This window comes from Phodopus roborovskii, unplaced genomic scaffold, assembly GCF_943737965.1.
Source record: "Phodopus roborovskii unplaced genomic scaffold, PHOROB, whole genome shotgun sequence".
NCBI classification, from domain to species: domain Eukaryota; kingdom Metazoa; phylum Chordata; class Mammalia; order Rodentia; family Cricetidae; genus Phodopus; species Phodopus roborovskii.
This window is the reverse complement of record NW_026125281.1, coordinates 5137795-5209479: the sequence shown is the minus strand read 5'-3', so window position 1 is coordinate 5209479 and position 71685 is coordinate 5137795. Positions and strand designations below refer to the sequence as shown.

Sequence of the window (71685 nt, the reverse complement as noted above, 5' to 3'; positions counted from 1 at the left end):
GAGTCTGAAAACCAACTTAAGGCTGTAGGTTATAATTGTAGTTCTGTCTCTTTCCTCCTCTCCTAAATGTTTTTAGAAATGGAGTCTCTCCACTATACAAACTTTCTACCTTGGTCCCTTGTGCAGGGATTGCAGCCGTGTATCACCATGCTCGACGTCTTGGTGTATTTTGTCTTAATCCTTTTTATTCTTTTTAAATACCACTACGGTTGGTTATTATTTTATTGTGTAGGTTTTATCTTGTTGGCCTTTTGGCTGAGCATAAAAGGAAATGGGTTTCATCCTGGTATTTTCACACAGGCTCATCGTTATGTTTTATTTTCATCCCCCCCTTTCGCACTGGCTTCTCCTACTCTGTAGCTGGTTCTCCTGGGCCCCCCAGATATTCTTACCTCCGCTTTCATATCATAACTATCCTTTTACCGTTTCTCTGCCCACCGTCAGCTTTAAAGAATTATCCATTTATTTAGTATTTGTATGCATATGAGTATGTGTCTGTGTGAGTTCATGTGTACTGTATGCATGCAGGAGTCTTTGGAAGGTGGAGTGGAGGGTAAAGGCAGCTGTCAGCCACCTTGTAGATCCTGAGAACCAAACCCTGGTCCTCTGCAAGAGGACCACCTCTGTTAATCCTTAAGTCCAATTTATTTGTGTTATCTTAAAAAAAAAAAAAACCAGGGCAATTTTTCATGGCTATTACATCAAAAGAAGACAGATCCAAGGTCCAATAAAATTTCAAAACACAAGGATGCCTTTGCTAAGCGTCTGGAATGCACGGCTTCATTGCTCAGAGCTCTGTTTCGTCTTCTCTTCGTGTTCATTTTGGGATAATTTTGTGGTTCTTGTTATAACAATGAGGTCATCATAAATTTGCAGTTCCAACTAGACACATGTTCCTCAATAGCTGCCTTGGGGGTGGGGGTGGGGGTGGGGAGGAGGAGTAACCAGACTAAAGAGAACTGGACAGGAGCTGGAGCTCCCACTCTGTAATGTGTTTGTTCTTGGAGGCGGGGGTGGGGGTCCAAAAATAAGCCTCTGTTCTAAAGAGAGGCCCCTGAGTTATCTGGAAACTTCCACAGTCCCAGTTGGGTGAAGACTGGGTTCTTTAGCCTTTGCATCCAGTCTTTCTTCGGTGCATCTGGTCACTGTCCTGACTTTTCTCTCTGCTACTTAGTTTCCTCCATGTTAAGCAGACCAGCAGGATGGTATGTGTGTAGGACAGGGAAGTCACAGAAGAGTTCATTCACACAGTTGCGGATGTGTAAGACTCAACTTTGCAGGGTTAAATCATTCAAAACAAAACAAAAACAAACACGTAAAACCCCAAACCGAAACAAGACAAAGAAACTCCAGTAACAACAAGAACAACAACAACAAAAAAAAAAAAATGCCTTCTGAGGTCAGAAGATTGTCTGGTGACCACAATTTTCTCCTTGCGTGGGGGAGGTCCATGTTTATCGCCTTAGTCCATCAACTGATTACAGGAGGGCCAGGAGAATTTGTCTGATTTCCATTTCATTGCTAATGCCATCCAAGAATCCTTTCATCCTCTCTAACACTCACATAGCAAAGGAAGGTGCCTGGCTACAGTGTGATTTACCGAGCAGCGATGCGCTGGAGAATGACTCTGAACCTTCTAGGAAACCTGCATGCTTAGGCCGTGCTTCCCAAGTTTGACTTCATAGCTTCGGTGGATGACCGTCCCCCGTGTTTTTGAAAAGCTCTTCGGGTGATTCTACCATGTGTGCTATCAGGGCTAGGGGTTGTGTTCACAGAGAAAGAGGAAAGGAAGTGTCGTTGCCTCTTGGTATAGTGACGTATCCCAGGTACCGAGTGAGTACTGATGTGCAGATGGCCCACAAATGTCTGAGCGTATCTAAGACTTCACTACTTTTCTCCTGCGTGAGGTCCATTTCCCTCACTAATCCCTCACAATAACCCTATCAATGGGGGGTTAGTTTTGAATGATATGTGAAATGGTGGGGGGGGGTGGAGAAAGAGTGATTTGCAAACAGTAGATGCTCATAAAATCAAAGCCCACCCTTTCCAAACTTTATTTTCTCAGTCTACTACAGATGCTAATAAGGGTGCCCGGGTGCACAAAACTCAAAGCATCTCTGGAACGTGTCCCGGGGGAATCTGTGGCTTGTGGGAAACCAGCCAGTGGATACAATGGTGAGTGAATGCAGTGGATAAAACTTGACTAAGGGTCTACTATCCTACTCTGCGGCACAGATAGAACAGAAAATGTTAATTGAGGGTTGTGTTGCAATCATTTTTTTTTTTGTTAAAATATTTCTGGCAGAACCTGCTGGATTAAACAAGACCAGTAGCCTCTCCTGTTAAAATGAACTCATAGTAATTAAGAAGCCGGAATGGGTCCTGGCGAACTAGCCTGTAAGAGCATGTTTGATTTTCACTTAATGTCCAGGGACATTAAGGTCAGTGTGTAAGGCAGGGGCTACATGGGAGGGGACAGAAAGATACACACAGGGAGTCCCTTCACTTAGCTGTGAGTGTGACGTTCTTGTTCGTCTATGACATATATGTTACTTTGGTAACACGCTTTGTCATGCTTGTGATGCTAAAGAAAACCTGATCTGCGCCTCCAGACTCTCGGCAAGTGAAAGGCTTCTTCCATTTCTAGATTATTGCTAATGTTCAGTTTTAGCTTCTTTCTGTCTTGTTAAGAAATATGGGGAACCCTGGGTGCAGTATTCAGAAAGACAATGGGAACCAGTGAAGCTTTTTGCAAAGAACGCTTCTACATCTGTTCCAGCAAGTCATAACTCCCGGAGGGAAAAAGCTGTACTCTGTGGTCTTGCTTCAAAAGAAGCCTGGGTGTTCTGTGACTCAAGGAGGGCATGTGGGGACAGGAGGCTGTCCGCACTGACAGAATTCACTCAACAGCTACGAAATGGGAACATAAATCACAAGGAACACGGTATTCGAGGCTCTGTGGTTTACGTTCTTCTCAGAGGTGTCTACATGAGTGAAAAAAAACCATGTCAGGAAATCTGGTGGTGTAGCTGTGTTACATGCTACGCCTCAAGCACTTGCCTTACTGTGGACATTGTCTAGACCTGCTCAAGTGAGCAGGGAACTATCTGGGAGGAGAGCTGGTATCTGGAGCATTTTGACCTTGCCTTTCAACATGCACTCTAAAAATATTATTTGAATTCACCGAGAAAGGAGTCTTTCTTTCTTAAATTTGACAGTGCTGAAGCACAGCATCCATTTCCCAACAGTTCTCTTTTGATTTGTGAACGTGTGGACGTTTGAGCTTTTCTGTGTGTGTGGTTTCTGGCGTCTGAGTTGGTTGGTGTCTCCCCACCAGCAGCCCAGCTGCAAACGAGCTCATGTTTCCGTAGGGAAAGCGGATCTGCCTGATGCCTGTCCTCCCTAGCCCAAGACATGGTAATCTTCTATTGCCCCCACAAAAGCTTAGGATCAGTACCTCAGGGGCGGGACCTCATGAGTCCCCCACCATCTCTGGAAATGATCAGCTCAGTGTTGTGCAAGTCTTCCTCAGGTCAGCGCAGGCTCTGTGGGTTCATGAGCGCAGCAGACATGACATGTTCAGAACACGGCGTTTCACACCCCATTCCTCCCCACCTTCCAGCTTTTACAGCCTTTCTTCCTTCTCTCCTGTGACGTTTTCCAGACACTGTATGTGGTGGAGGTGTTCTGTTTAGGGCCGAGCACCCAACTGTCATAGTTTCAGCACTCTGGCCAGTTATGAGTCTCTGCATTAACTCATGCCCACTGCAAAGCAAGCAGCTCGTCTGACCAAGGCGGAGAGCAGCAGTAGGCTATGGATATAAACAAATACTTAGAAGGCGTTCTGACAACACGCAAAACAACTGTAGAAGGTTTCCCCGCTAGAGCCCGTGACCTCCTGAGCCAGGGGCCTTTGACCAGGTTTACAGTACGAGGCATGGGTCCCCTGTGTAACGGGCCTCAAAGTCAATCGGTGTGCTTTGTTCTGTATTTTGCTCGGTCAGTATTATAGCAGAGCTCACTGCTGACTTTTCTCACTTGGAGGCCTACAGAGCACCTTCAGGTGCGATGAAAGATAGTCAGCGGGAAGCCTCCCGCTCTATGTTCTGTAATAAAAGTGTGTGATAGTTTTTAACAGCGTGGTCTTCATCTAGTTCTGGTGGGAAACCAAGCATGACCACAATAGCTTGTGTTGCTCGGCAGCCCAGGGGGCCTCCTGGACCAAGGACGGAGAAGGAAGCATCCTACACGGGAAACAGGGATTTTTGGCTTTATGACCTGTGGCTTCTTCTGCTCACACCATCCATCATAAACTAGTAGAGGGCGCAGCACCTCAGTTCAATCTCCGTTAAAAAAAGAACTTACAAAACACTGAGCTTACCCATGCCTTTGTTATATCGCCCCCATCCCCACCCAGAGCACCCTATCCCACCCAGACCCCTCATCGCCACTTACCCTCCCCACCCTCTGAGTCCCTCCCTCTATGTCCATGTCCCACGTGCTCTCTACTCCTCTCAGGGCTTCTTCGAGTTTCCGCTCTCATGGATGTGTTTAGCCTCCTAGTCTCTACAAGACACTCCAGATTAGACACACAAATGTAAAGGTTTCAAGCCAGGACCCGCCATGAGACAGAACATGCAAGGTTTGACTTTCTGTACCTTGGCTTACTTCACGTATTATACTTTTCAGTTTCATCCATTTTCCTGCACATTTCATAATTTCAATTTTTTTACAGCTAATGTCATTCCATTGTGTACATGCACCTCCATCTTCATTATCCCTTCATTAGTTGATGGGCAGCTAAACTGAGTTCACTCCCTCACTGCTGGGGATAAACCTGGATGCACAGATATCTTTGTAGTAGGGGATGGAGTACCCTGAAATTGTACAGCTGGGTGGGTCATATAGCAATTCTATTCTTAAGAAAAGCACTGGATTTATTTCTTGTTTGAGGCTTTCATCATATTCTTTCCCATCCCCCCAACAACTCCCAAATCTCCCTTACTTACTTTTCATTCAATGTCATGCTGTCTTAAAAAAAAAAAAAAAAAAAGCCATCAAAAACCACGGACTCTGATTTGTGTTAGGCCTGCCCTAGTGTGTAGTTGACATACTCGGTGTGAATTTATTGAAGACAACTGTTTTTCCCCCTCCCCCACCAGGGATCATTTGTGATTGATTTCCTGTCTAGGGGCTGTGAGTGAGCTAGCCAGTTTTTATGATGACCGCCAAGCTTGGTCACGTCTAAGAGTCTCCCTGCTGGTACTGGTTTTGAAGACACCAAGGGGTCATGGAGAGCAGCTGAGGGTTGGCACTGTGAAAGTCGGGCATAGCCTCAGTAGCAGCCAAAGGCCCAGGACTGAAGGGCTCATGCAGAAAGCTGAGGCTTGGCATCATAAAGAGAACTCCAGGAGAGGCTGTTGGTGCAAGCCTGGCAGCCCACTTGCAAGCAGGGCACTCTGGCATTTGGGGATGCGGGTGCCATGGGATGGCCACTAAGGACAGCAGCAGCTGTGGAGTGGAGACACCTGAGCTGAGAAGGTGAACTTGGTGTGTGGATGGCTATCTAAGCCCTTTTCAGGAGGCCGGAAGATCGTCAGTGAGTCTAAGAAACTGAACCCTGAGTTATTTACCCAGCTGGAGTTTGGCTCTGGCTAGTTCAGACTGTGCCTATACAGGTTCTTCCTCCTTGAAGCAAGAAAGCACTCATGGTTTATCTTTACTGGATCCCACAGTTGGGAGGCTTGGAACTTTTAAAGAGATTTTGGAGTTTTAGAATGCTTTGGTTTTAAAAGAGACTAGGTGTTTTAAAGAGACCAAAGTTTTAATGCACTTGAATTTACAAAGGCTGTGTATTGCGTGGGAAATAAGATTCTGGGGCACGATACAAGTTAGTTAATGTTTATTTGGGGAGAAATCACTTATGTCTGAAAGAGATGAGCGCCGCGGAGTCCTGCTCCAAGGATGCCCCCCCCCCCAGATGCTCTCTGCAACATGACCAGCAAGTTAAGAGAGAGCCTCTTACTGGGGTCTGGGGCCCCAGACCTAGATCCTACAGGTCAGGTCCACAACTGTGCCCACGCCCCAATGGGCGAGACCAGTGCAACAGGTGTGGGCAGGGTGGGCATCTCACTACAGCTGTGAGGCATTTTAAGTTTGTAATATATTTTATATTGCGATGTTGATGTTAATGTGAGATCTTGGGGAGTGAGCAAGAAAGGGAAGGTTGTGGGTTAAGAATGATGTGTTTGTGTGTCAAGTGGACAAGGAGTGAGCTGTTGTGGCCAGTTTTATGTCGACTTGACAGAAGCTAATGTCATCGAAGAAGAGGGAGGCTCAATTGAGAAAATGCCTCCATAAAACGGACTGTAGCCCCCGTAGGTAGGGCCACCCCTGGGCAGGCAGTCTTAAGTTCTATAAGAAAGCAGGCTGAACAAGCCAATAAGCAGCACCCGCCATGCTTCTGGCTTTTCTGCCTGAGTTCTTGCCTCCAGGTTCCTGCCCTGCTTTAGTTCCCATGTTGAAGTCCTTCAATGGTGAAAAGAGAGGTGGACGCCAAATAAACCCTTTCCTCCCCAAGTTGCCTTTGGCCATGGTGGTTCATCACAGCGATAGTGACCCTAACGGAATCCCTCGCCCTGGGATTTTGTTTGGCTGACTTTGTGCCTGCTGTCTTAGGTTCTGTGTGTTCTTATTTGCTTCCACTCTAATAGCCCTGGAAAGTGATATTTCCTTAGAGTCATTCCCCACTTGTGGCCCTTAAAATCTCTCCATCTCTTCTCTCTGCATAGATCCCTGAGCTTTGAGAGGAGGGATTTGTGTTGTTCAGCCCTGAATGGAATGGATATGCCTTTATCAATGTTTCTCGCGATCCGCACGTTGCCCAGTCGTGGGTGTCTGTGTACGTTGTTATCTACTGCTTTGTAAAGTAGCGAAACTACTAACTCACTGTCTCAAGTGAGAGACAGCGTCAGAGCATCCACAAACCCACGAATAAAGCTGGAGGCTTTTAGCGTGTGTAATACAGCCAGTCCTGTCCACCATCGCCCTTCTGGCAGCCAGGGTCAGCTTCTTACTCAGCCCCCAAGTTTGACAACTTTTTCTTTTTAATTATTTTTAAGATGTATTTATTTTACCTTGTATGTACGCATGTATGTCTGTAGCTCATGTGTGGCCAGGGCCATCTGTCCAGCCCTTCTTTGCCTTTTCCCTTCCCTTGTTTTCTCTCTCTTTTCCCTCTTCCCCCTCCTTTCTCCACTCCCTTCTCTTCTCCCTCCCTCTCTTCCTTGCTCCCTGCTTTCCTTCTTTCTTTCTTGGTTCTATGTAGCCAGGCTGGTATTAAACTCCTAACCCTCCTGCTTTAGCCTCTCCAGTACTAGGATTAAAGGCTTCTGCCACCACACACCCAACTTGGCGTTTTGTTGTTGGTGTTAGTTGTCTGGTGTTTTTGATTTGCTTTGTTATTTTATACTTTGAGTGGGTAACACTGCGAAAGTTGTTAATTTCCCCTATATGCTGTTCATAATATTGAGGGGGAAGGAAAATCCCTTCTTACTTCACCAGCAAGAAGGTTAGAGCTTTTCAAAGGAGAAAGTGAAAAGAAATAAGACGCATACTGGTTACAAATAGATACACTGGTGATACACAACTTGCTGGCTCAAATGTAGGGAGCCCACTGCCACCTGAACAGCTCAGCGTGCCAGAGAATTGCAGGCATCGGTGTTTAACAGGTCTTGGTTATCCTCTGTTGCTGTGATAGGCCACTATGATTGAGGCAACAGATTCAGAGAGGTAGCGTCCTTGACCATCATGGCAGCAGGCATGGGCAGAGCTCTGGAGCAGTAGCTAAATGTTTACACCTTGATGCACAAGCAAGAGGTAGAGAGAGCTAACTGAGAATGAACTTCTGAAACCTCAAAGCCTCTTCCAACCAGGCTACACTTCCTAACCCTTTCCAAAACGGCTCTACCAACTGTGGCCCGAGCGTTGAAATATGTGAATCAATGGGGGCCATCCGCTCTCTCTCTCCATCCATCGCGGGGGCCGCTTACAAAAGGGAAGTCTTGGCAGAGAGCAGTAGCAGGGCCGCAGAGTCAGGGATCTGAGGCAAGGAAAGAGTTTGGCCTTCTGTGTTGTTTTGGTTTTGCTTGGTGGTGTGGTTTAAACGGGAAACGTCTTCCAAAGGCTCGTGTGCGTTTGAACACTGGTAACACTGGTGGTGATGTTTGGGGGGTTGTCTAACCCTTGGGGGCGGAGCCTCACCTTAGGAAGTGAGCTATTGGGAGAAGACCTTGGGGTTTATCAGCTTGTCCCTGCTTCCTGTCTACTCTCTTGTTTCCTGGCTGCTGAGGCCACAGCTGACTCATGATCTTCCTCACTGTGATGGATTGTATCCGTCCTTCAGTTGTGAGCCGAATAAACCTTTCCTTCCTTCCTTAAATTTCTCTTTTTCACTTGCTTGATCACAGAAGGGGGAGCGTGGCATGTGGTGTTGGGGATTGACCCTAGCGCTTTGCTTAGCTAGGCAAGCACTCTTATCTTTTGTGACAGGGTCTGACAGTGTAACTTAGGAACGTCTTGGGCTTTGCCTTGTGGCTGCTGGGATTTCAGGTGTGAGCCTCCCATTTCCAGGGGTTTGGGGGGCGTGTCTTGTAAACACAAGATACAGTTTGAGCTCCATCAGAGGGGATGCTGGCAAGGATGACGGCCAAAGGGAGGTAGGTATAGAATTGTGTTGATCACAGCGAGTTTGCAAACTGAGAGGCAGACAGACGGTCAGTAACCAAGACGGATGCATGTTTCAGATGCGGACAGGCTGAGTTGTGCTAAATTCCAGGTTTACGGTAAAGAACAGACCTCTTAAAATCCATCCTACATGGCTCACATGGGCTGCACACTCTTAGTATGACTGAGCTAGCGCTGATAACCCGTGGTGCCCACAGCTCGTGAGTGACAGTAGAGTTGCTGGCCTATCACACTTTCATTTTGTTTTTAATTTTTGTTGCTTGGCTTTTCTAATTTTAAAATATTGAAAGTGATCTTAGATTTACAGAGAACTTGGAAATGCAATGTAGAGTTCCCAAACAACCTTCTGGTAGCTCCCCGTTGTGCCAACACCAAATTTTAGTGTTGCATTTGCCAGAACTAAGGAGTGGATACAGCACTTCCACAAGTAACCATAGGTTTTCAGATTTCTCTGTTTTGTTTCTCTTCCCCCCAGGCATATATACCCCTATCCTAGTTCTGTGTCTCAAAGCAAGACCGCATTGAGGAGGCAGTAAAACCAAGGAAACACATCCTCTAGCTTTTGCTCTTGTCATGTTTTATAGACCACGCGACTAAGCCGTCCACTAGCTTTGCCGATGTTCCTGCCATGTTAGTGGGTGCCTGTGTGTTTGCTTTTTGTGTTTTCGAGGAAGTTGCAGGGAGCTCCAGGAGGAGAAAGCCATTGATCCTTCACTTGAGCCTGTGCAAGTGTCTGTCTCACAGATGTCCTTTTGATGCAAGAGGCCCAAACTCTCCCTCCAAGGGGAATCTTAATGTTGCTGCCTTCCGAACATTTGTCTGAGGGACACACTTGCCTAATACTCCCTACCCCCAACCCTCTCAAGTCCCACATCACCTTGATTCTTTACCCCATCACGAACCTCAGCTTGAGGAGGTGGGTTCGAGACTTCGTCTCCCAACCACATCCTTGTTACCTTGTGAATGAGCTTCCTTCCTTCCTGTGGTTGGCAGAGCAATCGGGCTGGCATACAGGGCCTTTCCTCCATTCTGTGACTTTCTCAGGGTTTCTTTGGCACTTTGTAGAGGACCGTGTGGAAATTCCCTCTTTTTTGTCTTTCTAGGGCAGGTTGGTATGACATTCTGACTCAGTTTGGGCTCTGGGTATTCAGCAGGAAGACAACAGAGGCTAAGTGCTTCTCGTGGTACTCAGAGTAGCAGATCAATTCCTGCCATACGGGGTTACACAGCAAGGTAACATCTGCTCGGTTCCTGGTTACTAGTTTTCTCCCTCCTTACTGGTCTTTGTAAATGAGTCTAAGCACAGGGGATGGGGGGGGGCGGTCCTCAATTTTCGGCATGAGTCAGCATTATGCAAAGAACTAGTTAAAAAAAAAAGAAAAGCACCAGTTTGTAGGCTCCTTTCCCAGTATTTTTGACTGAGCAGGCCGCCCGAAAGGGAGGATGAAGAATTTGTTGTTTCAGGTGCTGCTGCTGTTGGACCTGAGGACCACTGCCCCAGCTTCTGTCCGACTGCTGTGATAAAACACCCCAACCAAAGCGACTGGAGGAAGAAAAGTTTCATTTAGCTCACAGTTCTAACTACAGTTAGTTCATCACGAGAGCCAGGCACACTGGCAGGGCCTGGAGGAAGTTGCTCACCTCACATCCGTAGTCGAGAAAGGGAGAGCTTCAGATGCCATGTGCTGGCGCACAGATTCTCTCTCTGGTCTAAACATCCCAAGATCCCCTGCCCAGGGAATGCCCTCCCCCACAATGAGGATGGAGCTCCTGGTACCAGTAAACACAATCAAGGTACCCTCCGCCGCATGGGCACACCCAGGATCACCTGTGAGAAACTCTAGCAATAGAATATATATTCCCAGGCCTGGCCCTAAATTCTGATAACAGGAGTTGGCATTTTCATTAACATAAACCACGCTGGGGAGCCCCTAGGGTCACTGCTATTGTCCAAACAGTCGGGTGAAGTATCGCTTAGTGTCAGCAGCCTGTAGATAGTGCTCAGGCAGCAGCAGGGTTCTAGCAGCTTCCGCCCCATGCAGCAAAGCATGGGAACACAGAAAGGCCTGAATCACAGGCCTCAGGCAACCTGGCTCAGACCGCTCATCCTTTATTGTTCCCACCAGGAAGCCTCCACTTCATCGAAATTTGCCTGAATCACGTGGTTTCTCAGAAATGCCGCAGCACTAGCGGCCAATCCCAGCCTCAGCGTGAGTGAGCTGAAGCCCTGTGGCAGAAGAAATCACAGCTCAGTAGAGTTCACCAGTACCCATGGGCTTACTTTCTTGTCTAAATCTTGATTCTTTCCATACACACCCAATGAAATCGTGGGACACAGATTTTTCTTTTAAAAAGCAAACAAACTGGTTGGGTGTGGAGGTAGAAGGAGGGATGAAGTCTAGAGGCGTAGTAATGATTATTTGTTGTTTTATGTTGCAGTGGTTAAACACCACGACCTAAGGAACTCGGGCAGGGAAGGGTTAACTTGTTTGCCCTTCACATCACAGTCAGAGACTCAAGCAGGAACCTAGATGTTGCAGGGGCTGAACCCAGGGGGTGGGGTGAGGGCTTGCTGCTCCTCAGCTTGTTTGCTTATAGGACCTAGGACCACCTGCCCAGAGATGGTGCCCTCAAGAGTGCCATGCACCCTTTCTGCTGTAACAATACTCACTAACAAAGGAAAGGCCCACACACTCGCCTACTGGCCAATCGGATGGGGGCAGCTCATCGCTGAGGCTCTTCCAGGGTGACTCTAGTTCATGTCATGCTATCAAAAACTAATCAGCATGATTTTCTTGTATGAATGTCAAAAAAAGCAACTTTAATGTGCAATTATGATATCTCTAACTATCTAATTACATTGCTGCTTTTATTTGTGAACGTTACTTCTATCTTCGGGAAAATCATGGCCACCATTATAACTCTCAACTGACCAAAAATAACCCAGCGCAAAAAAGATAGCCCCAAATAAGTCTAAATGGTGTTGAGTACAATGAGATAAGCTCCTTATTTTAACATCTCTCTTCCTCTGCCACATTGCTTTGTTTACTTCCTAGATAGTTAAAAAGTTATGCTCCCCACTCACATCCAGGATTAGCTCTCAAACACATGTTGATGAGCAAGATTTAGGATGGAAACCTAGCTCACTGGAAGAGCACTTACTTGACCGGCATGAGCAAGGCCTTGGGTTTGACCCCTATCACAAGTAAGCAAAAACATCCCAAGGACGCCAGAAACTGGAAGCTTTGCATTCCGGAGGTGGTGTTCTGAGCTATGGGAGGTTAGGCTCTCAGTTCTAATGTCTTTGTGGTCACAAGGATTAGGGTTGCCCCTGTGTCGTCGTAAATAGTTAGAACACCGGTTGAAATATTAGAAGCAGATGTTTTCAAAGATTAGGACATAGGAAATCCAAGACCAAGATGTTTGAGGAAAGGAAAATATTGGAAAGGGGCCTCCGCCACCGCAGACGCAGTGTTCTGCTTGGGCACAGCTTTGATGGCACAGTAGATTTGGTAATCAGAACAGAGTGACCTCACGGATGGGGTTTGAAGGCATCTGAAAGGTGTGGGTAGAGTTCTGGAGGGAGGGGAGGCTACGGGAAGTGGAGATCCACATGTTGGTGATACGGGTGCCCTGAGCTTGTACACCGTGAAGACTTCACCGAAGCCAGGGGAGGAATGGCCAAACAGCTGTGGAACGAGCCCTCAGCAGACCCCAGAGTGCAGGAGTGAGGCTCAGCAGAGCAGCCAGTCCTAGCACTCAGAGCTTAGAAATGGCCCAGAAGCGACTTGTCTCGGCAGTAAAGCTAAACTATTCCTAGAGTAAAATCTATACCAGCGTCAGATTAATTAAACCTAAGGCTTGGACAGAGTAACGAGAGTTGTAGAGGAGGAGTTAAATATGACCCAGAAACATCGTATGCTTTTATTGAAGTCTCAAAAAGTAAGAACATTATGTTAAAATAACTTTTAAAGGAACTAAGAAAGAAAAACCAAGGCTCCTCAAATGAAGACAACAGACACTCAATAAGACTACGTTTACATTGTCTATGCAGCACTCCAAAATTGCTATGCAAGGCAGGAAAACAGGGTCTGTAAATGGGAAAAACATCTTTGAAACAGATCCAGGAAATGACGGAGATAATGGAATGGGGAGCAGATATGGACTTCTAAGTTATAAATATGCTCAGACTCTGATGCACTGAATGACACCGAGCACAGTCGGATTGATGGAGGATGACAAAACAAGCTAGAACTAAAGTCAATAAAGCAGCAGAAACGAGCATTTGCTACGTCAGAAGGTTGGGAACAATCAGAACCATAAGAAGGAAATTAGGTGGTCTGAAGGCACAGCAACAGAATCTACCTGGCTGTTGTATAAATTGGAGACTGGAGGATGCTTTGGGAAAAAGAGAGCCCCTTATCCGGGTGTAAACACTGTCCTGGAAGGTGCAACCAGTGTCAGCTTGACATTATTCCTCTGTGTGTGTGTGTGTGTGTGTGTGTGTGTGTGTGTGTGTGTGTGTGGTCATCCTCAGAAGCCCACCCTTCAGGTAGGGAGACTGAGTCTCAGTCCTCAAGTCTGAATGGAGCGGTAAGAATAAAGCCGGACTTATGCAAATGTCTCCTGTGCAATGCATTAAGAAAGGAAAATGTGTGAGGGTCTGTTTTATCTGTCTGAGATACAGAAAGCTTTCTTTAATGTTTCTCTACATTTATAGGTATTTTAAGAGTCAGTCTTCGTATGTATGACCGTACGTTGTTTAAAAACAAAGCTGAACACTCTTCGATGATAAATTCCAGGACAAAGGGCACCGTTTCGCTTTGCTTGGGCTCACTGTGTTTCCAGAAGGCAGAACAGGGCTTTGCATACCTAGAATGACTGGGGCAGTGTTAGATATATCACAGTACTTGCCACAGTTTTCCTCAAGGTGGCGCTATGCACAGTAGCAAGGGTCGACTGTGTGGCCGATAGCAGCCTTGGCATCTGACCCGCTTATCAAAAAAAAAAAAAAAAAAAAAAAAAAAAAATCTGAGTTCATAGGATTGAACCCTGATTATTGGCTGTGATAGACACATTCTCCATCTCATTTCTCTTGGGTCAATATGCGGAACTGGAATGGCTGGGTATACTGTAAACACAAAGTTGACGTTAAAGAGCCGGGCACTCCCAACACAGCACTGTGTAAAATGTCATCTTTGTCACCTCCCTGCCTACAGATGGGATAGCTTTAACTTCGATCTCTTCTAATAGGTGCCTAGTCACCATTAATTTCTTAGTTCTGATATATTTTTAGTTTTTTTTTTTTTTTTGCAAATTTCCCCATAATTTATGAGGTCAACCTAGAAAGGTAAAAATATGTAAGTGAAGAAAAAAAATAGGTTTTCTATAGAGTGAAGGAGTAAAATCATAGTTGCTCATTTTCCAAAAGTTTATTTCCAATGTAAGATCCGTGTAATTTGCGTAAACTTTTTTTTTTTTCCTCTGAATCTTTCACCTCCCTGATACCTCCTACCGGGAATCCTCAGATGACTATACTCTCTTTGGCTCTTCAACAAGCTTTCTGTCTTTGAGAATTCTTTCAACACCAGGCATTGTTGAGAACAGGATAATCTCAGTCATTTTCGAACACTGGGTGAGCTCGGGCTCCACCGGTCTTGGGGGATGGAATTAGACAACTGTGGCATGATAGGGGTGGGGTGGGGTGGGGTGGGGTGGGGCGGGGTGGGGCGGGGCAGGGTGGGGCTCTTACTGCAGCTGGTACCCCTGGGAGGTACCAGCTCTGCCCTCTTGCAAAACTGTAGGGATTTCAGGTTACTCTTAGATTCAGACACTTGGCTGAACTCTTGGGAGCATGGAAGGGGACAGAACTGTGCAAGCTCTGAAGACACAACCCCAGCTGCAGGCCGTTGCATTTTCAAACCCTTATTCCACACAATTGTCCAATCCAAAAAGGAATTAACACAAACATAAAATAATTATGACAAAGGTAAGCCAGTTTTTGCCAGTTCTGTGAACACAGTGGTAATAACTTCTTCTTCTTCTTCTTCTTCTTCTTCTTCTTCTTCTTCTTCTTCTTCTTCTTCTTCTCCTTCTCCTTCTCCTTCTCCTTCTCCTTCTTCTTCTTGATAAATAGTATCAATTGATTCCTGAGACAATCCCCCTTCCCAGATTATAAATAATTCATTCTTCTGTTTCCATAGTTCTCAACCTTCTTAATGCTGTGACCCTTTACATCTCCTCTTGTTGTGGTGCTTACCATGCCTGGCCTGGAGGATCTGCGGATTGAACCCAGGATTTCATGCATGCTAGGCAAACACTCTCTGAGCCATAATCCCAAGACCAGTGCAATTGATTCTTTCAGAATGATCTTTGTTAATTAGGTCACAGTCTAGACCTTTCACAAAATGGAAATATAGCTTTTCTATTATTTAATTCATGTTTCCAATTCTGGGACCCCTGATAAAATTAAAATTACTGTAGTAGGACTGATTTAGGGCCTTATATTCATAAGTGGGTCTTATGAACCATGATTTTCAAAAGAACCTGTCAACTAGACAGATATAACAAAGCTAAGTGTTAAACATTTTACTGATTAGAGATGATGATCTTGGTATTATTTTAGCATAATTATAGTATTAGAAGAGCCTTTGGCTATTCCTTGTAATTCCTTTGAACAGTTTCCTAGTTTGCTACAGTATCAGCAGCAGAAGTAAGACTGAAAGCCTTTTCCATTTTAATTTAATTCCGGTTTAATAAATTCAGGGTTTAAAAACCAATTTATGACATTTTATGAAATTATAAGATATTTGAAATTTATTATTTTCTTTTGGGAATAGGAATAACATCGTTAAATAACAAGTAGGGATTGTTAAGATGGGGGATGAATAAAAATTCATATGCTTACATTCCTTTCTTAATAATCATTAGCAAGTGTAAGAATAATAGTCAATAACAAGCGTAAGAGAAAACATTGGCTACTGTAGTCATTGTCATCATCATCTTTATCGTTAACTCTTATTAAGTCACTCAGTTTATTAATTCATCTTCATCCATGATAGTTTCCATTGTGTTCCTCTAAGGCCTGAGAAAGCTCTTCAGTGCTGGTCAAATGTGTTGAGAACCTCTCAGAAGCTGGCGGTGCTGTAAACACAACTTTCCAAGGTCATAAATTAGTTAATAAACGGATCTGAGATGCTCCAGCACTTAGGTAGAAGAGCTACTTCTATAAGAGAAGGAGGGTTAAAGAGGAGATCTGCTCCAGCCCTCTGATTTGAACTGTACTACTGTCTATCCATGACAAAGAGGTTCCATTACCAGGGGAAAGTGACCGTTGCTCAGAGAGACATCTTGCTTCAACCAGTAATGGCCTCCATCTCACAGATGCAGGGCTAATGTCCCTACTGGCTACAGTAGGAGTGTAGATGGCTTGTGATGCTTTCTGAAACCTGTAAGAATCTTAATGTATTAAAATAAGGAAAAAAACTGAACTCCGTGAAGATTGTTTCCACTGTTCTCTTGCTCTGGGAAATTGTGAACGTTTGGGGCTCCAAAAGAAAAAAAAAAAAAAAAATCTATTAAATTGTGTCCATAATAGGAAAACTATTTTAAATGTTTAAAGTTATATCAAAAGCAGTTTTAAATATTGCTATTATTATGATTGAAGGAACCTAAGAAGGCAAAAATTGCTTACTCACCGGGACTGCAATGCTTTATTGACCCGGTAACTTCTAATACGTTTGGTGTTTGGTTCACCTATCGCTAGACCTTTGGTTCTGATGTTTTTAAGATATTATGCTCTAATGAACTCTGTAGAAGAACAATGCTGGCGGATGTAACCTTTGGATTGTTTTCTAGTTACTTGCTCAATCACGGCTAAGAGAGTATATCTCATGTCCCTTGCTTTCTTAGCTCCCTATCCCCTGTCTCCACCCTTCCTGCTTCCCTTTCCATAGAGCACATTCTGGAACACTAGAACAATGTCAAGTAGGTGGTCAAGAAGCCTGATTATGGGGTAAATGGCTTTTGTGGTTGTAAACTTCCTTAGTGTTCGCTCTTTCGGGCGAGCGTAGAGAGAGATGAAGTTAAGATAATGGAATGTGGCCAACGAAGATGGGGATCAGTCCTTGAGGGAAACACGGGGTCCCTTTCTGCGTGTTGTATTTGCTTCCTTCACGCAGCACGTGGGATTTCCAGAGGGCACCGGGATCCACTCTGCATGTCCTAGCATGCCCCAGATTCCTTGTCTCTGTGTGATTGCTCCTTAAGGAGGTGCACGCTCTTCTTCCTCTTCCAAACCTGACAGCCACACGTTTCAAAAGTACGGGTTCCAGATAAGAACACTTGGGATAGTTCAAGCAACCCAACCAGTTAAACTTTGTAAGTGAGAAGCTCCATTTAATGTTTAAAAGTGTGGGGACATAAATCAGACTTGGCATATACTAGATGCAAGGTCAGTCTGGAATAGGAAAAGTATGGTCCAATATAGCAAAAGTAGCACCAGGTACAACATGACTTTTAAGAACCTTCTGCTACCAAAGTAGTTAAGAACAGTGCCTGATTATCATAAGCTTATACCAGTGAAGTGTGTGTATGTGTGTGTGTGTGTGTGTGTGTGTGTGTGTGTGCCCTCTTCTGTGGTTATTGAGGGTCTGAAACATGCCAAGTACCCTACATTGGTTGATCACCTGGGTTGTCTCCACCTCCTTGGTGCTCAACACCTCCTTCCACGCCCAGGTGGGTGATGGGAAGCCAAACATACTGACGCTTATGCCCGTTAGCAAGTCATCTCAGCAGCATTATATTTCAACCCCAGTGTGACTTCCCTCATAAGCCACAGACCAGTACAAAGCCTGCCTTTAAAGTGTGTAGTTAAAACTCAGTAGTTTGAAAATAATTCAAACCATCCCTGAATTGAGAAGCGTAAACACAGGCAGTGGATTGATTGTTGACCGACCACATTTAGCTAATGATGACTAAAACCGTAGACTTTAAATCCACCAATAACTAAGCTTGAAGAACTTGTACAGCAGGATTTTCAGGGGGCTATCCCATGATGACTGACAATGATCATGGTTTATTTTCCTTTGTTGCATCTGATTATCTAGTTAAGACTTTTCATCCTCCTGCCTCAACTTCCCCAAAACTGGGATTATAGGACCACAATGGGATTTAAAAAAAAAAATTATTTTAAATGACAATTTACGGGATTGTTTTTTTTCCAGTCTCATCAACTAAAACAGTCCTTGATGTCAATATGAGTCATAATGTTGTGTTAGCATTTTTGGTCATCACAAGGCCGTTGCTGTCTCAAGCCATGTCACTGACAGAAGTTCTAATATGCCAAAACTTCAGAGGACAAAGGAGGGTCAGCTCCATAGAAAAGATGGCTATTACATTTCATTTTGGTGGAGGAGATTGTATAAATAGAAAGAAATAGGGGGTGAATCTTCAGAAAGCATTGAGAGGAAGATATGTAATTGACTGGTAGACTCTGGAACTGTTATTATCAGATAATAAACCAGATAATCAGATCCCACTTCAGGGCTCTAGGAAGCTACGGTCATTTTTGCAAATAAAATATCTCTAGGGAGATTATTTTGTTTATGTAGATAAAATAACTAAGACAAAAGTACCCAGAGAGGTTAAATTAGATGAGTAAGGTCTTAGTCAGGTGACTATTTTGCATTGTACATATGATCCATCCTTCCTTCCTCCCTCCCTCCCTCCCTCCCTCTCTCCCTCCCTCCCTCCCTCCCTCTCTCCCTCCCTCTCTCCCTCCCTTCCTTCCTCCCTCCCTCCCTCCCTCCCTCCCTCCCTCCCTCTCTCCCTCCCTTCTTTCCTCCCTCCCTCCCTCCCTCCCTGTCTCCCTCCCTCCCTCCCTCTCTCCCTCCCTTCCTTCCTCCCTTCCTCCCTCCCTTCCTCCCTTCCTTTCTTTGATTCACAGTCTCACTATGTAGCCTAGAGAGACTTGCAGACCTCCTGCTTCAGCCTCCCATGTGCTGGGACTGTAGGTATTCATCAGCACATGACTTTGCATAAGGATTTTATAATTTCTGTATGTGGATTTTTAAATGAATGCAGAAGATGGCAGAGGGTCCCTTAGAGCTAGAGTCACAGTTGATAATGACCTGGGTGGTGGGAACTGAAAAACGCTTGCACTCTTACTAGAAGGCATCTCTCTATGCCCTGAATAAGGACGTTTTTAAAACATGTAGGTTTTTACATTCACATTCTAGAAAGTCTAACTCAACAGCTGGGGACAAAGCATGGAGTTTCCATTTTTTTTTTTTTTAACTGGGTCTTCAGATAGTCTTCAAGTAGGGAAATCTCATTTGGAAGGCAGCGACTTGCAACAGGTCATCAGTGAGCAGACTCAACAACGTTCTTGTGTTAGGAAAGAAAATCTTGCCAAGTTTTCTTCAAGTCTGTGTAGATAGAGACATACTTGTTTTATCTCATCCTTGGTATTCTGATCCCTCCTTACCCACCTTTCTGGTTTCCAGGCCCTCTTTCTCAGCCAGGACATGGAGGTCTGCTATCCCTGGCATTTGCCAAGTTCACCCACCCATCTCAAGACCCATACACATGGGTCATGCATAGCAAACCTCAGGGAATACTTGGCAGTGCTTTGAAATCCTGGTTGAGTTCTGAGTTTTGGGATGGGGGATCCTAAGCTGCTTCAGTTCATCCAAAGTTAGATTCCGAGCAACAGTGGGGAAAGCTAATGAGAAAGTATAAAAATCTTACCAATAGTCCACATTTAAGGTGTGGTGAGTGAGCTGACTCTCCCAGGAGTTGCTTTTTGTTTGTTTGTTTTTTGGAGAAACGGTTTTCCACTGTATAGTCCAGGGTAACTTTGAACATATGGCAGTCTTCCTGCTTCAGTGTTGGAACTACATCTGTGTACCACCACTTCCGGCCAGCACACATAATCTTGACAAGAATAGACACTGGTACAGAAAATAGGGTAAGAAACAAGCCAAGGGCTCTGGACAGCTCCCTTCCTCCTTGCAAGCTCTCAAAGGTCTCCTCCTGGAAACCTGTGCACTTCTTCCACTAGGATGAATTTAAGCAAAACTGAGCTGTGACCGGCACTCCCTTGAAACACTTCCAGGAAGCAATTCTCTTTCATCGTCTCATTTGAAGGCAGCGACAATCCCCCTCTGTGTAAAGTGTGAAGTAGACATAGGCACAGCCACTGGGGTTCATTAACCCCACCCCAAAGAGACAGGCAGGGCCAGATGTGCTATTAGCGGTGACACCTAGTGCAATTATGTTCTGTTTTTGTAGAACTTCTATCCTTTTTTATTTTACTTTATAGTAAGTCCTATAAACTATGATCCTGTACTCATCATATTCTATAAGACTAGTGTCTACCACATGAGCTACAAGGCTTCATTAGATTCTAATACCATGGACAAAACCTAGAAGTCTGCTTTGTTGTTGGTTTTGTGTGTGTGTGTGTGTGTGTGTGTGTGTGTGTGTGTGTGTGTGTGTGTGTACTGGGGATCAAACCCAGAGCCTCACAGGTTCCAAGTCAGCGCTCTACCACTGAGCTACACCCCCAGCCTTTGGTCTTGTTTGAAATTCTGCAAATAAGGTTGATGTGGAGTCAGGCTTAGGAAAGACTACCCAAGATTGAAAGCTATCATCTGTTTAAGCTGCTTCCTTGGAAAAATTTCTTCTACCCTAGATCCTTTTCAGATTTAGTCAACTTCACACACCCTGGCAGATGAGCTGTAAGAAACAATGATCTCTGTTTTCCAAACTGGAAACACAGGCATTGCCTGGGCAAAGTGAGTTCCCTGGATTTCTAGGGCCAATGAGATGGGAGAGAAGGGCTCTGATGGGACTGATTAGATCAAAGGAAGTTCTTTGTCCCGTGTCAGGAGTTTTTCTGCATAATGTGTACCTTGTTAGACATCAAGATATTAAGTACTGTGGTCATCTTGACTGTTCTGTCTCGAGGCCATTACTTACTAGCAACAAGGTTTGAGAGCTATCATCTTTCATCTTAGCTTGTCTTCCAAGATCTTTCTGTGGCCAATTCCATAAAATTGCAGCACAGCTACCGCTTTGTAATTACACCAGGAAAGGTCAGAGGACTAATTATTCCATTTATTCAAGCATCAGAAGTATAATTCACCAGGAAGACAATCTTAGGCAATAGTTTCTAAATCTTACGAAGCATCCAGCCTCTGGGAATGGCCTTGCTGAGTCAGGCTTCTGCTCACCCCTGGGTCTTCACACCTGCAGATGGATGGAGCCTCCAAGAATATCTTTTAAAAGGTCTAAAGCAAGTTAAAGGATGAGTTCTGAATACGGACCGCTTAGTCGGTGGTCTCTTGTGGGGTTCTCAAAGTTTCCCATGGTGGTGGGGGAGGGAGGAAAAGCCCAGCCCCCATGGCAATCTCATCTCATTGCTGGCTTCACGCTCAAGAGGGGACACACAAGCATCTACAAAGTGCTTCTGGGATAGGTGGCCAGAAGACCACACCGCTGTTTGCAATAAAGAAGCAGAAGGTGAAGGGAACATGGCCCATTTGTGGGGCTCAGCGGTCACCTGTCTTGGCCAAGACAGCTGCAAAAGTTCTCTGATGTACCATCAGGCATCTAAGAAGCCGAGAGAGAGAGAGAGAGAGAGAGAGAGAGAGAGAGAGAGAGAGAGAGAGAGAGAGAGAGAGAGAGAGAGAGAGGAGACTGTTGGGACAAGGTTGGGCCTCTGCTATCTTCTAATCAAGCATCCCCCTGGCCTTTGTGCATCCCATGGACCGTTGGCTTCTCTGCACCTCTTTTAGTTCTAACTTTTGGGTTCAGCTTCAGCTTTTGTATTTTTGCTGGAATTACTTTTACAGGATGAATTTTTGCTTTCCCACTATTTGCTGTTTACAAGGACGTACTGTATGTTGCCCACTCCAAACCTCAATTCCCGTGCAAAGGCTGTAAAGATTCTTGCAACGTAGCCCGTGACCACTTCCAGCTTCCTACTCTAGGCTGACTCATAGATGATCGGAGGTGGCACGGAGAAACGCCTCTGCCTGAAGCACCCTCTCAACGACCTTTTGGTGCACTCTTCAACTCTCAACTTTACACCGGGGCCTGATTAATCGTTCGAAGGATTTTCTGCCTTCTTCAAGTAGCTGTATTAATCCCCCAAATCTTGGCTACACTTGTACAAGAATATTACTCTATAATGCCTTTATTTATTTAAAAATTTATTAAAGGGGTTTCTTCTATTTTTTTATTAATTAAAAATTGTTTGGAGTCAGATCCTAGGATAAAACCTGATAGATCCAGAGTACAGGGCGACGATCAGCGACCTCTGCTCTCCACCCGTCCCTGCGTAAAAGGCGGAGCATCTCCTTTGACCTGTGTCCTTATTCCTATTTTGTGCCCATCAACCTCCTCTCACTCAGCCAGAGAACTCTATGGTCCTCTCTGGCCAGTTTCATGGGGACCCTGCCCTCCGAACCAAAGCCTGACTCTGTTGGCGGTCTCGGAGCAACAGCACAAACAAATCTCCCATAACAGTTTACCAGCCACAATACAGGGGCTGTAGCAACCATCCTATGTCCACGACAAGGTGCTCTACGCGGCGGTGTAAGTGAATGAACTAACATAGTATGTGAATTAGCTCAGCTCCGATACTTATGGGAAACAGCTGTCCCGTGTGAGGCGAGGGAGGATCTCATCTGATAGTAGGTGCTTTACATGGGCACTTCCTAAACACTCGTTGGCTAAATGAACACATAGTAATAAACAATGAGCGAACTTTGAGAAAAGTAAGTGGTTTTGACTGTGGCCACTCATAGAGTCATTCCAGGGTCCCCAGGCAGTATTTTCAACTGGAGAGAGAGGGGGAAGGCGAGGGTTTTAAAGTGACTTCTCTTTTTTTCTTTCTTCTTCTTTTTTCTTTTGTTCCTTTGAGAATCGGTTCTCCCATTGCAAGCCTCAATAGGGAACACACCATACATTAAAATAATACACACATGTGAAAGACATATAGGGACATATACTAATCTTACAAGCTCAGAATAATCTATGGTTTTTCCAGAGATTTTCTGGATGTCGTTGTAGAGTTGCAGTAATTGAAGGACTATAACAAAGTGAAAAGCAGAATAATAAATTTGTTAACAATATACTTTATATCCCATAAAGGATTAATAATATTTTTGGGGGTTAAAATGACATGAAATAGGGTTTTTGTGTTATCCGTACAGTCTCATATGTCTTTCGATACATTATAAACTTCTATTTTTTAAACCGTAGTTCTGGACAGCTAGTCGAAATATTGTACATTTAAAAAAAATGTCTGCTCATTACATTTTTGATGTTTAAACACCAGCGCTGCACCCTGTTCTGTGATAAACTCATTTTTAAACAAAGAGAATCCATGCACTTTCACAGAAAACGTGAACACGGTAACTGAGGGGCGTCTTGCTGACTTGATTTAAAATAGTCCACGTTCTGTACTTAAGAGGAACTCAGAAGTATGTCAAAGGACACAGGAAAAAAAGTCATCTGTCACAGAGCGAAGACAATGTCCCTGGGAATGATTTGTGAGAAAGCAAGAATGCCATTTGCATAGCTTGGCCAGGCAAGTAGGGGAAAGAACAGAAGCCAGGACTCTGGCTTCTAGGTTCTAAGGAAATCAGCGATCAGAAGCCTGGAGGAGCCGCCTGGATGTCGGGAGACTGCTCTGGGCATCGCTGCCAATGCCTGGGCTCCCAGACTGTCTGATACTGCTTTGAAAGAACACTGATTCCTTCCCTTGACTCACCCAAGAGGGGAAAAGAAAACCATTTGATAAAAACGCTCACACACTGCAGCAAGGAAAAGGCCCTGCAGAGGATGTCCTCCCCTCCGGGGCCAGTGCTCTTCCTGCCCAGCATTTAGAAATGTTGCCTAGTAGGGTATGAGGTATAATGGAGCCATGCATGCCCCACCCCATCCATCAGTCCAAAGAGAGGGTATTCTAAAGAACATTCTAAAACAACACAAGTGTCAAAAAGAGTTAAGCATCGATGTATGTTTGAAAAAAAAAAACACAGGCTTCAATGTACAACGAGTTTGCAAACTGTTAACTTTTTAAACCAAAAGCATTACATGACGTTTTTACAGAAAAAGGGGATGGGATAAACAAAATCCCTAATCAATTCATAGCAAATGATGCCTAATATATATATCTATATTTGCTTTATTTAAATTTGAAACAAGCTTGTTTTACATATCAGTCCCAGCGCCAGCACCTTCCCATCCTCCCATTTCTCCCCACCAACCCCCATCCCATTCCTTTTCTGCTCCCAGGGAGGGTGAGGCCTTCCGTGGGGATCTTCAAAGTCTGTCACATCATTTGGAGCAGGGCCTAGGCCCTCCCCCATGTGTCTAGGCTGAGAGAGTATACCTCTATGTGGAATGGGCTCCCAAAGTCCATTTGTATACTAGGGATAAATACTGATCCACTACCAGAGGCCCCAGAGACTGCCCAGTCCTCCTAACTAACACCACATTCAGGGGGGCTGGGTCAGTCCTATGCTGGCTTCTGGGGGGTCCATGAGCTCCCCCTTGTTCAGGTCAGCTGTCTCTGTGGGTTTCTCCAGCCTGGTCTTGACCCCTGTGCTCATCACTCTTCCCTCTCTGCAACTGGATTCCAAGAATTCAGCTCAGTGTTTAGCTGTGAGTGTCTGCTTCTGCTTCCATCAGCAACTGGATGAAGGTTCTAGGATGGCATATGAGATAGTCATCAATCTCATTATCAGGGAAGGGCATTTAAAGTAGCATCTCCACTATTGCTCAGATTGTTAGTTGGGGGTCATCCTTGTAGATCTCTGGACATTTTACTAGTGTCAGATTTCTCTTTAAACCTATAACGGCTCCCTCTATTATGGTTTCTCGTTTCTTGCTCTCCTCTATTCTTCCCCTGATTCAATCTTCCTGCACCATCATGGCCACCTCTCTCTTCTTCCTCCTCCAAACTCCCCCCCCCCATATGCTCAGGAGATCTTGTTTCTTTCCCGTTCTTTGAGGAACCATGTATGTCTCTCTTAGGGTCCTTGTTTTCTACCATTTCTGGGAATGTGAATTGTAGGCTGGTGATCTTTTGCTCTATGTCTAAAAACCATTTGTGAGTGAGTACAAATGGTGTTTCTCTTTTTGTGACTGGGTTACCTCACTCAGGATGGTTCTTCTAGTTCCATCCATTTGCCTGCAAATTTCAAGATTTCATTATTTTTTTCCGCAGAGTAGTACTCCATTGTGTAAATGTTCCACATCTTCTTTATCTGTTCTTCAGTCAAGAGGCATCTAGGTTGCTCCCAGGTTCTGACTATTACAAATAATGCTGCTATGAACATAGTTGAACAGATGTCCTTGTTGTATGAATGTGAATCTTTTGGGTGTATGCCTAAGAGTGGAATTACTGGACCTTGAGGTAGACTGATTCCCATTTTTCTGAGGATCCACCATACTGATTTCCAAATTCTTAACATATACCAGACAATGGATGGTTGATTGTCTGAGAGGTAATGAAGAGGTAGACTGAGTTACCATAGATGACACTTCCTGGCCATTTCTGTTATCAATATGTAGCATTAGAGATTTACTACCTCTCATATAGAGTGTCTGGGACTGCCAGCCCTGTGTACACAGGGACTACAGCCCTGTGTACATAGAGAGTTCTCAGATAGCCTGATAGTAAGACTCTGTCTATACATAAATAAATAAATAAGTATAATGTTTGGGTTTTGAGCTTCTCTCCTCCTCCTCTTCCCTTTTATTCTTGGAATTTCCAGACAGGATTTCTCTGGTTGTTCTGGAACTCCCTTTGTAAAACAGGCTGGCCTTGAACTCACAGAGACTCGCCTGCCTCTGCCTCACAAGTGCTGGGATTAAATGTGTGTGCCACCACCACCAGGCTAATAATGAGCTTTTCTAAGTCTAAGCAAATGTTCTTCATTACTCGAGGCGGAATCTCCACTCTGGAGTCACGTTTGTATTCAGAAAGCTTTGGGTTTGTAGCATTCTGGATGTGAAAAGTTTGAGAATAGAGAAGCTCAACATAGGAAAGCAGTTTTTGTTTTTAACAGCGATCTCCAAACACACTTGATAGCGTTTGTGTTTCTTGATTGGTCTTTGAAGAATTTCTGATGCGTTTAGAGAGACAAACAGACTCTTCTTGATAGACTGCATTGCTTCATGCGCCACGGGCCACGGGGAGGAGGCTTCTTGGTGTGCACAGCATGGGAAGGGGACCCCACTGTGCTGCCTGTGTCACGGAAGTCGTAGTGATGAGGGACGCAGCACAATGTCCTGGATGCTAAATCAGATTTGGTGATCAGGTACTCTGTAGGTCTCTTCCCAAGTTAAAAGAAGAGCTACCCTGTTGAAAAGCATATTTAGCACACGGATGTGTTAAAGATTGACACTTCCCACCCACCATCTTCAGTCCTCACGGGGCACTCTGTAATTTAGGAGAATAAATATTTTTAAAGAATTTGAATGGCGAATCGTTTTATCTCAGAAGGGATGTCAAGCTCGTTTGCCATACTCATGACGAGGAAAATAATCTCCTGTGGGAAATAAGGGTGCAAATTCTCAACTATCCAGAGGTCACATAAAGAAAACCCATGCTTTAAGAAGTCATGATACACCTTGAGAGAGTAGTTGTGCCCCACACATAGTAACTGCAATGTGAAAAAAAAAAAAGAAAGGCAAAAAGGCACGTTCAAGGCACAACCCCTGTCTTTGTGATTAAAATGCGAACTTCTTCCCTGTACCTTCTGAAGAGAAGTTGCTTCCAATCCGCCAACCACACTTACTTTCTCATTTTCAGCATGCTAGGAGCACTAATGTTTTCCGGAAATGTTTCTTACTTCCGCATTTAACTGTTTGACCCTCCCAAACATCCATGATTTGGCTCAAGCATTCAGTCTGTCCTCGAGGGCATCGCGCTACTGACTTCTACAGGCTCCTTGAAGCTCTGGCTCTTGCTCTGGTAGTTGAGTTTGTGTTTTTAATGTGATACCGACTTCATGCCCACGATGATTATTTCAAATGATAAGTGTCATTGAAGTCAGGCCTCGTGTGAAGGTAGGCCCGCTGAAAGTATGTTATGCCACTTACTACTGGGAAGAGTTTGCAGAACATGGTAACTACAGTAACGAGTATTAATATTGCAGTGTATGCAGTCACAAATCTACCCATAATGTTCCCTATTCAGAAACTACCTCACAACCAGGCAAAGATATAAATGTCCAAGAATGTTTACTGTTGTTTTTTTCTTTTTCTTTTTTTCTTTCTTTTTCTTTCTTTCTTCCTTCTCTCCCCCCCCCCCCGCAATGAAAAGTGAAGATGCTGGTTACAATAAGCACATAAATAAATGGAATTATAAACAAATGAGACACATGGATGGATGACCATGGTACATTACTAAATAAAGTCAAGGTTAGGAAAATAGACTTGAACGCAACCTCTCATACTTCCGAAACTCTTCAGTAAAATGTGCCTTGTGTGTATTTGCACAAGTATAGGAAAGGACTGGCCCTATAGACCTGGGATTATTAAAACATCAGCCCAGAATGGAATAATTACCATTTCTTCCATTTCTACATAATTTCAATTTTGTATTCTTTTTTTTTTTCCATATTAAAATAAAGTCAGCCTAGCCTCAAACTCACAATCCTTCTGCCTCAGCCTCGAGAGTGCTGGGATTGCACACAGGCATATTGTAAGTTATACTCTCTGAGGGGAAAGGTATCCTGGCAGTCTGGAGCCAAGGAATACACGAACTCACAAACTCACACCGCACAGGAAGCCTCACACCAGAGACTCAGACTGATTGGGAGAGGCACGTGAGGGTGGGTACCTCTGCTGGAGAGAAGCAGCAAAGACCTGAGCAGGAGTCGGGCTTTGTATAGGGTTTCTTGGCAGGGGGTGGATGGCGGGGGGAGGGGAGGCGGGGGGGGGCAGGGGGCTTTCTAGGATAGACTGGGACTGGTTTTTGTGCCTGATTTTGGGGCAAGCTCCCGGGATTTGTTACATTTGAGCTCAGGGATTGGTGGGATTTTGTTTCCTGGTCTTGAACTTTTTTTTCCCTCTATTGGCCACCCACATCTCAAGGGGCTAGAAATCGCCATTACAGCCTGTTACAGCAGTCTGGAGGCAGGGCCTGGCCACTGGCACCTAGAAGGGCTTACTTACATATTGTCATAGCCAGAGACATCACTATGTTTGTTTGTTTGGTTGGTTGGTTGTTTGTTTGTTTTGTTTTTCCTGACAGGGTTTCTCCGTATTGCTTTGGAGGTTGTCCTGAAACTCGCTCTATAGACCAATTGCTCTATAGACCAGGCTGGCCTCGAGCTCACAGAGATCTGTCTGCCTCTGCCTCCCAAGTGCTGGGAGTAAAGGCATGCACCACCGATGCCCTGCTGACGTCACTATTATTTTTTAAGAGTTACAATATTCCCATTCAGAGCCTGGAGATGTAGCTCCATGGCAAAGTATTTGTTTAGCCTGTGCAGGGCCCTGGGTCTCATCCGGGCAGCTGATGTAACCTCATCAAGGTGTCAGAGTATCTCCATGTCTGTATGGTCTTTCCACCACCACCGCACGATGAGGCTATGTTCAGCATAGCATAGTATCCTTATTGAGGGGGAAAAAATTCCTTATTGCATTCCTGGAGATTGAACATGGTTAGGCAAGTGGACTAACACTGAACACCATCCCCAGCCCTGAAGGAATAAAATAACTCTCCTTCTGAGTCAAGCATATCAAGACAGGTCATCTTGTATTTCATGAATTTCTTTAAGTCGTGAAGAACGTCTTCTCCCTCTATAGCCACCGGTGCAGAGAACTGGGTCCTCTGAAAGCTCCAAGGCCAAAGAGTGTTTTTCTGAGCAAGGCTATTTTGGGTGGGGGAGAATGTCCAATTCTTTCCATTCCAGGCGTCCCAAGGGTGTGGTCTTCTTTGCTATCACCCATGCAAATGGCCATATCGACTGTCCAGGTTGCTAATTTTAAACGACAGCCACCAAATCCTGCTCTACAGATGCCGAGGCAGAGTGTAGCGGCAACCAGCGAGAAGGTGGAGTGTTGTAGAAACCTATCAGCCCGCTAAAGGCTGAAGCTGGTGAACTCTGGAAATAGAATTTCAACATGGCCAACACCAGGGCTCAAGGAGCTTTTCTAGCCTGTAACATGATTTATAAGACAACGACGAAAATGTGACAGGCATATCATCACCCTCTATAAATACAGATTCGAATGCAGTGGCAGTTCTAAAGCGATGGTATCTTTAGAGTGGAGAGCAAGAATCGTGTAGCTGGAAAATCACACAGAGCCATGGGGAAATCTTGGCAAGCCACACAACAAGCTGCAGGGATGTACGTTTCACCCAGTGAGGAGGGAAGTGAAAACCCAGACGGCAAATCGAGTTCCCAGATGCCTGACATCCATGCTTTCTCACTGGATCAGAGTTCACTGGCAGAAATGTCACAGTCCCAGCGCCCTCCCAAAAGCTCAATGCTCCCCCGCCTTGCAGTCCAGTCACGCCCGATGAACTAACTGTTCCTGCTCTGTCTTCTCAGCAAGACCAAGTCACAATGCAGCCCACTATGGCCTGTGCCACCTTCTGTGGCTTTCTTCCTGTGGGTCCCATGGTTTCCGCAACCTTGAGCACCCAAGTGTGTGGCCGCCCCTCTTTCCCCTTCATGCTTTTCTCTCTTCCCAAATCTCCTCCTTTTTTCCTCTCATTTCTTTATTCATCTACTGTGAGCTGTGCCCATTGTTTGGAGGGAGTTCCCTGGGTTTCCTTCTAGAGGTTCAGGTTGGAGTCAGAACCACCCACCCATAGACATAACAGGCAAAATAACTGAACTGAAACCTCATGATGTATAAGCCCAGACCTATGGTCCACCCCTGTAAAGTCGGTGATTAAAACAACACACTTTTTAACTAAGTTCCCAGCTTTCTGAAAGCAGAAGCTCGGGCTGAAGGAGATCGAGGGACTGAGCAGCTTATAATGATTTTTCTAGGCTTTCTCTAGACAGTTATATGTCACACGGTGTTGCCCAGAATTCTCCTCAAGGCAGGTTTTGTATGTCACCCCCACCCGTCGCTAGGCAAATTTTCTTAGCACTTTGTGATCCTTATGCTCTCCCTACCTGACTGTGAGCCCTGTTAGGCCTGGCCCCAGCTGTCAGGGTACCAGCAGAAGCAGGCGCACCTGGCACTTATCAGGGATTCAGTATCTTCTTTGTATTTAGCTCTATTTGTATAAATCGAAGACACAAACACAAAGAACAAGTGTGTGTGTGTGTTTGAGTGTGTGTGTGAGTATATGTGTGTATGTATGTGAGTGTGTGTGTATGTGAGTATGAGTGTGTGAGTGTATGTGAATGTGTGTGAGTGAGTGTGTGTGTGTGTCTGTATGAGTGTGTGAGTGTGAGTATGTGTGTGAGTGTATGAGCGTGAGTGTGAGTGAGTGTGAGTGAGTGTGTGGGTGTGAGAGAGTGTGTGAGTGTGTATGTGTGCATGAGTGTGTGTGGGTGTGTGAGAGTGTGTGAGTGTGTATGTGTGCGTGAGTGTGTGTGTGAGTGTGTGTGAGTGTGTGAGTGGGTGGGTGTGAGAGAGTTGTGTTGAGTGTGTGAGTGTGTGTGTGTGTGTGAGTGTGTGAGTGGGTGGGTGTGAGAGAGTTGTGTTGAGTGTGTTGAGTGTGTGAGTGTGTGAGTGTGTGTGTGAGTGGGTGGGTGTGAGAGAGTTGTGTTGAGTGTGTTGAGTGTGTGAGTGTGTGTGAGTGTGTGTGAGTGTGTGAGTGGGTGGGTATGAGAGAGTTGTGTTGAGTGTGTGAGTGTGTGAGTTTGTGTGTCTGCCCTCATGGATATTTATTTTCTTTGTCACTTCTGATGGTGCCGCTGGCTTGTTGATGAGTGAGTTCGTCTCTGCATTTTTCACCTTTGCCTGCAGTTAGTTCCTAACGGGTTTTGCTTTACGAAACGAAGTCCAAGTAGGTTACAGTTTATACTCGGGGAGCACGCTGCCGCTGCCACTCCAACGCCATGGGCCCTGCTTGCATGCCCTCAACTGTGCGTCGAGTTCCTTTTATGAACAAGAAGGCAAATGAAGAAGTTACCCAAGAGCCTCGAAGGCGCTCCCAGTCTGTCGTTAATCACCACCCTTTACCCGAGGCAGAGCCTATGGCTTACTCACTCTTCAAAACTGCGACCCTCTTGGGGTCGAAGAGTCAATACTCAGTAGTGACTGAAAGCGTACATGTAGAGAAGGACACGCTGGTCTGGCTGCAGGGGACACAGAAAGGTCCCAACGGGAAGTGATCTCAATTAAAGGCTCATCTTAACATTGCTAACAAACACCCAGACACAGGTAGTAATAGCGTATTAGCTGAGGAACTTTTGCCTCCTCTAAAACGGGAGCCTGGCATGAATCCTCACCTTGGTTGGTATGTACAAACTGTGGAAAGGCCTTCCTATCACTGCAGCTTTGTTATGACTCTATTATCCAGAGAGGGTCTGTTTCCTCGTTAATTAAAAATTGTCAGACGTAATAGTCTCATTTCCTCCAAAAGAAATAAACAAAGGTAAAGGTCACAGAGAACCAAATACAAGGCAAACAGCCTTGACCAGAGAGGGTATCTGCCAATCAGCCCTGAGTTTCTGAGGACGTATTCCCAATGCAGTGCCAGGCCGTTCCCATTGCAGACCCCTTCCACACGGCTCTGAGGAAATACCCAGCCTGCTTTGTCTTTTTGCTTTTCATTGTTTGTTTGTACAACCCTGGCTCTATTTTAACTTTTAGTGTTGAGAAAGGCACATTGTTAAAATAACTACGATGTCCTCGAACTCATTCTGTGGCTCAGGGAGGCCTTGAACATAAGTGATTCTCCTGACTCAGCATCCTGAGTTGTGGGGACTATGGGGGTGTATCACCCAGCTGATGCGTGCAATTTAATCCTGTGTTTGATATTTGTAAATGATAGGTGCTTCTGTGGGAATTCTTCTCACGACCAATGCCAAACTGTCTCCCATGGACCTTGTTTGAGGGTTTAGAGTCCCAAGGAAAGTTCTCAGTTTCTCCCATTGTATTATTGATGTCTTGTTGATATTTTCCCTGCTCCAAACTTCATCAGTTTTAACTCTTGCCTTGTGTATAACTTTATAAGAGATGATCACGACCTGCACCAGCCACTCTTCCAAGGCTACTGCACTCATGTTTCTGAAATGCAAAGAGATTGTTTATGGCTTCTTGCCTTAAAAAACACACATACACACACACACTCACACATACACACACACACAAACACTCACACACACTCTCTCACACACACTCAATCATACACACACACTCACACACACACACACATATACACACACAAACACTCACACACACTCTCTCACACACACTCACACACACTCATCACACACACTCACACACACACACTCACACACGCTTGATCATGTGGCATAAGCCCATATCTCCCTCATTTTGTGAATTAGCTCATTGATTAATAGTCAATAAGTGAGCAAGCTGCTAGAAACATCAAGGTATTGATGGGGCAGTATCAGGGACCAGAAGCCCGGAAGGATGGGGGCACCCTATCTCCTACAAACTACGCCGATAAAAGAAGCTAAAGGTATAAATATTCCAGGAAAGTACCAAGTGCCCTTTGTTTTACAAATGCTCATTTCAAGGCAGCTATTAAAAGAGAACATTTAGGCTTTACATTTTCCTTTGGCGGTGAGCTACATAGGGACTTGGATTATTGGAAGCAGACAGAAGTTATTTAAAATATGTGTACATATCTGGGTATATGAATGTACACTGTGTCCATGCAGGAGGTCAGGCAGGTTAGGAGACAGCACCAGAACTGGTTATAGACAGTTGTGAACTGCCATGTGGGTCCTGGGAACTGAGCCAGGGTCTTTCACAAGAGCACTGAGTGCTCTTAACCACGGAGCTATCTCTCTAGTCCATGTACTCATGTTTTATTCCTTATTCCCACATAACATGCTTTGCCTTGGACATATCAAACAAACAAACAAAAAAGTTATTTTGAAAATTATTTGCTAGTGTGAACTTTCCACAATAAAACCATGTTTGGAAGTGTGAGCAAACATCTACCTGTTTTAAAGAAAACGTGACTACTGCAACTTTGATTAAATTTAGGCACGCACCATTAATGTTTAAGGAGGCATTGTTCAAACAACATTGTACACTATTTTCTTTCCAGATGAGGTTTTACTCCACAGCTCTGAATGGCCTTAAACTTACAATCCACAAGTTTCAGCTTCCCAGGTGCAGGGATTACAGGTATGTTCCAACATGCCCATCTTAACACTGAACATTTTTAAAATTAATTTTTATTTAAATTAAAAGCAATTTCATTTTACATACCAATCCCAATTCCCTATCCCTCCTGTCCTCCTATTTCCCCCCACCATTTCCCCATTCCCCCCCCATCCACTCCTCAGGGAGGGTGAGGCCTCCTATAGGAGGTCATCAAAGTCTGTCACATCATTTGGAGGAGGACCTAGGCCCTCCCCCTGTATGTAGGTTGAGAAAGCATTTCTGCACAGGGGATGGGCTTTCAAAGCCTATTCATACACTAGGGATAAATACTGGTTCCATTGTCAGTGGCCCCCCCTAGACTGCCCAAGTGCCCCAACTGACACCCACATTCAGGAAGCCTAGTTCAGTCTTATGTAGGTTGCCTAGCTGTCAGTCTGGAGTCTGTGAGCTCACACTTGCGCAGGCCCACTGTTTCTGTGGGTTTCTCCAGCAAAGTCTTGACTCCTTTGCTCATCACTTTTCCATCTCTACAACTGGATTCCAGGAGTTCAGCTCAGTGCTTAGCTGTGGGTGTCTGCTTCTGCTTCCATCAGCTACTGGATGAAGGCTCTAGGATGGCATATAAGGTAGTCATCATCTCATTATAGGGGCAGGGCATTTAAGGTAGCCTCTCCACTATTGCTTAGATTGTTAGTTGGGGTCATCCTTGTGGATTCCTGGATATTTCCCCAGGTCCAGACTTCTTATTAAGCCTATAACAGCTCCCTCTATTAAAATATCTCTTTCCTTGCCCTCCTTCTCTGGAGTTCTACTCAGGGGTAAAAAACAATGACATCTTGAAATTTGCAGGCAAATGGATGGAACTAGAAGAAACCATCCTGAGTGAGGTAGCCCAATCACAAAAAGATAAACACAGTATGTACTCACTCATAAGTGGAGTTTAGCCATAGAGCCAAGGATCACCAGCCTACAATCCACAACCCCAGAGAAGCTAGGAAACAAGGAGGACCCTAAGAGAGACGTACATAGACACCCCCACCCCCAGAAGAGGAAAGGGACAAGATCTCATGATTAAATTGGGAGTGTGGGGGAAGAAGGGGAGGCAGGAGAGAGAGGAGGAAGAAGGGAATGGGGGGGGTAGGAGAAGATGAGGGGTCAGGAAGGCAGAGTTGGGGGTAGGACACTGAACTGTTGAATTCCCAATGGTCAGCATAGTGCCCAAGCACCCTTGATAAATGGCTGGACGAGGTGGCACTGTGCTATACTCTTATACTTCCCTTCCCAAGAGAAACAGAACATTCACCACCTGTGCAATTACAATTTTCTAGCAGTCACAATGGAAAAACGGAAAAAGCCAGGTTAAGTGTCGTTCAGCACACCTCAGCTACGGTTATTCCAACATCTAATCGACCAATGGAAGAAATTTTCATTATGCATTACACTTTTCTGTTAACTCCAAGTACTGTACACTAACAGGCATCTTGATTCAGACCCTAAATTTCTATTTTGAAATACTAATCATCATTTAAAGTCCGTGAAACTTATTGTTATGAAAATTAGGTCGGTGCATTCAAGTTGTTCCAAGCATACTTAAAATTTTTCCAGTCACCAGATTGCTTTTCTTTTAATTGAAATTAAGTACAATTAAAGTTGGGTTTTACTGTCATATTATCTACCTGGCACAAGCAGAAGAGCTTTATATAAATATGGACACGTGTATGGTTAGACATGTCTAAACCATAGTGTTAGTTATAATGCACATGCATTAAAAACAATGGGATAATCATTTGGGAACACGTTAAAGTAAGGAGCCAACATGTATTTCCAAATGAAACAATTTAGAACCATTTCCAAAATCATGCCTGTATTAAGATTACTTATTTTACTCGAGTTTCAATGCAGAAGATCTTATTCAGTGAGAAACAGGTGAATTTGTGATGGGCACCTAAATGTCCATGTAATAGTCTGTAGTGGATGAATGTTGTTACCATGGCATTAGCAGATGCAATGGGAAGTTGGCACTATAAGGTAACTTTATCAAAGTTTTATCATAGCTTATTTTCCTACAGAAAATCCCGTGTGTCAGTATCCTCTTTTCCCTGGACATTTTCCGGACACTGGCATGGGCTTGGGAGTCTATCTGACACTCAGCAGGTACTTCTTAGTGAGGCACAGTGTAACAATCCATCTCTGTCCCAAAGCCTGAAATGTGGGTATGCTCACAGGCATTGTGGTACAAATGTTCTTCCTTCATTCGGGTATGAGGCAGGGAGATTGAAAACCAAGATTATTTTATAAAGTTGTCTCAGGTTGGTCACCGTATCAAAGAGGAAAACAGGTTTGCTAACTTGTGACCACGGTACATCTGATCATTTATGTGAAGCCATACTCTTTCGATCGGTATGAATTTAAAACTTAGGTTATATTTCAGAAACGGGGTGAAGAACATATTTTGGATTGGTGCCCATCTTTAAGAGGTCTATAAAAATCAATACAATATAGTTATTTAGGAAGTGGGAAGAATGAGGCTTAATTTTTTAATTTAATTAAATCTGTGGTCTAGATTCCTGAGCAATGACACGAATGAACTTTTAATACATATTAAATATTTGGAATTACAAATCTAGGCCACTTTGACCAGGATGTGGTGGACACATTTTTAATCCCAGCACTCTAGAAGCAGAGACAGGTGGCTCTCTATGAGTTCAAGAACAGCTTGGGCAGTGACTTTCAGAACTATCAGGGCTGTGTAGAAAGACAGTGTCAAATAAATAAATAAATAAATAAACAAACAAACAAACAAACAAACAAATAAATAAATAAATAAAATAGGTCACTTTCAAGTGTCATTGTTTATTTTGTTATAATTCCTGAAACAGCACAGGCTTAACGAAAGAGCCATTAGGACTAAGGGTCTCTAAGGTAGGCTTTATGCCCTTAAACACAGAAGAACTAGGTAGGCACATTATTGCCTTATTAGTAAAATAAAATCTCAACACAGGACGGTCAAAGTGTGTCTCAAGGTAATTGTCTCCTCCACAATGAGGTAAATACATATGGAATAATAGGGGGAAGGAACGTTTAAAATACTCTGTTCATGGATAAAAATAAGCTGAACTCTAAGCCCAGTGACCATTGCCAGGCAGAAGCAAAGTTGAGAGATTTCTATTAAAAACATGACTCAGAGGAAAACCTACAGGGGCCAGCAAAGAAGGAAATGGTCCGGGGCCAAGCCCCATTGGTGCCTCCTACAGTCACATGGCTGGGGCATCTTTAAAAGGGAGTTATCTGGACTCAGAGGATCATAGCACCTTCCCCCTCCTGCAGCCCTTTCTCACCTGGAACAGAAATCTCAGAAGGCTCTGCAACATGTGTGACGCCTTTGTGGGAACCTGGAAACTGGTCTCCAGCGAGAACTTCGATGACTACATGAAGGAAGTGGGTGAGTGCTTGGGGGGGGGGGAGGATAGGGGAGAGAGAGAGACAGACAGACAGACGGAGAGACAGACAGACAGAAAGACACAGAGAGACAGACAGACAGACACAGAGAGACAGAGACAGACAGAGAGACACAGACAGACAGAGACAGAGAGACACACAGAGACAGACACAGAGAGACAGACAGACAGAGAGACAGAGACAGACAGACAGAGAAACAGACAGACAGACAGACGGAGAGACAGACAGAAAGACACAGAGAGACAGAGACAGAGAGACACACAGAGACAGACACAGAGAGACAGACAGACAGAGAGACAGAGACAGACAGACAGAGAAACAGACAGACAGACGGAGAGACAGACAGAAAGACACAGAGAGACAGAGACAGAGAGACACACAGAGACAGACACAGAGAGACAGACAGACAGAGAGACAGAGACAGACAGACAGAGAAACAAACAGACAGACAGACGGAGAGACAGACAGAAAGACACAGAGAGACAGACACAGAGAGACAGAGACAGACAGACGGAGAGACAGAGACAGAGAGACACAAACAGAGACAGAGAGACACACAGAGACAGACAGAGAGAGACAGACAGAGACAGACAGACAGAGAGAGACAGAGAGAGAAAGAGAGAGAGAGACAGAGAGAGAAAGAAAGAGAGAGAGAGAGAGAGGCTGTTTCTGCATGGAGGCTGTGGAAGCCACAAGAAAGAGCCTGTTCTAGAAGCCTCCCGAATGAAACGTTCAACCTAGTGCTCTTGCAGGTGAGCCAGCGGGGGAAGGAGTCTTAAATGAAAACCTGTTAGGATCCGTAGCACGACAAGGCGTTGCCTTCATTGCCACGCTTGTGTTTCTGTGCTTCTACATGAAAAATTTTACAATAACTTGGAAAGAAAAATATACTTTTTTTATAGCACAGAGTAAGTTTTACTTAAAACTGAAGCCATGACATTGCCCATCTTCGAAAAAAAAAAAAATCATGTTGGAAAATACATTTTAGCGAATTTTGCTTCCTGTCTCATCATCGCAGTAGACAAATGCTTGACTTCAGGAATTACTTTTCTTCAGGGGGTTAAGCAAGCATTCCTTGGTTGGGGATGTTAGGGGATGTCATACATTCGATGAGTAATTCAAAAGGAAAGCTGGCGTGTGAAACACATACAGAACGTGCCTTCCTGGCAGACAGCGAGGTTCAACATGATTGAGGTTCTGTCAGCTGCTGTGTGAGGGATCACCACACGACAATGGCAGCAATTCAGTGGCCTTCAACCAGCGATGCACTTTCTCACCGAGCTTCTGCATCGAATCCCTTCTCTCCCTGACCACCATAAGTCAGATCCTGTATTACACAGTAGCTTCATTGGGATGGAATCCCCTACATTTTCAAAAGCTCAACCTTTCCCTCAGCTACAGTGGGAACTTTGGGTTATCTGTCAATATTGTCCTCCTGTTTGTAGATAAGAAGGATATCAGGACTTACAGCATGACTGACCTCTTAGCGTATCGGCCAGGTACAGTTTAGTATGCTGATTCCTACGTGCTGACCCAGCAACACCAGGGTTTGCACCACTTTTAGCTAACTGACCTTTTGAAACAAACATGAATATTTGTAATATTCATACCTAAGTTACAATAACACTTTAAATTGTGAAAGGCTCCTAGTTAAAGGCAATAAGGTATTTCCTGAATGGAATTGGAAGCTGTAACTGAGGCGTAGTGGGCAGGAATTGCCTCCTGCAGTCAAATAAAATCAGAAAGGAGCAACAAGCAAAGCTTAGTTTCCCCAGGCTCAGTCCCTCTGGGATCGTCTTGCATGCCTTCCTCCATGCTGACTGGCTATACTGAAGGTTGTGTTATGTGGCAGAGTGAGGGTTCAAGGCAGAAATACCATTTCCTCACCGGGCTACTTTTCAGAACGAAGTTGCAGGCTCTGCATTACTTATCTTTGCTGTGTTTCTCCAGTCAGCCTCAATTCTAACCTGTGGTCAAAGGCAGAGAGAGCAAGTGGTTACTTCTCATCCAAGGCTGCAAGCGGCTCACCCTCTACGGGAAAGCATTCCCCTCACTGAAACCAACGAGACCGCACAACTTGAGTTACACAGCGTTAGTTTCTTAACAGTGGAATTCTGATGTCTTGAGTTCAAAAGATATTTACTGAGCCACCCTTTAGTTTTCCTTACACATTATTGGGAAAGACACTGCCGTTCTAAAATGGCATGGCATGTAGGAAGAATTTTTCCTTTTAGAGAAATTAATCAGAGATCTTTATTTCACGAGGGAGTAATATGGGAAGGAAGCCTAGAAAATTACACTTGGCAATAAATGCTATGATATGTGGTTTCTGTACGCTCAAAAATAGACAAACCTTTAACCCACTGACTCTACATCAGGCCTGGTCTCTGACTTTAGTTTTTTTTTTTTTTTTTTTTTTTTAATGCAACTTTCAATATTTAAGAAAGAATGAAATGGTCAAATGGCCTCAATCAGAAACCAGAAATAGAGATAGTATAGATACACATATATTATCGCCATATAATTACATGTATATTGTAGATATGCAGACATATATCTAAAACATATACATATCAAGGTATGAAGATTTAATCTCTTTATAGATTATGTTGAAATCAATGAATCTTCTGAAGCAGAGAAGGGAACAAGCTAAGAGTGAATCTGGATGGATTGCTCCTGAGTATTTCCTCGGAAATTAGAGCCAACGTGCTTAGCTGCTTAGCTTGTTCCAAAGGAGCCTCAAGTTAATCTGGCACCTTTTTCTTCATGGACACGAAAATGTAAGCTTGCCATGTTTTCCCTTCCTAACTTCAGGGGTAGGCTTTGCCACCAGGAAAGTGGCCGGCATGGCCAAGCCCAACATGATCATTAGTGTGAACGGAGACGTGATCACCATCCGATCAGAGAGCACGTTCAAGAACACTGAGATCTCCTTCAAACTGGACCAGGAATTTGAGGAAATCACCGCAGATGACAGGAAAGTGAAGGTGAGGGACACGGGTGCCGGGTGAGGGCCTGGCTTCTACCGCCACAGCCTACAGGAGTGAGTTCAAGACAGCAGAAGGGAAAGCCTTGCAGTGTAGTCTGAAGGCCTCTGAGCTCCAGATCTCAGCTGTTGCCATCCGAGTGCAGAGGATGCCTTACTAAGCTGTCCTGATAGTAAAAGTGATTCGCATATCTTGTGTGTCGCACAATAGTGTGTACTGAAGTAAACTAGAGTAATACAAGTTTAGGGGAACTTTATGTTTTTGGTTGTGAGCCTAGCCTTCAACGGCTGAACCATCATCCCTCCGGCCCCAGAGGAATTTTTCAAAAGAACAAAAATCCCCATAATGCCACCACCTCAGCACAGGTTTGTCATGTAGTTTCTTTCACAATACGTCTTTATTTTTTTTTTTTTTCAAATTATAATGTTATGTTCTACGTGTTCTGTTCCTATTCGGAGCATACGAGTAGACATACATGTGTATGGGTTCTACATTACTGTTTTCAAGACGTCGTCTTTCTCACGTTACACTGTATTCTCGTCACATAGAGTAAGGACCTCGGAATAGTTCTTTGAACCAAGGTTCCATATTTTCAATCTTTTTTTTTTTTTTTTTTTTTTTTTTTTGCCTTCCTGTGCAAATTGCAATCTCTTTTCACTGTGCCCACAGAGTATCATAACCCTAGACGGCGGGGCTCTGGTACAGGTGCAGAAATGGGATGGGAAATCTACCACCATAAAGAGAAAGCGAGAGGGTGACAAGCTGGTGGTGGTGAGTATACACACCCACACGCTTCCTCGTGGCTCTGCCCTCCGGGCCTCCGGACCACTGCTCTCCTTTAGCAAGCTCGCCTGCCTGTGCAGAACAAAAAGCTCATTCGCATGTTTGTTTACTTGGAGCTGAGGGTGGAATCTGGCTTCTCACACTTGCCTAACGTGCTCTGCCCCTCTGAGCTACTCCGTTACACTCTCACGCAGTCATACCCCACCCAGGCATGCCGTCCCCTCTCAGGGGCTGCCTGGTGCAACACCCTCACCAGAGTGTGTTCTATTCTTCTGCCGATGGCACCCACTTACCATGGAGATTCTCCAGCTCCCTGAGAGCAAGACCAGCATCTTCTGGGTCTTTGCATTACCCTAACCAATTACACTCAGGGATGGACGTGCAATGCAAACACAGAAATGTAGAGCATGTGTTTTTGTTGTTGTTGTTGAATATCATTGGCTCTCCAACACTGAGAGACACGAAAATTAAATGCATGCTGTTGTCTCGGTGATTGACCTTGAAAATGTTGTGCCTGTGTCTAGGAATGTGTCATGAAAGGCGTCACTTCAACCAGAACTTATGAAAGGGCGTGAGCCATGGGAAGTAACCCCGGACTGAAATTTGCATCGAACTCTACAATGCTCGGTTGGATGTATTGTTCTTAAAAAGATACGATTTCCCACTAATTAGCAAACAACTAATTTTTCCTGAAGCTGGATGTTACTGAATATGGTTGTGTTGGTTAAATAAAACCTTTTTAGATTTAGAAAGTGGTGTGATGATTTTTTTTTATTGTGTGCCCGATTTTCTATACATAATTGAGTGAAGAGAATAGAAAAGCTGCATTGTAATTTTGGCTCTGATAGAAGTAATAAAATCTTTTACAATATTGCCCCATACAGAAGTTAGTGTCCATGAACTTCCCTAGATAAGAGACAGTATATGGGAACTAAGACTGCATATTAAGCCTTTCTTTAACATACCTAAAACTAGAAACTATATATCCAAGACCCAGGGTAAATTTAAACACAGGAAAATTATTCATGTCCATGTGACTCAAGCGTACACATTCCTGGAGTATTGTGACTCAAGCAGGACACACAATGCTGTAGAAAAGAACTCTGGTCTCCAATGGTGTGTGTGTGTGTGTGTGTGTGTGTGTGTGTGTGTGTGTGTGTGTGTGTGTGTAGGAGAGGAGAGAGAGGGATTCTTACTAAGTAGTCCAGGCTGGTCTTGAACTGTGATTCTTCTGCCTCAGTCTCTTATGTTGATGGGGTTATAGGCATATACCACCATGCTCAGTTAGTCTGAAAATTTCAGTCTAAAACAGGTGATCTAGTCAGTCTTTCATTACTATAATTCAGAGGCTGTTTGCTTAAAAAAAAAAAAGAAATAATTTGTGGGGCGGTGATGGTGCACACCTTTAATTCCAGCACTCCAGAGGCAGAGGCAGGAGGATCTCTAAGTTAGAGGCCAGCCTGGTCTACAGAGTGAGTTCCAGGACAGCCAGGGCTACTAGCAAAACAAAACAAAACAAAGTTGCCTTAGTTATCGGTTTTGGAGGCTGAAAGGTCAAGGTGGTGCAGCCCTAGAGAGTTGGCACTGACCTCATGGAGATAGACGGTTATCCCCCCTCCACACACGCTCACCCACACTGACCTATCACAACCTTTCAGCAAGTCCCATCCCTTAATGTTCCCAGCACCCCAACATACTGTGCTGAGTGTCTAGCATAGCAACACACTGCATTGGAAGCTGTGCAGAAGCCATGCCAGGCATCCCATAATGTTCATGCCAGGCAAGTACGACATTCTGGTTCATGAATAAATATGCAATAATGTGCAGTTGCTTCCAAACACTTATGCTTATTATCAGTAGCCTCTACTGATATCTAAACACCATATCTAAAACACTTGTGTGAGAGAGAACACAGGCATAAAAGCATTGAGGTTTGAAATGTGTGTGTACATACATACAGTAAGAGTGGAACTTAAAACTAGAGTACAGACAAATATAGAACAGGTTTAAGATGTTCATGCACGTGCACACACACACACACACACACACACACACACACACACACACACACACACACCTCACTGTCGTAGGCCCCGTCTTCTTGGACTGAAGAAATTCAGGGTACTAAAAGAGCCCATTCCTTTAAATCCAGGACATGTACTTGGCCAGCTTCCTCTCTATTCCATCTTCCTCTTCTCCCCTTTGGAGAAACAGTCCCTACGACTAAGACGTTCAGATGCAATCTTAAGGAAGGATGGAGCTAGGGAGACACAGTGAAGGGCTAAGAAAAGCTGAAGTTTGGGTGAGACATGAAGCAACTGTTGGTTTCACTCTTCAGGTTGGTCTTTAGTTGCTAACCGTAGGCAGATTTCCCATCCCAGGACCACTTTCTCATGACCACAGAGTCTTACGTTAATTGTAAATGCTTGTTCAATAGCTCAGGCTTATTACTAACCATCTCTTACATTTTACGCTCTGCCGTGGGGCACATTCCTCTCCTGGGGACTCCTCTGACTCCGCCCTTCTTCACCCATCCTTCTCCGTTTGGCTTTCCTGCCTTTGTCCTGCTTAGCTTCTAGCCAGTCAGTTTGTTTATTAGACTAGTTCTAGTGACATATGCTCACAGTGTGCAGAAAGATTGTTCCATAGCATATAACAATAACTGGATGCTTCTAGACACTACTCCAGGGGATCTAGAGCTGGACATTATGATGACAGCTGAATATCACTGCAAATCTTGACAGACACACACTAAAATGTTAACACGTCTACCCGTTGAGTTGAATAAGAATCTAACCCAAAGCTAAGGAGGTAAGTAAACAATAAGGCAGAGATGCCAAATTTCAGGTGCCATCAGTCACTCATTGGGCCATCTGTTACACACAAGTGGAGAGACAGTACTTTTCAGCATAAGAATTTTCTAAGATTTTGCTGCAATCTGATTACCATAGTTAGCACAATACTAGAGTTTAATATGCAGCTTCCAGCATCAACCACAATAAAAATCCCAGGGCTTGCAAAGAAATGGAAAAAGTCTGTCCAAAGGCTGAAGATGATTTCTTTTTAGCTATAAGCCACTGCAAAATCACTTTTAGTCTTAGTAGCAATTTTAGATTTTTGAATTCTGAACCACGTGTTGAAGTTTTAGAATCTATTGAAGTTGGATTAAATGCATTTTGCAGTATGAAATGGCCACGAGCCTTTGGAAAACAGGGACAAGGGTTCTGGTTTGGTTCTTAAATGTCTTCGATGGGCTCGAGTTTTGAATGCTTGTTTTGCAGCAATTTGAGAGGCTGTGCAATTTCAGAAAGTGCATCTTGGCTGGCAGAAGTAGGCAACTAGGGATGGTTCTGCGAACCGTTAACATCAATGTCCAAGGTCTCCTTATCCATTATTTGCTTCTTGGTCTACTGAGGTGATGAGCCACTGCCTCATACGCTTACAGTGTCTTTTACAGCAGGTGCTGTCTTAGGAATATAGAAATGCGTATGATGTATTGTCTGTTTTTTATTCACGTTTACCGTAGCTTGCAGATGTCTGAGAGAAATGCAATGCTATAAGCTGATTCTCTAATACACCTCGCTCTAAGGTCTAAACGTATGCTATGATAGTACCGAATAGCTCTGAACCAGATTGTCAAATCCTAGAGCTGGGTCTGTGAAGGTGGGTAGATGTGTGCAGGAGATCAGCTGCCCACGATACAAGTAATTGGCTGGATCCATATTAACCATTTAATGAAGTTATTTACAAACATGTGTCAATAGTAAAAGGCTTAACCATCAAGTAACAAATCTCAGACACGTGGCTGCTCATTGACAGTGACGCTATGACCTCGTGTAACAGAGACTGACCATTCTGGCTCCATCTTTGAGTTTGTATCATGATGGACACAGCAGTGGAATGTCACAGAAGAAACCACATTGTGCAGAGGAAGCCGCAACGCAGTCTCTGCCTCTGAGTCCCTCCCAGGAGTAGGGGATTCTACAGCAGCTGGAAATTTGACTCTTCCCTTTTGTTAAGTGGGCCAACTGAGTTCTAAAAGGGACCACAGTGTTCACTTCTGAATCCATACCCCAATAACAAGGACGAGGCAGTTGCCCACTGCACCGCTCACCTCCCTGGCCAGCATACACAGATGTAATGTGTGTTCTCTGCCGTCCAAGTGCAGGGAGATCATCTGGAAGCAGCAAAGCAGGCTTTGGCAGCTCACTCTATCTGAACAGTCTCCCTTCGAGGAACTTTATGGTCAGGGGGATCTTTCCTGACCCTCTCTGCTGCTGTGGCTGCCTCCGTCTGCTCTCCCCAGATACCCCACTAAGTTCTCAGTTCATAAAAGTGTAACATCCCCCAGTTCTTCACAGCTTTTCTTCAAGAGCAATTCTGTCTCCCACGTAAGATATCGTTATTCTCTTGTGCTCAAACAGCAATATCTTACTTGCTTTGTATCTAAAGGGATGGCTTTATATACAGAGATGAATAGACATTTCTCCGTACAAGGACTATATTTGACATAGAGCAGATAAAAATGCCAATACTCATTTTCTGGTCTCTGACCATCTAAATTCCCAGTTCTCTAACACAGCCAGAGTTCAGAGCAGCGGCATCAATCCATTCAATAAAATGCTTCTTAGAAAACTTGGGGTCTCTGACCTACTTCACTTGCTTGGGGTGTAGAACATGAATCAAGAAGGAATTGCATAGAGATTTAGAGATTTAATTTACTGGTGTCCTTTTGGTTTTTTTGTTTGTTTGTTTGTTTTTTCACTGTTTAGAATGTAGATGTCAAACATAATATCCCCCCTCCCCTGCCGCACAATTTACTTGCATCATCTTAAATGGCACTTTTAAATATAAAAAATGAGTTTGCAAACCAGCCATGATGAAGCATGTCTGTACTCCTAGCCTTTGGGAGGCTGAGGCAGGAGGATTGCTAAGTTGAGGTCAGCCTGGTCTACATAGGGAGATCCCGTCTCAGAAAGAGAGAGACGAAGACATTGACAGGCAGGCAGAGAGAGGGGGGAGGGAGGCAGAAGAGGGAGGGGAGATAGGAGCGGGGAGAGAGAGAGTTAGTTTATGAAACCTGAGTTTTCTAGGCACTGATGCCACCATGTCCTTCAATTTTAAGACTTAAATCACAAAGCTCTACTCAGTAATAATTGTCACCTTCTTTCTGGTCCTCACATGTCCTTGATTGACAACAATGATATTGTTAATAATACCCTAGACCTCACTCTAAGCAACTGGAGGCAGTTTTAAGTTACATTAACAGTATCAATGCATCAACCCTGCAAGCAAGGGAAGGGACGATGCTCTCCTAATGAAGGAGCGGTTGGGGCACCATGACTTGCACAAACATAAAACAGCTGAGGCAGACCTATGGAGGATGTCCTTGTTTGGGGTGGGAAAACATGAGTCAGTGTGTTCGTCAGACACTTGTCGGGTCTTCCCTGAGGGTAAGTCAGAGTTTAGCGTTCAAAGCCTGGTCTCCATTGACAGTTGTCTGCATCCGGCAAGTTAAGATTAATTGGGTGACTTTTGAGTGTAAACCCCTTTGCTAGAAGATAAAAGAGGTTCGCTGCATTGAGTTTTGCAGGTTGTGTTTCTTCTGTCTTTTAACGTGGGGGTAAACACAGTGAGTCAAATGCTGGTGCCCGGAATCTCAGACTCCAGGCAGCCCATTGGTCACTGGAGGGTTACCACGTGATGAAGATGTCTTTCAAATAAGCTGCTGGAGGCCAGGGTTGCCCTCACTTCCCTGGCTTCTGGTTGTGAGTGCCTCATCTTCCCAGAAATCTTTCCACCATGATCGAACCCTTCTTAGGAGCCTGGAAACTGGTCTCCAGTGAAAACTTCGAGGATTATATGAAGGAACTGGGTGAGAGACACCATTACGGGACTCGGGAATTTGTGGCAAGAGATTTTGGTGTTGGGGCTGGCTTTGTTCCTCACAGTGACATTTTTTCTGTGATTTTCTTCCTTTGTGTCTCTATGTTATACCCATATGAGGCAACATTTATAATTCCATTTATTATTGACATTTATTTTTTACATCAAATATTAACTGGCATTTTAAAATTCTAACTAGGCTTGCAACTCTCTCGGTTTATAGTCCAAGTGTTCCAGCCCAGGCCCCCCTCCCCTGGTTTGAAATATCATGCAGATCTCCCGATAGAATTTTCTCTTTAGCTGACATTTCATTGAGAAGCTTTGGTTCAACTCCAAATTGCTGTAGAATGAGTGGGTAGATTGATGTCTGGGTTTACTTTAGTTATAAACTTAGAAGCACTGTAGCAACTGATAGCATTCAGAGCCTGTTTTTCTGGAGTGCTCACACATGGGTGAGTGCTAGTCAGTGCATGATTTTGAAGGTTTTGTTTTTGAGATGACAAATAGAATGTTTTTTCTTTCCTGATTGGCTATCTTGTTGACCGTCTCTCGGAAATATGGGTCCTGCCTGACTTTTGTCTCTACTTCAAGCTCCGTAGTCAAGCATCAGTAATAATGAATTGTGTCTGTCACAGCTACACCTTTCTATGAATTCTTGAAGAACATTTTTCACGATTGATAGCCACCTGTTTTATAAATAAGCCATATGCAAAGCAGAAGATTTCTTCACTTTTTACATTTTGCCTAGAATGGCCAGTGGATACTTGCCATTATTACTTACACATTTACTCTTTCTAAGCACTGAAACAAAAATGCTTTATCCCTCAATAAGTTAACATGCTTATAAATATAATACTTGTTCCTCTCCCATAGACAGTATTAACTTCTCGGAAGTAATAAGAATATTTCCCTATTTGTTTATGGATTTATAGACACATTTCTTTTGAATAAAAATTTAAAGGCATATAAGAAACTTGGAAATGGATATGGCAGTGGTTACTTACAATCCTAGTTATCACAAGCTGATGGCAGGAAGACAGAGAGTTCAAGGCCAGCCTGGCTACACAGAAGACCTATGGAAAAAATATGTTATATATGTAATATTATATGTAATATAGTATGGGTTACAGATAATATCATATACCATCTACCTATATTTGTCTATCCATATTTCTGTACCTATATATGCCTCTATTTATACATAAATATAGATATAAAATAGAGAGCTATGGAAAAGGAATAGCTGGGAACTTGGGTTTATAGCCAGAACAGCACTTGTGTTGACTCGGAGCCAGGTTAAGTCTGGAACACGGAGGAGCAGCAACTGAGGCCTTAGTGTTCCTCTCATCTACTCTTCCATACAAGTGTGAGGACTTGTACATTTTACTAAGGGGACAGCAGACAGGGAGAAAAGCTGTGAAGGATGGAGGTGGGAGCCCAGGATTTGAACATCTCACTCTTTCTCACAATCCACACATCTCTTTTCCCACACCCATCAATGGTCTGAATGGGCAGTAGACTCCAATATGTATTCACAGGCAGGAGTCAGTTTCTGTCTCCCTCCTGTAAAAGCCACATTGGACCGTTTAATGTCCCCAGTCTGAGCAGCAGGGCCAGGCTTTGAGCCAACCGTTTCCTGCACTGTCTTTGCAAGTTTCCACGTGGTTAATTAAATGCAAGCATTCGATCCCCTAAAAGCCATCCTGCAGGCACGCATTTCCCACCAAGCACAGAAGTTTGAGCTTTACAAGATGTCAGAATTACTTCCAGCACCTTGTAAGGACTTGACGTAATCTAGAGAGTACTGAGGACATCAAATGGGAGACTGTGGCTGGGAATGGTGACAGACACCCGCGAGTCCCGTCAGAGGTGCATACAGGAGGATCCTGAGCTGAAGGCCAGCCTGGGTTCCACAGTGAGACTCTGCCTCAAAAGAAGAAAGGTCAAGATTTAGTCAAGATTTCAGTGGGAGAGGATGGTAGTCCACACATCTTCCTGGATATGTGGATGAGGTATGGATCTTTCTTTGTCTCTCAGGAGTGGATTTCGCAGTACGGGATGTGGCAGGTTCAGTAAAGCCAAGTGTTAACATTAGTCTCAGTGGGGAGAAGGTGAACATCCAGACCGAAAGTTCTTTCAGAAACACAGTGATCTCCTTCAAGCTAGGGGAAGAATTTGAGGAGACCACTGCAGACAACCGGCAAGTGAAGGTAAGCTGGAGTTAAATCTCGCTACATCCAACCATTGTGGAACACTGGTGGTTGGGTAGGGTTCATTCAACAGAGTTTGACTTCTTACTAGGACTGGCTGGGCTTGTTTAAATCTGTGCATAGAAGAAGTCAATCCTTTGCTAATTATTCAGACAGCCTAATGGAATAAAAGGTTCACGTTCATCCTTTGGTGCTGCGGTTTGAGACAAGGTCTTGCTATATAGCCTAGGCCGGCCTACAACTTAGGCTTCTCCTGCTTTTGGCCCTTGAATGCTGGGGTTACAGATGTGACCCATCTTGTCTGGCAATCTGCACTCACTCCTCCACTTCTCCTGACTTGTTTGTTATTCTATGAAAGGTCATATAGAATAGAAATAGTTATTAAGGTCAAAAGGTCAAATAGTTTATGGATTCTCATCTGCGAGAACATGAACTTAGTTGTCTTCTTGGGGCTTCTAAATTGACAGCATTACGTCATAACAGGAATAAGGCAAGCATTATGAAGAACAGACTTTCAGACCTGAAGTTCAATGTAGACATCTAGTGCTGCAATAGATAGAAAGCGGTGAGTGACTCCTTCTAATCACTTTCTCTGCATTTATAGAGCACCGTAACATTAGAAGGCGGGTCAATGATCCAGGTCCAAAAATGGCTCGGCAAAGAGACAACAATCAAAAGAAAAATTGTTGAGGGAAAAATGGTAGTGGTGAGTGTTCCCTAGGTTTATATTTTAACATGCTGTTTTGGGTGTATATCACCAAGTTTACTCAAGTGCCTTTGTAGCCTGAATTGAGGGCTTGGTCTACGGAAAGAGGGAAGGATGGGCTTGACCTGTCAACAATCCCCGCTTCTAACACATCTCTCTACTTTTAGGAGTGCATCATGAACAATATTGTCAGCACTAGGATCTACGAAAAGGCATGAAGGAAGAAGGGTAGATGCCAGCGAGAATGTGGCCACTGCAGAAAGCTTGCTGCAGTGATTTAAAACATTTTCAGCATAGATTTTGCTCAATAAAAGCACTAATTGAAATGCAGCTTTCCAGCTGTTTGATAATGAAGGTTATGGATGTTGCGAGTTTCTTTTCTGTTGCTGGGTAGAACACTCTGACAGAAAGCCACTTAGAGCAGGAAGGGTTGACATTAGCTCACAGTTCAAGAGGGGTTACTGTCCTTTCCTCAGGAGGAAAGGCATGGTATTGGAAGTGTGAAGCCAGCAGGGTAGTCAAGAAGCAGAGAAATCATGGTTCACCCCTACGTAGGGAGGGCGGGGCCAGGGCAGGAAATGGAGCTAGACTATAAACCTCCAAACCTGCCTGTAGTGTTGTACTTCCGCCAGAAAGGCTCCCTCCCACAGCCTCCATAACTTTCCCAGATTGTATCCCTATCTGGAAACCAAGTGTTCAGACACGTGCCTCTATGGGAGATGTTTCAGACTCAAACCACTACAGGAATAATCTGCAGAATGAATAAGACAGCAAGACGTTCCTGTTAACGTGGCAAGATCTAAAATCACCCAGGAGAGAAATCTCGGGGTTCTTGGTGAGGGGATTTCTAGATTAGTTAAGCTGAGGTGGGAAGACCCACCCTAAGTGTGGAGACCCCGTTCTATGGCCGGGGTCCTGGACTGTACAAAAGGGAGCAAGCAAGCTGAGCCCCTGTCTCCATGACTTCCCACCATAACAAACTGTAAGCAGGAATGAAAACAAGAAAGCAAGAAAAGAAAAGGGAAAAGCACTTGCTTCTCTTGTCAACAGCTCAGGTTCAGTTCCCAGCAGCACACCAAGTGGCTCACAAATGACTCTGATGACGTGCAAGGAGAGGTCCTTTGTCCTGGCTGGTGGCCCGGCACACACAGACACTATATTAGTTATGAAACTGTTGGGTGATGACTACGGCTCTTATTGGCTAGCTCTGTCTTAATTATTAACTCATAACTACTAATCTATGTATTTCTACATGGCCTTATTTTACCAGAGAATGCCCCAGGCACGTCCTACCCTCCCGGGCTCCACATCATGACTCTTTTTGCCCACCTTTCCTAGAATTCTCCTCATCTCTTAGCTCTGCCTATACTTCCTGCCCTGCAAATCAGCCAATCAGTGTTTTATTCATTAACCAATAAGAGACATATATGCACAGAAGGACATTCCCCAGCAATGACACTGTTTTGGCCTCTACAGACAAGTACACACATGTGATATACATAAATATACTAAATACACATAGGTATGCATATGTGTGCATAATTAGTAAATAAATCTTTGTCTCCTTGCACAGGGTACAGAAAAAAATAACAATTTTCACTCTAGTGAGTGATATAAAAGTTATTATTTAGTTACTTGCCAAGAGAATTTGAAATAGGAATGAGACCAAACTTTATATAACCTCCAGAAGAAAATGTTTTATTTTGAAATTTCTTTTTTACCCAGAATAACAGTAGTAAACCATTACATGTGAGGGGGCTGGCTGAATAAAAAAAAGCTTCTCTGACCCGATCTCAAGTATTTATCCTTGAAGGTCGTGTGCAAGTTACACCTTAGCAGCCTCGAGAGCACCTCAGTTTCTGAAAACAAAATTCTAAGATGTGATTAAGGAAGTAAAGGAGCACATGTCTGGGTGGTGAAATAACAATGCACACGGACACGGACATGGACACACTTTCCAGTATGTTTCGCGAGGGAATTGCTTTAAAGAGATTCCTTTCTTCTATCAGCACCGTGGAAGGGCTACATCCTAAAAAATGTCTTCTTCAGCACTTCGAATTGATACCAGAAAGGTCAACCTTCTTGAATGTATTTGGAAAATGTTCACACCACTTTCTCTCCAAGAGCTAAGACAAAGGAGGCAGGCACAGCTGGGGAGTTCAGCAGATGCTGGAATGTAGAATGCAGAATGTAGAATATAGAATGTAGAATGATGTATAATGTAGAATGATGTAAAATGTAGAATGTAGAATGATGTAGAATGTAGAATGATGTAGGATGTAGAATGTAGAATAATGTAGAATATAGAATGATGTAGAATGTAGAATGATGTAAAATGTAGAATGTAGAATGATGTAGAATGTAGAATGTTGTAGAATGTAGAATGTAGAATAATGTAGAATGTAGAAGCCCTCTCTTCCATCCATCCCCAGAGAGCACCTTCAGTTCTCAGCTCTGCTGTTAGAAATAGTGAGGTGAAATCTTACACTTGCCTTTGGAGAAGACCCAGAGCTCATTACTTCTGGAAAAGAACAAAGCTAATTGTGTTATTTGGAGGGTCCATAGCTCCTTCTTCCCTGTTTTTATTACCATCCCACTAAGGAAAAGTTACGCATACCCAAAACTGTCCTCTGAGCTCAACAAATGCTCCCTAGCCCACACACCCTCTCATCCCCACACAGGAACACACACACATGCACGCACATCCTCAAAGATTTAAAAAATGAAACGTTACCAAGCACCTTCCAGTGTGGCCACAGACATCTGTCTTTACAGCGGCATTCCCGTGGCCCTCATCTGCTAACTGCCTTGCACAGTAGTTGCCTTTCACGTGTCCCCGAATGTTTAATAGCTGTCTTCTTAATGACAGTGTAAACTCACAAGAGCAGGAGACAGTGACATATCACACCTCCAACAAGGCTTTGCATTTAGCAGCAGTCCCTTAAATATAAATGCAATATCATGGTTGTGAGACATGACATCCAGTGAAAAATCACGAATACTTCTTTCTGTTTATTTGTTACACAATGTTTATTCTATTTCTTTCCCAAAGTGAGTGGCGGTGATGCAGCTAGAAAACAATAGGTAAGAGATATTTCCATGGCATGTTTTATGGGTATGCCTTTCTCATCCATTTTCCTTGGGTCTTTTGGTGTAGTTTTCAGTGTATGATTCAAAAAACCTTAATGTATATGAGCAATTAACATGGTTAATCAATTGACGAGAGGAAAAGAATTAAGTCAATGGCAACAGCATAGCATTATCTATGCCAGTAAAATTAATTTAAGTTGGAATATATACATCCAGGTACATGTGTGTTCTGGTGTCTGTTCTTCACCCTCTCTGCAGAGCATTTCTTAATGAGTCTCCTGATGCCTTAAGCTTTCTCTTGTTGATTTGATCTGTAACTTTGGCCCATACATTGGCTTCAGAATCTCATCATGACCCAAGCTCGTCTGGTCAGCTTGGACAGTTAGAAACAATTGATGATTTGCCTTAACGAGATTATTGTCTCAGAATAAAATTGCATCACTGTTTTAAGCATTCTACCATGGCAGAACGTAACGACTTACCGTGAATCTTGAAGTCCCTCACTATTCTTAAGCTTAACTCGAAGCACTGAAATCCACAGATCTCTGTGGAATACAGGGCTTACTTCTGGAAAGGTGGTGTGCAGAAAAACTACACATCGACTATGGTACTTCTTAATAGAATAATGACAACAAAAGCTTGTGGCGTTATGAGTGATACCACCATCTTCACAAAGTTTTGGGAAGATAAAAACAGCATATTCACTATAGGATTGCCCCTTACCGTTGTTTAAGACAGAGTCTCACTGTGTACCCTAATGGCTTTGAATTTGAGGTCTTCCTGCCTTGGCTTTATACAACGCCCATTTTAACCCCTGATTGTTTCTATCCCAATTCAACAAACGTCCTCCACTTTGGGTTTGGGAGTGGGTTGGCTAAGGAGCTATACTGTCCACTGTTGGATCCCATATCTGACGCTGGCAGTGGAAGATGAGATCTGGTTCACCATTCATGGTATCTCATGTCTCGGTCAGCTTGATGCCAAACCACATGACTGCGATCGAGATGGTCCAGCTGTAGTACTGGGGACCACAGCCTTTGAAGCGAAGGTCTCTGTTCACTGGAAGTGCAATGGCTGTGGGGTAGTTAGTTCCATAGCTGTGAGCACTGCTGACCTGTGAGCTGAAAATGTAAGATCTGGTGATAATAGTTGCTACTCAGCCAGAATTAATGCGAGTATAGAAAACCTGGTAAGAAGGCATGGCAGCCATCCAGTCATTTCTGGGAGCAAGACTTATGTATGAACTAGACTGACCTTTGCTTCCCCTGATCAGAGAGTGGGATTCTGATATGTGACCTGGTTCACTCGATTGTCACTTCTGATGTTGAGAAGAGAGTACCACTAAAAAGTCATGGTGATATTAGGATCTCCGAGTGTCAGTCAGGGTCTGTGTGTGTGTGTGTGTTTGTGTGTGTGTGTGCACATGTGCACACGCGCACGTGCGCGCGTGCATGTCTTACAAGGTTGAGAGGATGCCATGAGGCAATCTCAACTAAGCACATCACAAGGGGACTGTCCTATTCTGAGCTCTGAGCACCCATTAGTACTATTTTGTGGGAAATTGTCTCTTCATAAATCACTGGATTTTTATTAAGTGTCTTAATTCAAAGTTGTCACAGAAACTAAGAACTGATTATCTCCAGGTTTGCATTATAAAGAGATGAAATCTTAACCATGATTAAAAAGTATGCCACGGTGCTGCTTCCCGTCCTGACATATGAATGCGTCTTCTGTACTCTGCTGTGGCAGATCGACCTTCTTGTCTGCCTACTCAGCCTGCCCAGAATGTGAGAACTATGTCAACCCTCCCTCACCTCCGAATGTGTCCTCACACTGTGGCCTTCCATTTCTCTCCCACAGTATATTTGAGACACTGACTATAATGCTCGCATTACATTACTAATAAGGAAGAGAAAATAATCATTTCAGCAGGTTGCAAATTTAAGAAAGGTTTCTTAATCCAGAAAGGAGGACGTGGGAAAAACCTAGTGTCTGAACCCATTCCAGGTATTGTAGCAAAAAGCCCTATGTCCAATGTCACAATAACAATAGAATCCCAGCCCTCCATGTTCTGAGGCTGGGCGGTTCGGGGTTTACTTCCAAATTGACAGATGTGTGATTTTCTTCCTCACATGGTGAGAATGGAGGATCACTTCCCAGGGGCCCCTTTAAGGTTCTACTCCAATTCAAGGCGGGGTTCTACCTGTTCTTGGGAGCTAATTATTTCCTAAAACTACTGAACCTGCCAGTAAGGATTTCAGCAAATGAATATGGGGAGAACACTCAAGGTTTGTATGTCAACTGTCCTCCAAAGGCCCACACACTGAAGTCTGGTTTCTCTGCTCACGGTGCTATTTGTAGGTCATAAAACCTTTAGGAGGTGGGTAGGGTCTGGCGGGAGACAACAAGATCGTTGGAATGTCCCATTGAAGAGTGCACGGGGCTTCCGGGCCTTTCTCAGCATTTTTACTTCCCAGCCACCACGAATGAGTCCAAGCCATTTCCGTCCTCCCCAAGTTTCTGCCTCGACAATAGGAACAAGCATCAAATGGACCCAAATCTCTAAAACTATGAACCAAATGGGCACTTCCTTCTTTGAAGTCGGCTTGTCCTAGGTATTTGTAGTAGTGATGGGAATCTAACACAAATATCAGACTAGCACGTAGGATCCATGATACTTTAAAAAAGGCTCAACATACACATTTGATTGCATTCATTTAACATGGTAGGGAAGAACAGTCGGGCTGATTATTTGAGATTTCAGACCCCTCCTTTCCAGCTGTGATCTTGGACACATTCCTTAGCACTCACACACACACTGCAAGTGCCTTAGTCCAAACATGACTATGTCAGAGAACACAACTTTAAAGAGTTGTGAAAAATAAATACGCTAATACATACAAGGTGCTTAGACCAGTATTTAGGAAAGAAAAGGCATTATAGAAGTATCTTCTACTATTAATGCTTATCTTATTTATTCATGTATTATTTATTTATTTATTGGTTTGTGTGTCCTGAGAAAGGGTCCATATTATATCTCAGTCTGGTCTCACTCAACTCATGGTCCTTGCGCCTTGCCTTCTAGGGGTGCTGAGATTACAGGCTCACAAACAATATTCCTGGCTGTTGTATTACTTCTCTAATGATGCATGTGGTGTTCAAATAGAACATGTTGTTTAAAATGAACAGAAACCCAGAAGATAGTAGTAGTATGTTTTAAGTAATTTGTACTCCAAATGAAAAAGTCAAGAATACTATTCAGACAAAAGTAAAATCAATATTCAGACAAAAATAAAATCATATTAAAATTAATTAATGTGACACATACTTAAAATTGGGATATTTAAAATGGGAGGTGGTGATTAGCCACTCCAACCTAAATACTACCTAAATGCATATTCCCAAAGAATAAATTATTTGTTTTCAATTGTATAATGACTGACAATATTGATCAAGGTTTTTAAGATGCTATGTGTTTAAGAACTGGCCAAAATTGACCTGAAGGGCTGCTGGCTAGAGAGGAAGACGAGGGACATGGTGATTGTGAGGCCAGGCCTTTTGAGACACGGTGATACCCTATCTACAAAACACAGTTTTCCAAAAGCTGATTATTGATTTTTTTTTTTCAGGAAGCTGGCAAGCCATTTGTTTTTGATTTTTTGGTTTGTTTGTTTTTGTTTTGTTTTGTTGCTTTTCTTTTGTTTTCTAGAAAGGATTGGAGGTTTGAAGTACAGTACAATAAGAGTATCTACGTGAGAGAAGCTGGTACAAGCCCACAGGGCCTTGCCTCTCTGGGAATTGGTTTGAACCCCTCACTAGCCTGCTAGAATATCGAAGTGACATCACGCTTAGATTTTTCTTCTTCTTTTTTTTTTTTTTTTTTTTTTTTTTTTTTTTCTCTTAAAATGTGGTTGCACAAAAGCATTCCCAGAAAGCTAAACATCTGAGGACCAGGATTATTATACCCATCAGGGTGCGGGATGGTTCAGCGGTTAAAGGCATCGGCTGAGAAGTCGAGCTCAGTTTCCAGCACGCACCTCAGGCAGCTCCTAACTGACTATAATAACCGCAACACCCGAGTGCACACGGAATAAACTCACACGGACAGTATGAGGTATGGATACAAAAAAAGAAATCGCAAAGAAAGATTATATCCTTTTTTTTTTTTTTTTTTTTTCCGCATGGGTGCTGGCTGAGACCTAGGCATTGCAGCTGCTGAAAAGCATATCAACAGTTAAAATGGTTTATCCAGCAACCCCCGTTCGTTCGTTCGTTCTTTCCTTCTTGAACCAGGCTGGGCCAACAACCCACAGGCAGTTTAGGCTCTGCTGAGAGGGGGGAAGGGGAACGAAGCATGACAGAGAAAGTATTTGATGGATGGAGGTGGACAATGTCTAAATGGACTGTAATGTTTCTGGAAGTTTTGTTTGTTTTTGCAGTGCTGCGGTCTTCCCAGGGCTTTGCATGTGCGGGCTAGGCAAGAAGTACTCCGAGCCGCACTCCAGGGCGTGGGTGGTTTGAGATTTGCTGTAAGCTTCGGTTTGCCTTGTACTCGGCGTTGTTTTTGGCTTTGTTCCCTAGGAACTCAGAGCCCTGGGGTTCATTCCAGCCTAATGACCTCCCAATTACATTTAAACACCAGTCTCTAAACTCCCCAGGTGGTCACAGTACGCGGCCAGCTGAGAGCCACCGGCACCGAAGTTAAAAGACCTCTACTTAAATGTGGCGAAAGGCCATTAAAATAAAGAGTAGCAAGTGGTTCGGGAGTGGAATTAACTACCTGAGGCAGTAAAGCTCCTACTGCCTGCTTGTGATCCCGAGGGTGTGAAATGCCTCCAGGCCTGTTAGGGAAGCGGCTATTTATCATCTCTGCTGTTTCCTGAGGAGGTCAAGCGGTTGTCATTAAGGTTCACAAATGGGGGCCAGCAGGGGTAGGGATGCCAGATTTTTGCAAAACAGAACTCATCTTGCAGCAGAGTTCACACAGATAACTACTCAAAATATCCAGTGTGGAATGAGCTGTTTGCATTTTGTTTTTGTTTTTAAAAACTCACCAGTTATCAGGTCCCAATTATCTGTGTGGGATTTGGGCAGCCTAAAAACCTCCCTCGTCCCTCAGCCAACTAGAGTAGAACAGTTGTAACTTGCCTGCTGATACACGCAGCAAATCCACCAATCCAGGAGAGAAATGATGGTCCTATTTACCCATAAAGGTTTTAAAACTAAACCCATGACTGGCTGGCTACATTTCACACCCCTAAGACCAGATATTGTTGGAATTTGAAGCTTTGTTGGAATTTGGGATGACGAGAATAGCCTGGCATCTGGCATTTCTGTGCTATTAATCTTGACCTTTTGTAACCAGGGTTTCCGCCCCCTCCCCCCCACAGTAACTAATGTACAGGGTAGATAGAGCATCTTACTCAGATCTTCCCACAGTCAGCAAACATACAAACTGAAGCATTTATTTTATTTTATTTTATTTTTCTTTCGGTCATTAGCAAAGCCCTGGGTGAAAAGGAAAAATGAGAAATAGGCCCCCGGTCATGAGACAGGAAAAGAGGCTCCCCTCTCTGGGAAGAGGAGGGAACCATCAAACCATGAATTATTAACGGCATTGTTGTTTGCAGAACTTAACTCCAGAATGCAGAAAGAGCGGTTCAGAACTGCAGGACACCTCCCACCGCACTCCCTCAATCCCACTGAAAAAACACTTCCAGTCAGTGTCTGCCAACACGTTGCCTTTAAGCGAGTATGCTGCTCGGCAAACCGCAGACTGAATGCAATGGGCAGGGACGGGGTTGAACCAGCAATAGAGACTGGAAAGTTGAAGGAAGATGGCGAGGAGCAGAACCCCTCACTCAGTCCGACTGATGTGGCAGCAGTGAATAGTCGGTAGTTGCAGTTCAGTTAACTAACTCTGCTGTGGAGGTTGCCTTTTGCTGAAGCCATATCCCCTTTAAAAAGATATTTCAAATATGCAACTATAGCAGAAGCATAAACGCCAACCCAGACACAAACCCTTTGAGCTACAATACTGCCCTGTCTGTTAGCATTAGGTTCCTGCGCTCAGGGACCTAACAGTACACATCATCAGCTCAGGCCACCAAGTAGAGCATTCCCTGTGCGCATGCGCCATATCCCCTCCTGAAAGCCAAGCCTTTTGCAACTTCTGCCAGCGATCAGGTAGATGCAAGGAGGTACTCTGTGCCCAGCCTTTCTGGAGATAAACTTTCTGGATTCCTTCCAGACTAACATGGTTTGATCAAGCAAGACCCCCTGAAGCAGTGTCCCAGGTGATCCAACATCCAAAACAATTGGGACAAGGCAGCCTTGCAGAACACTACAGACAGGATTTCTTCATATTCTTAGGATCTGCATGACAGCCCGCTACCAGCAGGAAGCAGTTTGGAAAGAACGACACCCAAATTCCCAAATATTGCTTATAAATGTTTGTTTTCATTTAAATGGGCTTGGATATAAATGGTTAATGATCACAACCAATCTCTTTTTAAAGTAAAAAAGGGGATGATGGTGTAGAAATGAATACTTTACATCTAACCTGTGTGTTGTTTGGGGCTGATGCAGCTGTGGACCCAGGCTGGTGGGAGACTGCTCCTAACACCCCTCTCTTTCTGCTTCTGTCCCCTCTCTGTGTCTCTTTTATCTCTTTTCTCTTCTCTTCCCCCTCCCTCCCTTTTCTAATAAAACTTCTCACTCAAGCTCTGTCTGCTTGGTGTGTTTGTCCCCACTTCGGTCACCCTCGCCTGCCATGGACTCCGCCAAGGTCCCCTATGCAGGACCCCCTTCCAGCATAAGAACAAAAAGATATGTAAGGGCCATGGTGACACACAGCTTGTGGGGGCAATCAACCAATATCTGATTTGATTTAAGAGCCATCCCACAGGACGGAACTTACCTGACACCGAGTCATTTAAACACAAGATACCCTGAATGACCGTGTTTTAAGTTGTTTGTTGCCATTTTACAGACAAGGGGAAAGATGTTTTTGTTTGTTTGTTTGTTTTTGCTGCAAATTGCCTAACCTATGCAAGACACAAGTACTTTTAGAGTGTTCACAAATAATATTAACAGTAATTATCTCTGGGTGATACTATTTGAGGAGACCTAATAATTTCTTATCATTCATATGTTTTTCAAAGTAAATATTTATATGCTATCAGAAAGAATTCTATTCTTTGTTTTGATCAGTTTTCCCTCCAGCCTGGTCCCAGAGCAGCATCAACCCCAAATAACACACAGAGACACTGTATTAGATATAAAGCTGTTGGCCTGTTACTAGTGTTTCTTATTGGCTATGTCTGTCTTAAATATTAGCCAATTTCTATTAATCAAGTATTTCCACGTGGTCTTATCTTACCAGAGAGAGGGTCCTACATCTTGACTCTTCTACTATATCTCCCAGAATGTTCCTTGTCTCCTAGTCCCGCCTATCTTGCCTTCCTATTGACTAACAGTGCTTTATTCATTAACCAATAAGAGAAACATATTTACAGAATGACATCTCCCATCAATTCTCCCCCTCCCCCTCCTCTTTTTTCTTTTGGAGTACTGGGGATTGAACCCACATCAGACAGGCTCCTTACCACTAAGCTGTATTCCCAGGATGTGTTTTAGTGGGAGGAAAAATAAATGTTTTGGTGTCTAATTTTATTTTTACAGAAGCCACAGAAAATACTAAGACAAGGTGATTACTTAAAAATCAACCATTTTCTCTTGCAAGTGGTACTTCATATACTGCTCAAAGGAGACGTTTAATAAGCTCATCCAGAAACTTCTATGCAGCAGATTAAGAGATGGATTCATCAGTTTCTAACTGCTTTAGAAGCCCACTATAGAGAGGTGCCATGCCTGCTGGCACCTGAAGTCAGGTGAGCAGCAGCAGCAGCAGCCTCCTCAGCTCCAATCATTGCCAGCAGATGGGGCCCCGAACGTTCAGCTCTGTGAAGTTAAGAACAGACGTGGATAAGTTAGTGAAAGTAGACTTAATAAAGAGTCCACCCCAGGGTTCTGAGTAACTACAGACCGAAGACTCCGGATGTTTCTACAGCTGTTAAAATCCCTGTCCATCTGAAAGCAAGAAACAAAACAAAAACAAACAAACAAACAAAAAGAATAAAAAACAGAACCCAAATACGTGGAAGTAACAGCTGCCTCTGCCCCAAAGCCACACAGCAGAGCTTTGACCTGAAAGACTGGAGACACCAGCCTGGATATAGGTGTGCATCTGCCACCAAACTGCCCTCAGTGCACTCAGTCAGGAGCCTTACGAACTCTCCTCACAGGCATTAACGGAAGAACTAAACTTCCAAGTGTTGTCTTCTAATAATCTGCACAGCATCTAAACCTCCCTGATAAACAAAGGCCCGAGCTTCATTATGAGGCTGAAATGCAGACAACAAAGTAAATTTCTCTCTGATTTTGCATTAAAAAGTTGCTCCCCTTGTGATTAGACGTTCACGGCATATTCCCTACACATCACTTAGGTCAAGATTCTGGTAAACCAAGTGTGGCAACCCGGTCGGCAGCAATTAGAGACAGTCACCTCAACAAGGTAGCTGTGTTACCCATCACAATAGCACATCCCTCCATCTGCTCCTCACAATAGAAGCTATTTGCTCCTGGCTTCTCTACCTCCTTCTGAGAGCCAGCTTTTACAAATAGCTATAAATCAAGGAAGCCAGTCTAAGTCACCTGGAAAATTACTCCAAACAATGCATAATATCATGGCAAGCCACCAAATGGATATGCCAATGCCAAGAGGAAGTCATTTGGTTCTAAATGCGAATGACAAGGACGTTAGTTCACAATGTCCAATCAAGGCATGTTAAACCAGGGGACTCCCAGGAGTACACTCTAAATACAGCTAAGGTCACAGAAAAATAATGACTTTTGTCATCACTGGATCACATCCCGGTTGGCAGAATGCATGCTTCTTTTACAAGCTGAACTTCCCTACCAGGTAGGTCGAAGGCCACGGAAAGCACCAGCATGCTCTGAGTTAGGTTTGTTCTGTGCTAGACATATTCCCTAAGAAAGATGCCCGGTTAAAGGAAAACCCTGTCTGGATGTGGTTATCAGCAGGCAGATTTCTTAACAGGTTATGGCCACCGGTTAAGACATCTGCGAACAGGAAGCCTGGGGCCAGTCACTCTGCTCACCTGTATTATCTCTTCCCTTGACCCCACACTCCTTCACAAATCATTGCCACTCAAGCTGGCACTCTCTCATCAGCAGGTCCGACACCACCTGGGAGATTTTTTTTTAGGAACTTGGGACTTCAAGCCCCATTGAAATCTATTCTGCACTCAAAAAAAAAAAAAAAAAAAAAAAAAAATCCTCAGGTGACTCACAAGCAAGGGAAGCATCCAGGGTACCCTTCCGAAGATGTGTCTCATTCTGCTAACAAACAGACTGAAGGCATTGAGCCCTTTCAAAAATGTTTCGTTTCTGCATTTTTCAAATCATCCAAGAAATTCACAGTCTAGAATCAACACACGCCTTACTATGTCACAGGGAAGTGATAAGGGCTGATACCTGTTTTACCAGTTATGGCTGACAATACGCTCTGATAATCATACCCACTGACGTGCCGTACTCGAGAGGCAAATGTTTTAATTTTAGGCGCTCTGCTTTACTTTTGTGTGTGACTGTGTGTGTGTGTGTGTGTGTGTGTGTATGCACATGTGTACGTATGTGTACATGTGTAAGCTGGGAACAACTTTGGGTGTTGTCCTCAGATGACATCTGTCTTGTTTTTGAGGCAGGGTTTTTCACTGCGTTAGAGCCCATGCAGTAGGCCAGGCTGGCTGTTTAGTGAGCCCTGGACAGTCTCCTGTCTCTGACTCCCCAGCAATGAGACTTAACTGCAAGTGTCTCACATAGGTAAGTCACTGAGCACGGCTTGAACTCCTGATCTCCCAGCCCCTGCCTCCCAGGAGCCGTGTTTACGGGTGTGGTTTACAATTTATTGGGATATTATGATTGACTGAACTTGAAACAACATCCCAAACCACATACAACTAGTTTTCTGACTCCACGAGTGGTGCTCCCTCTGTTACTATTCCAGTAATGACTGGCAGTTAAAGAGGAGAAGAGAGAGAGAGAGAGTGGGCGTAAGTAGACTGGGGGAAAGGAGTTATATGTTTTGTAATCATTTTATCCTAGACTCGAAAGGCACGCAAGGAGATCTATGAGATAGTTTTAAAGATTTTCAGCCTCTTCCTGACTTGGAGCTAAATATACTCATGAGGTGTAAAAAAAGGAAAACAAGCTTCTCCCCGTACCAGCCCTCTCCTTACCACCAGGGAATCATCTCAGGCATGGCCGAGAGTCATACAGTCAAGCCGAACCCCTTCCACAGGTCCCACAGAAATTTCCAGAACCTTTTCTCATTTGTTCTATACTCTTCCCCTCAGCCAGCCAGATACGACCCAACCACCATATTTCTCTACTCTATTTCCTTCTAGGCAGAAGCTGTATTTGCTGTACGCAGGTTTCTGCACTTAACACCATTCTCTCCAAGCTTATGCTATGTTCAAGTCTCCACTTCAGGAAACGTTAGCTTTGTTGTTTGACATTTCCTCCTGAAGAAAATACAGGCAAGGTCTGAGAAATTCATTTGCCTTAGCCATTGTTATTGACCTTGGTGCATTGAAGACACTTGTCCCCTGTGTACAGGACTGGAGCTTTGGGCTGGGGAAAATCTCTACAGGCTTTCACAATTATCAAATAAAAGGTGTTTTGGTTATTTGGGATGCTGTGAGTAGATCTGGGGAAGCAAACCTTCTTGATACAATTTTCAAAATGTGTTCCTCAATATTTAAAGAGAAGAACAGAACACAAAATGTAAAGTGAAGATTCCATAACATACCATAAGTATCTGTTCCACAAGTGAGGAGATTTAGTGGGATCACAGAAGTAAGACTCCACAGTGAGACCATTTCCAGATGTGAACAACCAACATCACATCCTGGGGTTGGAACTGGAAGACTGATGGGTAGAAAATAAGCCTGTGTTCTACCTAGCAGACATATGATTGTGTAGTCCTTCTTGTTTTAAAGTAAATACATCCTCAGTTGAATGGAAGAGGGATAGTGTGTCCACAAAATTAAAGCAGGCTCTCTCATAAAAATACTCAATTAGAAATTGGCCATACCCAGGATTTCCTGAATAAGCTTAACATCATTTGCTGTTACTTTGTACTTTTTATATTTCATAATGTGCAACTTGTTCTATTCATTTATGTTGTCTAGAATATGTACTTGGTAGGTGAACATGTGGTACCACAGAGATGATAATCTTGGAATAGAGGACCAGTGGAGGAAAGTTTCTAGTCTGCTGAACTACACCAAGGGAAGCGACTATATGGCTTAGATTTAGATAGGAAAGTGACGTAAACCTATTGTGTTTCTGCCATTGTCATCACAGCTGCCAAGTCTGCATGCCACATAAGATACCTACACAGAATTCTACATCTTTTAAGGCAGGTGAGATGGGCATGGTAAATAGGCTTATCCCCCAAATGGTGACAATCTCTAGATTCTACCTAAAGATGGAAGGGAGAACTGATTGCACAAAGTTGTCCTTTAGCATCTACATGTGTTCCCAATGATGATGATAATGATTAATAATAATAGAAATATGATCGTGACATTGATACAAAGAAGAAAGGGAAGGAGGAAACAAATGGTTTTACATACCTTCTAAAATTCTAACTAAAGTAACTTATTTACAGTTCGAATTGACCTTTTCCATAGCCTTTGTTTCTATTCAGGATATAGACTAAGCGAATCCAGGTTGAATGAGAGACTGGTTCCAATACAGTCTGAGAGCAGTGACATTGTAAGGACTCTGTTCTGAGTTAGACTCCGTTTTATCTGAAGATTCGTGTTACTGTTTCGGCTTCAATCAGGGAAAGATTGGGAGGCCAGAGAGATAGATGGCTGAGCAGTTGGGAGACTCATTGTGAGGTTTACAAATGTCCATAGCCCCAGTTCTGGGGAACCTGATAACCTTTTCTGACCTTCATGGACAAACCAGGTACAACATACATATGAGCAAGACACACAAAATAAAATATAAATCTTAAAAAAAAAAAAAACAAAAAAACAGAGCCAAGTATTTGACATGTGGCCTCCATTCCAATTCACTGGAATACAGAACTCTGAACTTGTATCTTTATAAACAAGACATAAAAGGGATCATGACCTTTTGAACTCAAACTTTGCAGGAAGACCTTCGAGAGCAGGGAGAATTGCTTGCAGGCAATCTGTTCCAAAAGAACTTTCGGGTAATTGAGTACTTTGAGAGTCTTTGTTTTGGCCACAGAAGTAAATCTGTGTTAGATACTGTATTCCTTGGAAACGAATGATGATTTCTGACCTTGCAGGATAGCATGCATTTACCGTGGCTGAGGCCAGCTAAAAAACGTTGCAATGATAGGCTGCCAAAGACGATGCTGAAACTCCCAGGCTAGAAGGCTGAACTTCGGAAAGATACAGAAGCCAGGAACTAGTTAGATTTCGTAATCAGACCCTAAAGTTGGGATTCCAGCTGCCAACCCCAGAGACACTATGCCCTCTTCTCTCTAAATCAGTCACCCCTCTCTCAGAATTTGCATCTGTGGCTGATGTGCCATGTGGTGGACAAGAAAGTCTGGGGTTTTGTTTGCTGGTTTGTTTTTAATCTCTGGTTTGAATCACTAAAAGCTAAAGTCTGTAAGTTATAAGCTGTAACTTGCACATTAACCGTTACGTGAACACTCTTTTCTTTCAGCTCCTGGAAGGCAAGTTTTAAGAGATGGCAGAACATTGTACCAGCCACATTTTGAGCCAGCCAATACCTGAGGTAAGTAGCTTTTATATAATCAAACCAGCTAAGAATGCTGTGTCCCGTTCTGGGGATTTACTCAAACTGACCATGCTTATTCCAGGAACAGAAATCAGGGAATAAAAGCTCACAGCACGTGAGCTGAACTCGGAGTGAGCATACTATACTGTCTCCCATAGTTGCTGTTGACAGCCATTCATAAGGACTAAAATTTGCATAGGTCCATTTCTGTAAAGGATAGTGTTCCATGCATTCGGCATGATTAATTTTCATAGCTTCCTCACGTCATACCAAAATTTCGTTGAGCTATAACAATTATGTTGTATAACTTTATGACTGGAAGGGAGGTGAAGTCTGTTTCACTTGCGATAGTTACAAAGGCTTTTCATTATTTTTTTCCCAAGTTATTTCTTTGTGGACACACGTGTGACTCTGGTCAGTGAGTCTTGATGAAAGTAGAAGGGATAGATGAGCCCTTGGATTTTGCATTTAAATGTCAGTATGTAAGCCTTTGAAGGCTTCATTGCTCTTGAGAATGGCAGCCTACAATATTTGAGTTGGTAACTGCAGTTTGATTAACTTAGGTCCCCAAGGGGTTGAAATGAATAAACAAGAAGCCAAAACATAATGACATGTGTCCTCAAGGTGAAATTTCCTTCAATATTTAAGCCACTATTTTTTATGGAGGGTATTTAGTATTCTAACATAATCTACACCAACGTGATGGATATAAAATTCACTATGTATGGGAGCTGGAGAGATGGCCCAGGGGTGAAGAGCATTGGCTGTTTTCCTCTGGAGGACCTGGGTCCCATTTCCAGTCATAGCCATCTGTTACTCCAGTACTGCGTGGTGTGATCTCTCTTTTGACCTCCATAGACATCAAGCCTGCAGATGATGCTCAGAGGTGTAGAGCAAAGCGCCCTGTGGTGGTTAGTTCAACTTGACAAAAGGGTGACTCTCAATTGAGAAAATGTCCCCGTAAGGTTTGCCTGTACATAAGTCTGCAGTCCACTTTCTTGATTAATCATCAATGGATGTAGGTGGACTCAGCTCACCGGGGCCCTTGCAACCCGTGGGCAAGTGATCCAGGATGGTACAAGAAAGCTGGCTGCAAGCCCGTAAGCAGCATCCCTCCATTGGTCTCTGTTTAGGTTCCTGGCTTCTGGTTTCTTGGTTGAGCTCCTGCCCTGGCTTTCTTCAGCCGTAGACTGTTACTGAAATAGGAACCCATTCCTCCGCAAGTTGCTTTTGGCCATGCTGTTGGTTCAGGAATGGAAATCCTAACTGAGGCAGACCCATATGTAAACAAATAACATTTAAAAATAATCTTGAAAGTTGTTATATATAAATAAGGTCCTGCACCAAGTTGAAATGTGTGGCGTTGGTTTAGGAAGTAAAGGGAAGTTAATGAAAATATCGGTAGGCAGCGCTTTCAAAGATGGCAATATGTACTTTCCAGTGGCAAAACAGTAAATCCATACCTGAGACAAACTGGAAATAGGCAGCATGTTTAAGAAACTCAAAGTCTTAGAAGAGGTTAGGAATTCACACAGATAGTAGGGCTTCTTTGCTTTGGGCAACATTTGTTAAGGCCTCTGGACCAAGTCTCTCAGTGACTGTCCCCATCTGATATCCACCGGCCTGTGCTGATATGCAAACCTTTGCTGTCTTGTACTATAACAATTCTGGGCAACGTTGCCCTCCCCCCACCCAGAGCAAGCCTATCCTCAGGAGAAGGTAGTTCATTCAAGTTGTACACATGAAAAAGTTGAAAGAGATTTAGTGTGTTCCTCGGTGTTTTAAAGTTATTAAGTGCAAAGTTAAACACAAAACTGCCTGTGTGTGTCACTATGGATTAATGCGGACCTTTTTTGGGATGTCAAAAGGGGTCGGCAGATAATGAACGCTTTCTCCTTTAAGTCTTGCTGCCATGTACAAAAGTATAGACTAAATGTCCTTTGGTCCACAAAGGTTGTCTTTAGATGAGCCAAGACTTGCCGAGCAGGTCATGGTCTAATGCCCCCCTTTAAGGAGAAAGAAGTGGAAAGCCCCTCTGGCACGCAGGAAGCACCATTGAAATGTAATTCTTGGGAAACAACCATCCCAAAATGGCAAAGGTAAAAATCCCAATAGTTTGTGTGACTGACTCCCAAAAATGCCAGACTGGTTCGTTGATGTCCAAGAAACAAGTCAACAACAGTCAGAAACGAAACGTAAATCCCGGGCCTGGCTTGCAGCAAGTGTCTCAGGCTCTGCCGGCTGCTGTGGAAGCCCCTGGGTCTCGCTCACTGTGTCTTCATGGATGGCCACCTAGTGTGTAAAACCACAACAAAAATCAGAAGCAGTGTAGGAAACAGGCCTGAGATGCACATCAGGATGGTGGAGTGCGTCCAAGAGATCAAAGGAATGCTTTGCAACCGCATCTGCTTATTTTTTCTTTCTGTTTTTTTCTTTTTTCTACTAAATGTATGTTTCTCGTGAGAACGTTTAGCAAAACTTCATCATTCCATCTGGGGAGGGATTGTTTATGTACCTGGTAGCTAAAAGGCAGCTGTTTTATTTACCCATGGTCCCCAACAGAGCCAGAATTATTGAAAAATTACTCATTATGTGGTCTGTGTGTGTGTGTTTGTATCAAGGTTCCCAAGAGTAAAATGTGTAGTTCCTTTAACTCTTCCCACTTCTTAGTTAATTCCTGTCTAACCACAAAAGAACGGTGAATGTGAATAAGTATAGAGATCTCACTGAAGATTCATTGTAACAGATTACCCGACAGCCCCTGTGACGATACACCAGAGCTTTAAAAGACAGCCCAGCCATATCATTACCACACAGCCAGGGTGAAAGCATGGGCTGGCACTCGTTTTGCCATTGGCTTTGGAAAGGCTGTTTCTTCCTCCTCCCAAGCTCTTCTGTGTTGTTTATTTTTTTCCTGATTTTTCTCCCTCATTTCTCTATGGTAACTAGGTACGATGTCATGAGACTCTGAGAGTTTTGAATACTGTGAGGGATGAATTCCCACTGTTGGGGAAGGGGGTGGGAGGGTTATAAAGTAAGGAATTCTTATCTACATACTACCCATCTTTCGAGAATTACAGCTCTCCTGAAGAAACAGGTCCAGGAAGGAACTAAGGTGTTGGGAATGAGCAGGACTCATTCTTACGTTACTGGGAGGAGAGAGCATTTACGCTGTCATAGAAGGTGGAGTAGGGATTTGAACTGCGCCGAGAGGGCTGCCTACAGCCACTCTACACCATCCTACAACAGCACCTTCAGAAAGAAGGAAGCTTCCCTAACGCTTCTAGTCAACTTCCATTTATCTTTGTACCTCAAAACAGTACAGATTTCATCAACGGTAGCTCAGTAAGCCACGCCAGAGATTCCTGGCTGTGCAATGCATCAAGCTAATTAGCATCGAGTCTTCGTACCAGTATGAACCTAATTATTACTTTGCAGTCTGTGTGATGTAGCACTGTACCAGATGACGTTAGAAACCGTTGATTGTAAGCCGGATCTTCAGTTCTATGAGCTGAAGAACAATGCAGATTCCTCTTAGTGAATGGAGGCACGCAGGTGCGCACGATGTAACGGTTTCTCAGCCCTTGTACTGCTTCAGCATCTGCATGGACCTCACTCACACAGCCGACTCTCCTAAATTCCTTCCCACCCTGGGGGAGTTTCCACTGAGCGGTCCTACCAGAACCCTGAGGAGAAGACAAGTAAAAGCTTCTGTTCATTTCCTCCTTTGTATTCCTATAAACTAAACCATTTTAATGGGGTGGGTGTCAGGGTGGAGCCCATGCCCGGAAGCACACAGGAAGAAGACTGTCATTTCTGGAACCTTTCCACAAACGACCGAGTACGTGATGCGGTACTTAGTAGCTTGTTCTTGGCCAGTGTTGATCTAAAAAGGAACCTCAAGCTTGAGAATGCTCTTTCCACTGATAAATAATGCTGTGCACCGGGTTGTAATCCTCAGATTCCGTTTCCCAGGAGCAAATGTTCATAAGGCATCATTACCCTTGCTCTGAAATTGGAGTGAAGTAGAATTTGGAAGTTTGTACTGGAGTCATGAGGACTAGGACGGGAGCTCAATGGTTAGAACTTGCCTCAAACGCACAAGACTTTGGCTCCCATCACCAGCACTGGGGGAAAAAAGTTATCGGTGACCCTGGAAAAATGGATGTTACATCCTGCGTAGCAACCACGCAAAAACAGGCTTCCGGTTGTTTGTTTTTAGATTGGAGTTATTTCTCTCTCACCTCTAGAATCCATTTTTTCTCCCAAGGCAAGAATTAGGACTATCCTAGGCTAGCCCCTGCAGCGGGCCTTGATTATCGTGTCTTCCTTCTCTTGGAAAGTATTCCAGTGATAACTGGTGAGGGACAAGGCACGCATGCGTAGACAGCACACCCGTCTGCTTTTTGCTTGGGGACGGCGTCAGGGATTTGGTGGGAGGGACACTTTGGCGGAAGATGAAAACGCAGGCGTTTTAAAAATTTACTTAGCACCCCACCCACGCGCCAGGTGAGCTCTGCTTCTGCAAACTTTGTCAGGAAGCTCGCAATGTGGAGGCTGCAAGGAGTGTCTGGATTGTTCCATTTCCACGCCCCTGCCTGTGATACACCTAAAAAGTAAAAAGGGAGTCCGTGTACTTTCTTTTTTTCAAGAAAATCAATGTACGTTGTCCCTTCCTCAGGTGAAACAAGCAGCCACTCCCAATGCTTTGCTGAATGCATTCGAGTCGTTAACATACAGAAAAATGCAATTACTTCTTTTTCCCTCCGGCCTTCCGTAGCCATGCGAGTCAGTTTCTCTAATCCCCTGTGATGGCAACCCCATCCTTGCTCTGTCTTCTGAACAAACCAGAGCTCCTTCAACAAGGGTCAGCTCATTTTTCAAAAAGTGAGTTGACAAAACCTTGACTCCTTTCCCCTTGGGTGAGGAAAGCCATGTCCGGTGTCACGCAAACCCCAGATGCTTTGCCAGATGCTTGCCAGAAGATGTCCTGCCGTGGCAGCTGACCTCTCCGTGTCCACGGCCGCTCTAAGTGGACAGAGAAGAACCAGGAGCCGCGCAGCTGCAGGGTGGAGGCCTCCCTAATGCTTCTTGCTATTGTGTGAAAAGAGTGAGACTGGAAAAAAAAAAGAAGAAAAAAAAAAGAAAGAAAGAAAAGAAAAAAGAAAGAAAGGAAGAAAGGAAGGAAGGAAGGAAGGAAGGAAGGAAGGAAGGAAGGAAGGAAGGAAGGAAGGAAGAAATCCAGCAAGAAGGATACTTCATCAGGGCAGGAGGGAAAGCCTGGGAGAAGCCAGAAAAACAAACAAACAAAATGATGGATGCTCCCGCTGTTCTTACTCAGCCTTCTGTGTATTTAAATACGCTTCAAACTGACCATTGGTTCATGAAAATTCCTCTCTCCCCTCTCTCCCTAACTGCGACCACTCTGCTCCAGCCACTTTCTTTGCTCGCTATTTCTTAGCCGTGGTGTTTAGTCTTATCCAAGCGTTCTCTGGATTTTTTTATTTTTTCCCCGTTTCATTAAGAGACCGTGGGCAATTAAGCAAATATTTGCCAAGTGGCCCTTATCTTCTTTTGAAAATACAAATTGTCAGAAGACCCCAGAACTAATGCAGAAGGGGACTGCAAATATGTTCGCACGGGCCTGTCTGAGTCAGGTTGTCTGTCTGGAGTCCAGCAAATGGAGGAGCTACATTGCCTTTGCTGACTTAAGATAAATAATTGTGTTTCGTATTTACTAGCATTCAAGTTAATAAATTCGTTTTTACTTTAACTTTCACGATGGCATCAAAAAATTAGCTTTAAGAAAAAATGTTAACTTCTTTAACTTGTTCCTGCTTCTTGTGAACTGGATTAATTTCCTGATTTATTGTTCTTGCCTTAAGTTCCTGATCCTGACCTTCTAGGCAATGAGATTATAGGAGTGTACCACCATCCCCAGCTGGTTACATGATTTTATTTGTTGCATATATGATTTGGTTTCCTTCAGACTTCCCCAGATTTGTCATTAGATGTACACATAAAAAGAATTTTTTTCATATATCTAATTTATATATTTCAATTTCATCAACTCGTCATTAACTATGGGTCCAAATAAGCCAATGTCAGACACTCTTTGCTTTTTTTAATTTTAGTTTTCTTTTGTGTGCTGCTGACTGTGAGTATGTGAACGTGTGTACAGTGCCTGAATATGTCAGAGTCCAGGGATGACTCAGAGCTGGAGTTACAGGTGTTGTGATCTGCCTGATGTGGGAGCTTGGAGTCAAACTCAGGTCCCCGGCAAGAGCCACACACCCGTAATCACTTACTCTTAATGCCCCAGACACATACTGTACTGTACAACACTTTTCGTAAGTACACGTGAACGAATTTCTAACGCTGGTAGTTTCCTGATGTCGCCCTAACTTCTGTGGACACAGGGTATTTATAAATGACCCCAAAGGCTGACTTCACCTGTCAGAGCGTTCAGCTCAAATAGAAGGAGTGAGAAGTCATCCGTCTACAGAGATGACTATCGCTCTGCTTGTTCGATCCACTTCGTAGATTTCCCTGGTGATAGTTCTTACTTTGCTAGGATGAGGCAAGTTTGCTCAGTCCACACCCTGGAGATGCACAAAACAAATCCGGAGATCCACCTTAAAAA

At 43.9% G+C, this 71685-nt stretch overlaps 2 protein-coding genes across 2 annotated transcripts; both read left to right on the top strand.

The window, feature by feature from the left end:
• The first annotated feature begins 36326 nt into the window (after positions 1 to 36326).
• Positions 36327 to 41029, top strand: LOC127231249 (fatty acid-binding protein, adipocyte). Its single transcript, XM_051196740.1, has 4 exons — positions 36327 to 36490; positions 39322 to 39494; positions 40164 to 40265; positions 40802 to 41029. Exons 1-4 carry the CDS (start codon positions 36418 to 36420, stop codon positions 40850 to 40852), a joined length of 399 nt encoding a protein of 132 aa, XP_051052697.1. The 5' UTR covers positions 36327 to 36417; the 3' UTR covers positions 40853 to 41029.
• Positions 41030 to 46021: 4992 nt separating this feature from the next.
• LOC127233282 (fatty acid-binding protein 9) lies at positions 46022 to 49325 on the top strand. Its single transcript, XM_051199698.1, has 4 exons — positions 46022 to 46152; positions 48201 to 48373; positions 48978 to 49079; positions 49247 to 49325. Exons 1-4 carry the CDS (start codon positions 46080 to 46082, stop codon positions 49295 to 49297), a joined length of 399 nt encoding a protein of 132 aa, XP_051055655.1. The 5' UTR covers positions 46022 to 46079; the 3' UTR covers positions 49298 to 49325.
• The last annotated feature ends 22360 nt before the right edge of the window (positions 49326 to 71685 follow it).

Excerpts from the sequence above, each read along its gene's own strand:
- LOC127231249 (XM_051196740.1), top strand. The coding sequence starts at position 36,418 with ATGTGTGACGCCTTTGTGGGAACCTGGAAACTGGTCTCCAGCGAGAAC. Across the intron at positions 36,491-39,321 it reads TGACTACATGAAGGAAGTGG|GGGTAGGCTTTGCCACCAGG; the intron begins GTGAGTGCTTGG and ends TCCTAACTTCAG. Across the intron at positions 40,266-40,801 it reads AGGGTGACAAGCTGGTGGTG|GAATGTGTCATGAAAGGCGT; the intron begins GTGAGTATACAC and ends GCCTGTGTCTAG.
- LOC127233282 (XM_051199698.1), top strand. The coding sequence starts at position 46,080 with ATGATCGAACCCTTCTTAGGAGCCTGGAAACTGGTCTCCAGTGAAAAC. Across the intron at positions 46,153-48,200 it reads GGATTATATGAAGGAACTGG|GAGTGGATTTCGCAGTACGG; the intron begins GTGAGAGACACC and ends TTTGTCTCTCAG. Across the intron at positions 48,374-48,977 it reads CAGACAACCGGCAAGTGAAG|AGCACCGTAACATTAGAAGG; the intron begins GTAAGCTGGAGT and ends CTGCATTTATAG.